This window comes from Eulemur rufifrons, chromosome 6 (genome assembly GCF_041146395.1).
Source record: "Eulemur rufifrons isolate Redbay chromosome 6, OSU_ERuf_1, whole genome shotgun sequence".
NCBI lineage: Eukaryota > Metazoa > Chordata > Mammalia > Primates > Lemuridae > Eulemur > Eulemur rufifrons.
In genome coordinates, this window is record NC_090988.1 from 94606844 (window position 1) to 94678932 (window position 72089).

General features: G+C 35.3%; 1 protein-coding gene across 1 annotated transcript; it reads left to right on the forward strand.

Moving 5' to 3' along the window:
- The first annotated feature begins 716 nt into the window (after positions 1 to 716).
- MS4A13 (membrane spanning 4-domains A13) lies at positions 717 to 16288 on the forward strand. The gene is made up of 5 exons (XM_069470650.1): positions 717 to 845; positions 4986 to 5042; positions 6041 to 6160; positions 11292 to 11387; positions 16229 to 16288. The coding sequence occupies exons 1-5, from the start codon at positions 717 to 719 to the stop codon at positions 16286 to 16288; spliced, it is 462 nt and encodes a 153-aa protein (XP_069326751.1).
- The last annotated feature ends 55801 nt before the right edge of the window (positions 16289 to 72089 follow it).

A 72089-nucleotide genomic window follows, 5' to 3' on the forward strand; every position in this document is an offset into this window, starting at 1 on the left:
TATAAATTCAGAAATAAATTTACTGGGGCATATTTACTGGGATTATCATTATCTTCTTACAAATTAAGGTTGAGCAATAATTCCCCCCATTCTAACTAATCCCTTATCCAGTGAGAAGACCTAGTGCAAACAAGTCTACCTTGGATATCTTTTGTTTTACTATGTTAGATTATACCTCACACCATATTACTTGTGAAAAAATCCATACCAGGTAGTCCTTGAAGGAAGAGATAAACCCATATAAGATTTAAAAAGGGATTCATCCTTAATAAATTACTAATGTACAAGAAAATGTTGGATATATGGTTTTCTGCATCCAAGTAGATTAGTAACTACATTTTTTTCTCTCAAGTACTCTCAGTATTCTCCTCTCATGCCATTACTTGATATATGGAGAAGACAGCCAGTGGTAGAATCAGACTGTGAACTAACTTTCTCTGCAATTCTTTGTGGGAGCATTGGCCAGAGCTACTATTACTGAAAAATCTGTTGCTCCAAGTATGAGTGGTTCCCATTTGGTAAACCTGTCTTTCCTGGTTTGAGCATTCTTTCTGGACTAACCAATTCAGGAAATACTTTATTAAATACATGCTATTTTTCTTTCATCTTTTGTAAAGGTTTTAAATGTTTCTTAAAGTTAACACTTACAGGAATTGTGTTTTAAATTACATGATTTCAGTACTAATAGCATTCTTTTCTCACAGACTATCCAGATTATGATTGGCATCTTTGAAATTTTCATGTGGTATCTCCTACTGGTTTTGTATATGGGACAAATTAAAGGAGTCTTTGGAACATACGAACCTATAACTTACAAAACAGGATGTACTTTATGGGGAATTTTTGTGAGTAAAATACATATTGATTAAATCATTTAATAAGTAATATTCATACCAATAGTGGAAGGTAGGGAACAGTTTATAAACAAGGTTTTCAGAAGAATTATGTAACTAAATCCTATGTTAGTAATTTATGCAAAGTCAAATTCTTTTTTCCAACAAATAAGTATTATATACCTTTAATTTACAAGTGCTATTCCAAGATGTAATGGATACAGGAATAAGTACACAATGACATCCATAGGGTAGATTGTCCCTAGGTATGTGAAAGACAAAGAATCTTAACTATAATATCCCTTAGCATGATTAACTTTCATATTTATAGTCTTCACTTTAGCCTCCTTGCACAATGAGTCAATCCTTATTTTCTAAATTTATCATTACCGGGACTCTTTTGTGGTTTCTAGACAGCCATTAGATAGGCAGAAAACCTGGGGAGTGTGGCACCCTAGAAGCCAAGTGAAGAAATTGTTTTAAAAAATGGGGAAAGTTCGATGGTATTAAGTTTGTTGTTTTGTCAAATAAGAGGAGGGCTAAGAATTGACCATTGGACTTATCAGTATCAAGGCCAATAGTAAACTTAATTATCTTCAGTGGAATGGTGAGGCAAAAGCCTGACTGGAGTTGGTTTAAGAAGTACTAGGAAGAGAGGAGTTAGAGACAGCAAATACAGACATCTCCTTTAAGCACTTTGCTATAATGTGGTACGGAGAAATGAGGTGATAGCCAGGGAAGTTTGGGACAGAAGAGGGTTGGTTTGTTTGTTTCTGTGAGTTAGAATGAATAGTATCATATCTTTGTTGAAAGGACTGAATCAGAAGAAAGAAAATTGATGATATGATATAAATGGGGGGAGGATATTGGAATCAAGTATTTGAGTAGGCAAGAAATGATAAATTTTAGTACACAAATAGCTAGGAAAATGGACAGGTCATCTCTGTCTGTGGTTCTCAACTAAAGATGATTTTGCCCCTCAAAGGACATTTCATAATGTCTGGAGATATTCTGGGATTTCACATCTGATTGTATGTGTCTAATGGGCAGAGGCTAAGGATGCTGCTAAATAGCCTAAAATGCACAGGATATTCCCTCACAAGAAAAGTTTATCCAGCCTGATTATAAATCGTGTTAAGGTAGGGTACCAGGAGAGAAATGCAGAGTAAGAGAGAGAAAAGGCAGGTTTTGTAATGATGGGAAATTGTGGAAATTTTGTTCCAATAGCTTCAAATATCTCAGTTAATTGGCCAGATCATAAGCTGAAAGTGAGGATGGGCAAGTAGATTGGTTGGTTGAGGAGAGTGGGGAGGATATGAAATAGTCATCTAAGAAAAGTGTGAAAGTGCATGGATTATGGAAAAGTAGTTTGATTTTTCATACAGCATTTAAAGACTCACTTGAGGTTTAGGAACGTGATTGTATTAATATAATGAAAGGGGCTGTGTTTCTTTCTCAGACCGTGTTCAGCTGCATGGGTGCAGGCATACAGTAGGAAGAAAATGACATCTAGTCAGGATTTTGGTTTAACCATGTAACTAATAAAATAAGAAAGGTGCAAAGGAGTTGAGAAGTGGATATAAGGGAGTATGTATAATGGTTAACCATGGAATTTAAGTTGATACCAGAGAGAAGAATTAACAGGGAGGTCAGGGTGTTAGATTATAGATCTAGGTTGGCTCAAAAGATTGTTAGAGTTTTAATACTCAAGGGCATGAGCTAGAAAGATAGCAGGTGATGGTCAGGGTGGGATACTTGAAATTGAAATTTAAAATGTATAACAAGGACAAGAGAATGAATATGGGAGTGAGTAACTAAGATAGGTCAAGCCCAGGGTATTAGAAGGATCACACATATATGTATATATTGAAATCACCAAGTATTAAGTGGTGTCGGAGAAGGAGTCAAAGAGATAAGAATTAAAATCATCTGGAAAGAATGACCAGGGGGTCAATAGATGACTTCATACATGAAGAATAGTGGGTGATCGAACCTGATGGCATTTGATCCAAAGCTAGAGGAGAAAGAATAGTTGGAAGTAGCAAGGAAACCATTTAACCCATGCTTAGAACAGATGGAATGAGGGCTGTAGGAGACAAGATGGCTGCTACTTGAGGGGGGCAAGTGATTAGACGAGGAAACAGTGATCTCTAGGCAATCAAATCCCCTGACTTTATACATACGCTGGCTCGTAAGTGTCAAAGGATTGCCTTGGGAAAAAATAGGGGAAAAAGAGCAAATTTTCATATAAAATCCAAATAAATGGTACATCGTTCATAAATGATGCATAGCTCATAAATGATGCACCAGCCAGCTCATAAGTGATAAATGATAAATGATGCACTGGCTCATAAATGTCAAAGCATTGCCTTGGAAAATTAGGGGAAAGACAGTGAATTTTCAGACAAAATCCAGATAAATGATGCATGTCTATTTTAGTGTTTAACAACTCATGTTATAAAAATAGCACATTTAACTCCTAGTATAAATTATCTAAAATTTCAGTTAAATGTAATCCAATGCAAAACTTCTCATTTAGGCATAAACCTTGAAAGCCATTTTATGAAGCACACGGTAATCTAGTTAGAAATAATCTAGTTGAAGAGTACTCTAGTTCAAAATTCACAAGATATTTTCACTTTATTTATATTCTGAAATAGTTGGGTTTTTTTAGAAACAGGGTCTTACTCTGTCACCCACGCTGGAGTGCAGTGGCCCAATCATAGTTCATTGCAACCTTGAACTCCTGGGCTCGGGCCATCCTCCTGCTTCAGCCTCCCAAGTAGCTGGGACTACAGGCCCACACCACCATACCTGGCAAATTTTTTTGTGTTTTGTAGAAATGGGGTCTCGCTATGTTACTCAGGCTCGTCTAGAACTCGTGACCTCAAGTGATCCACCTGCCTCGGCCTCCCAAAGTGCTGGGATTAGAGGCATGAGCCACTGCAACCTGGCCTATATTCTGAGATAGTTCTTACCTTCACTGCCCAACTCCTTAGAAATCTCAGTTTTTGTTATGGAATGAAGTGCTGAATGTGTAAATTTAAAATTATCCCTGAGGAGTTTGTAGCTTCAGGTTTGGCCTTCCTACATATGATATGTAGCATGAATGCTGTTTTTCTAAAAATTAGTATTTGACTTGGCTCTTTGCCAAAACCACTAAAACAGATAAAACAAGGAATATTTCAAGAGAATTGTGCAGCCCACCTTCAGATAATATGGGATAAAGCTTTATACTTCTTAGAAATAAAGTTCCTTGGCTGGGCACGGTGGCTCACGCCTGTAATCCTTGGCCTCTGGGAGGCCGAGGCGTGAGGATCGCTTGAGCTCAGGAGTTCGAGACCAGCCTGATCAAGAACAAGACCCCATCTCTACTAAAAATAGAAATAAATTATCTGGCCAACTAAAAATATATATAGAAAAAATTAGCTGGGCATGGTGGTGCATGCCTGTAGTCCCAGCTACTCGGGAGGCTGAAGCAGTAGGATCGCTTAAGCCCAGGAGTTTGAGGTTGCTATGAGCTAGGCTGACGCCACGGCACTCTAGCCCGGGCAGAGCAAGACTCTGTCTCAAAAAAAAAAAAAGAAAAGAAAGAAAATTCCTTGACATGAAATAATGGAACCTCTTTTTTAAAAAACAAAGGCAAAGGCATGAATAGCAACCATTACCTTAATAATGACTATAGTCTCAGCTAAGAGAATGTATATTTTGTATGATCACAATGTAGAATAGACTCGGGACCACATTTTCCAATCTGGATATGTACACAGTAATTATTATCAATAGCATCATTTCATTAGGAAGGATAGCATAAGAATTAATAATTGAATGAGTTATATGTGAGGTAGCTCACATACATATAAGCAAACTTGGTTTCTGGTTCAGGACCACTAAGGCTATCTTTGGCATATACCACAACCTGAATTCTGCCCACTATCCCCTATGTGTTTCTGTCACAGGCGACCTTAATGTTACCTTTCAATTGATTACTGCATAACAGAAGCTTGTCCTGACCACGTCTACTTATATTTTTTCCTTATATTTTGTTACTTTTAGTATTCTAAAAATAATTGACTTAGGATTGTTAAAAATACATTCTAAGTTGGCAAGCATTATCAATGAGTATTTATAAATATATGTTTTTATATCCAGCCTATCTTTTCAGGAGCCTTGACAGTAAGAGCAGCAAAGCATCCAACTCGATCCTTGGTAAGTTTAAATGTTTGGGGCATCTCTATAAAGCACTAGTCACAAAATTAAACATTAGGTTGTAATGAAAAGATAGTGATTATCTAAACAATGAAGGAAGCTACCTACCTGTAAAATACATGAAAGAATTAAGTGAAAATCTAAGAACACATAATTTGATGTAGAAAAATATGCTGTATTAGTTAAAATCATGTAAAGGTTTCCTAATTTAAATATAGTTTTTGTTTTGTTTGGTGTTCTACCTCTTAACATTGTATAACCTGTATGATTAGAAAAATTTTAATAGGACTTAATGCCTTTATATATAGACATTATATTGCTGTAAAACTTCATTCCCTGATCTATCCAGTTTGGGAACAGGATTGTACCTTTTAACAAAGTAGGGGATTTGTCCAGAATAAAGATACATCTATGGTATAGGTGGAAAGATATTGGGAATAAAAACCCTTTAGAATCTTAGAGCTAAAATATATTATAAATTAAATTGTCTGATCTCATAATTTTACACATAAAAAAACTTATGTCCAAAGATTCTGAGACATTTCCTTAGATAAAGAAAACCCAGAATTAAACTTTATAAACTCCTATTTGGTTATATTTCTACAAGCAGTCATTTTCCTTCTTCTTTCCTTTTTTGTTTCTTTTTATTCAAATCGTATCTTACAGGTTTTCTTATTTTTTTCCTTGCAGTGCAACACCTTTTGTTCAAATCATATCTTAGAGGTTTACTTACAGCTGACTCATAAAATTGTAAAATATAATATTTTTGAGCCCAAGTGGAAGATTGATGCTTATTGCTGATGATTTTAATGTTTCTTCCAGATTAACTGGGCTTCATGTAAACCAAAATAATATTTTACATTAATGACAAGCACACAAACACTTCTAAAGCTTAAGAAACTAAAGTTTTCACTATATGACTTTTTTCAGCAATACAAACTATTTAACCAAAGTGTTTGTTCTGAATATAATAAATTTACCCTATGTCTTCTTTTCAGATGATAAGTGCTTTGATCCTAAACATCTTCTGCATTATTATCACAATTATTTCAATAATTCTAACAATAATTGAGTTGTCTTCTTTTCCAACTGTATCATATAGAAATTATGGACAAGCGGTAAGTGGCCAATTCTATAGAAACATTTTAATTTCAAAATTATTCTTTTCAATGGTTTTGAAGCCTAAGGAGGTAAGATGAGGCTTTTATTGGTCCTTGCAAAATTCTTTTACTAATGAGCTCTGAGTGATTGAAAGTTTTAATTCAAAAATAATTCTAAGATGTGATTTTTTTAGTAAATATTAATAGAATGTTTGAATTCTTGACTTGCTAAATTAAAATAAAGCAAGTGAAAAACTTGAAGCCTTCAGTGGTAAGTGTCAATGCATTAGGCACAAGGTCACTAATGATTCTTTTAATGCAAGAAAAGTATAATCCTGGACCTTACAACCATTCTCAAAATCAACAAAAGAATTCTGCTATTGACACATCACACAGTTCAAATTCTAGACACCTAGTAATTTCTATTTTAACATAGAGCTTTTCATACACAGCCTATCTTTGCATCTTATGTGAATTTGGATTTAAATCTGCAAATGCTAAATATATATAAACCTGTCTTGCTTCCATTTAACTAAATATCCAATCACATTCTTAGTAACATAGAAATAATGATATTTCTTCCTAAGACAGTAACATTCTCCAGTAAATGTGAATATCTTTACTGATAACACAGTAGATTTATTTTAATTATGTTGGCTTTAAATGCAGAATCACAGAATATTAGTGCTGCAGAAGACTTTAGCAATGCTTGTAAAATCTCACATTTAAAATAAGAACAGATTGGAGCTCCTCCTTGTTTGACTAACAGAAAACAAATAATAATTACAATATTGAATGGAAGAGTAGTTGTAGGTGAGGTACAAAGTCCCTGCTCCTTCCCTGCTCACTTCCTCTCCATACATACATCAGTGGAAAGAATCCAAGCATGGAGAGCAAAAGCCTGGAGGACAGTGAGACAATGATAGAAAGTGCCATATGGCAGGTCTACCTGTTATCTGTTTAAGGTATCTCCATATTGCTTTCCACAGAGGTTGCACTAGTTTGCGGTCCCACCAACAGTGTATGAGTGTTCCTATCTCTCCGAATCCACGCCAACATTTATTGTTTAGGGACTTTTTGATAAAGGCCATTCTCACTGGAGATAAGTGATATCTCATTGTGGTTTTGATTTGCATTTCCCTGATGATTAGAGATGTTGAGCATTTTTTCATATGTTTGTTGGCCATTCTTCTGTCTTTTGAAAACTTTCTGTTCATGCCCTTTGCCCACTTCTTGATAGGGGTGTTTGATTTTTTCTTGCTGATTTTCCTGAGTTCTAAATAGATTCTAGTTACCAGCCCTTTATCAGATGTGTAGCATACGAAAATTTTTTCCCATTCTGTAGGTTGTCTGTTTGCTCTCATGACAGTTTCTTTGGCTATGCAGAAGCTTTTTAATTTGATCAGGTCCCATTTATTTATTTTTGTTGTTGCTGTGATTGCCATTGGGATCTATGGAGATACCTTAAACAGATACAAGTAGACCTGCCATTTGATCCAGCAATCCCATTATTGGGCATCTACCCAAAAGAACAAAAGACATTCTATAAAAAAGACATCTGGACTCGAAAGTTTGTAGCAGCACAATTCACAATTGCAAAGACGTGGAGACAAGCCAAGTTGCCATCAATACATGAGTGGATTAATAAAATGTGATATATGTATACCATGGAGTACTACTCAGTGTTAAGAAACAATGGTGATATAGCACTTCTTGTATTTTCCTGGATGGAGCTGGAGCCCATTCTACTAAGTGAAGTATCCCAAGAATGGAAAAACAAGCACCACATGTACTCACCATCAAATTGGTTTCACCGATCATCACCTAGGAGCTCATTTAGGAATGACATAAATTGGGTGTTGGGCAGATGTGGGGGGGAGGGGATGGGTGTATACATACATGATGAGTGCGGTGCGCACCATCTGGGGTATGGACATGCTGGAAGCTCTAACGGGGGGTGGGAGGGGGGCAAGGGCAATATACGTAATCTAAACTTTTGTACCCCCATAATATGCTGAAATAAAAAAAAAAAGAAAGTGCCATAATACCTCAAAATAGATTATGTGTAACGAATGATGATTTAAATAAACATGGACCAGTTTTTCCCTATAAATTTTAAGATAATTCTCCAGTTACCCTGGAGATTCAATCTAGAAATCTTCAATTATAATTGTAGGGGCAGAAAATAGGGATGGAGGACTTAAGTTATTAAGTACATAATTGTTTCAGGTTATTTGTCACCATTCTTATTCATGAGGTTTTAATCATCAGTTTTAGATAATATGATATAATTGCCTTTTTTTCAATCGATACTACAAACCACTTGGACTATATTTATCTCATCTGAACTTAGTATTAATGATCAGTTCTATAATCTCCCAAAATCACAAATTTCATCTTTATTTTCTGTAATTAGTTAAACAAAATGAACTTGTTTATTAGACCTACATCTCTAACCGACCATATTTTCCTAGTGGCATTAAAGAATTATATACCTACATTTACTAAGGCATCCAGCATTTTACAAGATTTTTATATGCCAACTTTTCTAATGTAAGCAAGGCACTTGGCTAAATCCACAAACTCATGAAGTTATCAGTGTTCCTCGGCTATCCCCAAAGTGCATGCGTCTGAAATATGCTCCTCATGTATCAAAATGATTAATAGTATAGACTCCAAAACCAGACTGTATTTATTTAAATACTATCCTCACTACTCACTAACTGTGTATAACTCCCTCTTCCTCAGTTTCCTTATGTGTAAAATGGAGAAAATGCTAATAATACATGCCTGTTATTATAGTTAACTGCTTTGTTCTCTCTTCCAAATTCCTGGCCTGTTGTTCTAATGGCTGGCTTGACTTTTCTTTTCTTTTCTTTTCTTTTTTTTTTTTTTTTTTATTGAGACAGAGTCTCACTCTGTTACCCGGGCTAGAGTGCCATGGCATCAGCCTAGCTCACAGCAACCTCAAACTCCTGGGCTCAAGCAATCCTTCTGCCTCAGCCTCCCGAGTAGCTGGGACTACAAGCATGCGCCACCATGCCCGGCTAATTTTTTCTATATATATTTTTAGCTGTCCAAATAATTACTTTCTATTTTTAGTAGAGACGGGGGTCTTGCTCTTGCTCTTGCTCAGGCTGGTCTTGAACTCCTGACCTTGGGCAATCCTCCCGCCTCAGCCTCCCAGAGTGCTAGGATTACAGGCGTGAGCCACCGCACCTGGCCTGGCTTGACTTTTCTACTTCGATATGCTTCTATCATTATCATCTCAAACTCAAGAGATATAGAATGGAAATTACCCCCTCGAACTATACTGCAAGACTCTCTTTTTTCAATTTTCTAGGCTCAAAACCTTTACATAATCCTTTACCGCACTCTCTCTAATTACAAAATATTGTTTATTCTTTATTTAAATTGTTACTAACTAGGGTTCTCTTGGTTTTAAGTTACAGGAAATATAACCCAAATTGACTTAAGCTGAGTCCAGAAGCATGCATTAAGTATCACGAATCCAGTCACTTTCTCTCTGTCTGTCTCTGTTGTTTTCCTGCTTGAACTTCTCTGGCAGACATTTTGCTGTTAACACTTTCAAGGGCAGAGTTTTAGAATAAGGCTAACTTGTATAAACTAAGGAAAGTGGGCAAAATTACTTTTTACATTCTTGCCAGCTAAGAGGTCACAATACTTTCTAGCTAAAATGTCATGATTACCTGTTTTTGCCAACAATATTAAATCAGAAATCTTTACCTTGGTATTTCAAACCCTCTATAGTCTTTTACTTATCGTCTTGTTTCTATAATACATAAAGTAGTAGTATAATTCAGTTTAAACTTGTTTTATCATTTTCTCAAAACATGTTATATTTTTTGCATTCCATTTTTTGCTCGTATTACAAAACTATAGGTTGTTGTGATATGTATTTTAGCTTTATTATTGGTTCTATTTTATGTCGCCATTTCTTAATTATTTCATCACACTTTTAATGTATGCTATTAAATTCTTTCTGGAACAAGATAGGTTACAAAGAAACAAGTAAATAAAAATTTAAAGTTGCCTAGAATGCTGCTTCCTACCTTCATTTTTCTCAGTCCTACCATTATGTCCAAGGTCCTACCTCTTTATGAAGCCTTCCCAGAGATTAGTGGCTTATAGTGAACCTCCTGTCCTCTATCATTATTGAGCAAGTTTTTATCCATTTTAACATATTTAAAGTTGTCATACATTACCTTATATTATTACATTTCTGTCTTCTCTACTTGATGATAAACCCTGAGAAACAGAGAAGTTTTTATGTGTCATTGCATTCCTATCATCTTATCTCTACCACCTAATAGCTTCTTGCATATAAGAGATATTAAATAAATGCAACAAGAAAGAAGGAGAAGGAGGAAGTGGAAGAGGAGGAGAATTAAGAGGAAGAGAAGAAATTGAAGGAGAAAGAATATGATGTCATTCTTTCTATTAATAGATCTAAATATCATTCTTGTTTTTCCACAACTAGCACATAACTCACATTTTCAGGATTAGCATCAATTCATTCACATAACTCACCAATCAGATATGTAGTTGAAAATATCTTTCCAATAGCAACGGAAGGGAATCTGCTTTATTTATCCCAGCAATCACAATCACCTTGTTTCAATGTGAAGCGTTCTTTTGACTGTTTTTGAATTTACTCATCATTTTATTACATCAATATCTATGTAAGATTTTTATCACCACATATATAAATTTAAGTAAGTTTATAATTAATAGTAGCTGTTTTAATAGAAGAAGATTGCCTGATAAATCTCTTGGTGGCTATCTTATCGTCAGAGACAGGAGAATTAAATCTTACTGACTAAAGAGTTTAGATAGTGAGCTGTGCCAAGGACCCTGCAGTGAGGACACTAATGGGAATAAAAAGTTTAAGAAGTGAGAAAAGAATGTTGAGTGATGAAGATCAAGGATGGACACCACACACAATGAATTGGGGGAATGAAAGCTGGGAAAAGTAAAGCAGAGGGCAAAGAAGTAGAAATGCCTCGGGAAATCAAATGATGAAAGAGATTCTTATTTTCCTTCTTTTTCTTGGCTGTCATACTAGGAGCTCCTTCTTTGCCTTACTAAAGATAATAATGGAAGATTTCTCCCTATTTTTTGGTTACAGAAACTTGGGAGGGAAGTTTCACGTATTTTACTGATCTTCTACCCCTTGGAATTTGCTATTGCACTTACATATTCGATATGCAGCTGTGTGAATTTGGTAAGTGGTTATCTACTCTCTGGCAAAACAAGAGATGTTGATTTCTAGTAAGCATACTCTATGAGGAGATGAAGTTCACTGATAAGATATGTTTAGAACTAATAAAAATGGAATATATGAGAATAATTCCATTAGTTTTTCTTACTTTTTTTCTTTAGTTTATAAATAGAAAACAAAAGTAACACATGAAACTGTAAATTAAAAGTAGAAAAATTATTATAGAGTAAAAAAGTGATTGCTCCTTTAATATAGTCCTCATCATACCCACACATCCTAATCTATATAAAAAAAGAGCAACACACACGTGGTTTTCTTTTTAACTAATTGTGTGATCATATTCACATTGCTTTGTCACGTACATTTTTTGCAACTATCATAAACATCTTTCCATTATAAAACATATCTAAATAATGCCTTTTAATAGCTTCATTGTTTTCTTAATATTTAACATTCTCTTATTACTGCATATTTAGCTTTTGTTTCCAGTTTTTTTCTAAATTATAAACATTGATGCAGTGAACATTCCAATACAAATATTTTTGCATGCAAGATAACTATTTCTGTAGGTGGTTGATTCCTGGAAGTGTAATTAAAGGGTCAAGTTTAATAACATCCCAAAATTCTGTAACAATTCACAATACAGCAAACGTTTATGAGAATGATTATTTTCCTACAAGCTATAAAAATTATATATCTAACATTCATTCTTTCTCAAATATTTATAGAGGGCCTACTATTTGCAAGGCATTGTAATAGGCAAAAAGGATGCAATGACTAACAAGACAATCTCCCTATCATCAGGGAGTTTGTATTCCAGTAGGGAGAAAGACAGTAAACAAATAAATATATAAAATAATGTCAAGAAGTTAAAAATGTTAGGAAGTAAAATAAAGCAGAATAAGAAGATAAGGCAAAGATTATTTTACAATGGATGGTCAAGGAAGACTACTCTGAGCAGCAACTAACTGAAATACAAAAGCAACTATGAGACTAAAGTAAGACTTCTAGAATGGCTGAATGAGGACATGGCAACTCTCTGTAAAAAGAAATTATAAAACGGACAAAATTGTTTTAACAATTCAGAAAGTTTACCAAAGCATACAACAAAGTGAGAATTGTTTATTTAAGAAAATCTGGATCTCAGTAAGAACAGTGGATATCTGTGGCATATTAACTTGGGGTTGCTCCCATTCCTACCACCCCCCAGGTTCCATTATGCATAAGTTTACTATAGTGGGTCAGATTGTGAGGACCAGCAGCCTTATTGCTCGAGAGGGCTAATTTTATTTGGAACAGAGCACAGTAAGTTCCATGACCAGGAGTATTATTAAAACAGTAGTGATCTAGGTGACAAACAAACAGATAAAGCCAATGTCACACCTAGCCTAACTAAGATCACAATACTTGTTGGGGCAAGAAATTGACCAGCAACCAACCAGAAACTCAACAGAGAGATTCAGATAGCAAGACAGCCACAGTGGGCCTTGATATATTCTACTTTACCCCTTTTGGTCTGGAGGAATATAAACACATGCAAAGCTACACACATGCTAAGGAGACTAGAGAAGGCCCTAGTGAGCTACTCACCCCCGGCTGTACAAGAGGCCTTGAAAAATTGAAGTAAAAGTTGGGGCAAACTTATAAATGGCCTAAACTTTCAATACATTGCTCAAGCTACACTGATTTATTGGGAAAGGGTAGAAACCATGTAGCTTAAACAAGAGATTTATTTTCTCACAATTCTGGAGGCTAGAAGTCCAAGATCAAGATGTCTAAAGGGTTAGTTTCTTCCGAGGCCTCTCTCCTTGGCTTTCAGATGACTGTCTTCTCTCTGTGTCTTCACAAGGTCTTTCTTCCTTTTGTGTCTATGTCCTAAGCTCTTATAAGGATACCAGTCATATTAGATTGGGGCCCATCCTAATGACCTCATTATAACTTCATTACCACTTTAAAAACCCTATCTTCAAATATAATCACATTCTGAGATACTAGGGATTAGGACTTTAACAAAGGAGTTTTGTGGGACATAGTTCAGATGATAAGGTGTTTAAGCACAACCTCTAACTAATCATTGGCTGACCACTTATGCTGACCCAGTGGAAAACCCTAGGAAATCAGTCTTAAAACTAAATGCAAGAATTTTAAAAATGAAAAAAATGAGTAGATGCATCAGAAACCACAAACTGCAAGGGAAACAGACTCCACATAACTAGTACAGGCAAGTCACTAAAAAGATCATAATAACCACCACTCCTGAGAGATGAGACGATCAGAATCTAAAGCTGCTACTGCATATCACCTAAAATGTTCAGAGTATTCAGCAACAAACATATCCAAAGAACAGAAAATAGTGACCCATACAATTGAAAAAGAGCACTCAATACATAGAGTATTTTCTGGGGAGGGAAGGACAAATGTTGGACTTAACAAAGAAAGACTTCAGAAAACTAAAGGAAATATGTTTGAAGAATAAAAGTATGACAATAATGACTTATCAAATAAGAATGTCAATAAAAGAGATGGAAATTATAAAAAACCAAATGGAAATTCTAGAGTTGAGAATTATAGTAACCGAGATGAAAAACTGACTAGAGGGGCTCAAGAGCAGATTTGAGCTAACAAAAGAAAAAAGATCAGCAAAGATGAAGACAACAAAAAAGGGATCATCTAGTGCAAAGAACAAGGGAAAAAAAAATAAAAATGAACAGAACCTCAAAAACCTTTGAGACCATCAGATGTTTAATGTGAATCCCATAACAATAAAAGGGACAGGATAATGGCCAAAACTTTTCTAATTTAATGGAAAATATTATTTAAAACGTCCAAGAAGCTCAATCTTCACATGGGTTAAACAGAAGAGACCCACTTCCAGGTGCCTCAGCATCAAACTGATAAAAAAGAAAAAAATCTCTAAAGCAGCAAGAAAAAAATCACTCTTCATGTACAAAGGAGCCAAAATAAGATCAACAGCTGGCTCTCATCCAAAACAATGGAGGCCAGAAGGTAATGGGAAAGCATATTAAAGTGCTGGGGAGAAAACAGTCCATCAGAAATTCTGTATCCTTTAAAAAACCATCCTTCAAAAATGAAGGTGAAATAACGACATACATAGGTGAGCAAAGACAGAAGATGTGTTGCTAGCAGAAATGCCTTAGAAGAAATGCAAAAGCAAGTTCTTTAGACTGAAAGGAAGTGATATCAGATGAAACTCAAATGCACATGAATAAACAGCACCATAAAAGTAATTATGTAGGTGATCATAAAAATCAGTATAAGTACATCTTTTGTATTTTCTTAAATGATTTAAAAGACAATTACATAAATTGCATTTGGCTCACCCAGGGTAATCTTAATTTAAGGTCATTTCATTATTAACATTAATTCCATCTGTCAAAACTACTCAACTCCACCTTTTAGCATGAAAACATCTATAGACAATACATAAACTAATGGATATGGCTGTGTTCTCATAAAACTTCATTTACAAAAACAGGCAATGAGCCAGATTTGGTTCATGTGTCATAGTTTACTAACCTCTGCTCTATAGGTAAATATTTTCTCCTAAATTTTAAAGAAAATTACAAAAACAATAATTGTAACACCATATCATTATATAAGGTATATAGATGTATATGTCATAATAATATACAAAGTAATAGGAAGAGAATAGAGCTATATGGGAATAATGTTGCTGTATTTTCTTGGAATTAAATTAGTACTTATCTGAAGTGGATTGTGATAACTTAAGATGCATTTTTCATGACTAAGAAAACTCAAAAAATGATAGCTAAAAAATCAACAATGGAATTAAAGTAACATACGTACAGTATATTTTTAAAAAGCAGATAAAGAAAGAACACAAAACATAAGACATAGAAAACACATAAAATGTCAGACATAAATTCATCAATTTCCATATAATAACATTAAAATAAAACTACAATGAGATATTTTTAAATGCATATTAGAATGACTAAATTTCAAAATATTGACAATTCCAAGTGATAGTAAAGACTGTGAATAATAAAATCTCTCCTGGTTGCAATATAAATTACTGTAACTTTAAAACCTTTGGGCATTATCTACTAAATATTAAGATGTACATACCCTATGATCAGTAATTTAAGTCCCTGGTATAAACTCAACATAAATGTTTGCACATATATACCATAATAAGCTTCCAAAAAATACATATAGCAGTATTATTCATAAGAGCTCCAAAGTGTAAACAACACTGATGAGTGAGTAGTAAATAATTTGAGGTATATCACTCTTAATAAAATTCTACATAGCAATTAAAATTAACTATACCTAGCCTTAATAAGATAGATGAACCTTACACATATTATGTAGACTATAAAAAGGCAGACTCAAAAGAATGCATACTTTTTTATACCATTCATAGGAAGTTGGAAATCAGGCAAAACTAAAGCTAAATTATAGTGTTTAGGGATGTAAGCTTAGTTGATAAAACTAGAAAGAAAAGATAGGATTGATTACCTAAAAGTGAAAATGACAGTTGCCTTGGAGGGAAGGAACAGCTAATAGTTGGGAAATGTCGTAAGAGGGTAGGGTGACTCTTGGGATGCTGGCATTTTTTTTGTTTTCAAGAAGACCTTAAATATTTGTACTACAAAAGTATGGAAGTATACCAAAAATTACAAGTGATCCAGTAGGAATTAAGAAAGTAGATTGAAGAGGGAATGGGAGAGAAATAGGGCAAATGGCACTTTAAGATTTTACTCTATAAACATCAGTATTGCTTATATTTTAAAAGAATTATCCATTACTTGTATAATTTTAAGAAACAAATGATTTGTAAGAGGTTAATTTTTTTCCAGGGTCAAGGACGTGAAGAATCTAGTACAACTGTTGCTGATGAAGCTATGTCCAATTCTTAAAACCTTAGAAATGTGAGAATTTTGCTGGTGCTGTTGCCTAATGTGGGGCCTAATAATATCTCTGTATAACAAAGTTGCTCCAAAGCCCACAAAATAAAATACAAAACAAGTTGGATTTTTCTCCTCAGTATTCAAGAAATTTCTCTGCACACATTTTTCTAGGCTCCAAGGTGAAAGCTTTTTGTTATTTAAATATAAGATTATTACAAGGAAAAATCTGTTATCTAGGTACTCTGAATGACTGCCCGTAACAGAGCTTTTTAATGAGACCATAAAAAAGATTCATCATTATTGCTAGAGTGCAGGCTATTAAGACTTGGAGTGTGATGTTGTGTAATTACCAGGATAACTTTAAATAATTTATGTCCCTACAAGTAAAAAGCATAGTTCCCAGTCTGACTTCTTCTATGTGAACCAGCTTCTACCTCAACAAAGTATGAATCAAAAGACCTCCAATTCATATTCTCTTTGTTGTTGTTCTTTGACTTCTCCTCTTCCTTTTCTGTGCTGAACATCTCTGCTATCTTTCTTCCCCCTATTTCCCCTTGCTTTTTTCTTCTTATCATTGTTCAGATCATCTATTCAATTGCTTTTCAAAACAAACAGACTTCCTTTCCACAATAAGGCAAATTTCCAGGGTATCTGATCTGAATTCAGTTCACCCTCTCTTCTAATAATATGGAACATTACTTCAGAAATCCTTGCTAAGCAATATTAATCATGCCAGTAAGTACATGTAGCTCTCTCTTAAATGTACTGTTGTTTTTGTTTGTTTTATGCCTTGTTTCTTAAGATGTTTCATGAATTGTTATAAAATACTATAAGGTTTCTTGATTCTGAGAATGTCAGTGTAAGTTCATTTCTTTCAGAGTGTCTACTCGTATGCCAATGCATACATTAAACTCTGGAGAATCAAAGATTAATAAGGCACCTGATGACAAAGAGGTTCTATTTCATGGGAAGAAACAAACAAGTAACAAATCAAAACTGTGCAATACGTGAATTAGCATAAGTATGAAAAAACAGAACAAAGGAAATAATGATCCTTCCAATGTGAAATAAGAGGGAATAAAGCTTTATGAAAGACTTCTGAGTAGGCGATTAGTAGTTTACCAAGCAGAAAGGTGGGAGGACATTTTAAATAGAAGAATTAGCTCATCAAAAATAAGGGAAATATCATAGATAAAATAAATTATACATCATTAAAACATAATGACAATGAGGAGGAGGTCAAGAGTGAAAGTTGGAGAGGTGGGAAGAGGCCAGATGATAAAGAAAGTCAAATCATCAAAGCCTCTAGTGACTAAAGTATTTTTTTTTTATTTCAGCATATTATGGGAGTACATAATCATCAGGGAAATGCAAATCAAAACCACAATGAGATATCAGTTATCTCCAGTGAGAATGGCTTTTATCAAAAAGTCCCAAAACAATAAATGTTGGTGTGGATGCGGAGAGATAGGAACACTCATACACTGCTGGTGGGACTGCAAACTAGAGCAACCTCTGTGGATAGCAATATGGAGATACCTTAAACAGATACAAGTAGACCTACCATTTGATCCAGCAATCCCATTATTGGGCATCTACCCAAAAGAACAAAAGACATTCTATAAAAATGACATCTGGACTCGAATGTTTATAGCAGCACAATTCACAATTGCAAAGATGTGGAAACAACCCAAGTGCCCATCAATCCATGAGTGACTAAAGTATTGAACTACGTCTTGTAGACAGTGGGGAGCCAATGAAGAGTTTTTAAATAGGGAAATAATAGGCTTGAATTTACATTTCAAAAAAAAGTATGAAATATGAGAATGCAACTGGAGTGTGGGAGAGAGTAATCACTATTGCAATGATTCAGAAAAGCAAAAAAAAAGAGAGGGTAAGTTAGCTTTGTTGGATGATTAAACATGAGGTGTGAAGGAGTCTAAAATAACCCACCAGTTTCTGGATTAGGTAACACCTGCATTGATATAAAACATAGAAGACATAGTCCTTATATTCCAGGACTTTGCAGATGTCTACTTCCGTTTCTGGCCACTCCTCACCTCCTGTGCTGAATTGTATTCATTTCCCTGATCTCCTAACATTAACATTTATCATCTTCCCTCGTCTCACCCTTCCCACAAGGTAAGCTCCAGAGCGGGAAGGCATATTTATGTGTTTTCTTCACTGCTTTGTCTCCAATACATGGAACAATACCTGACACATATTGATGCTTAACAGGTATTTGTTGAATGAATTATACAATATGTGAAATACTTGATACATAAAGCCCCAATAAATGTTAATTCCATTCCCTATCATAACCATGCCTTTAGTCAGCCTTCAAAGCAAATCATTTTTACCCTTAAGTTATGACTTGGTATGAGCTGAGGAAGTTTGAATAGATGACCTTTAATTCATTCATTCATTCATTCATTTCTACTATGTGTCGGCAACAGCACCCTTATCCTGAGTGTTCGGTGATTAAAAAAAAAAAAAGTTCTACATGGTACCTGGCATCATGGAGATGGCCTTCAAATTAGGATTCTAATACATCAGTGATGGAGACCTGATTATAATAATGTAATAGATTTTAAATTTGTATAACCTGATTTCAGTATTCAGAATAAGTTAGTGTGAACCTGGGAGGTACACAGAACACATATTAATTGTGCAGAAAAACAATCTAAGGAACAGAAAAGATCAGTATTTTGCCCAAGCACACAATTATCTAATAAAAGAGAGAGTTAAGGACCAGAGCCCAGGTTTAATGACCAATACTCTTCCCTCTAGATCTTGTGGGGATTAAAGGTAAAAAGACTTTTGCTGGTACTAACCTAGTAGAAAAGTGGAGAAGAGGGCATTTGCTTGATGGAGAAGTCTCTGAACAGGCAGCCAGGGAACCGGCCTGCTGTAGGAGTCGGGCGGCCCAGGTCCGCGAATAGCGTATGATGATAACGCGGTCAGGAAAGGGTTCATCGGTGCCAGCTCCCTCCCCAACACCTCATTCCTTACCCTACTCCTGGGAACCAGCAGAGTTGCGAGGTGTCCGCGCGGGTTTCCTCGCGCAGCACTCTTGACCATAACCGCAGCGTTGGAACGACGAGAGGTAATAAAGGGCACGACTGAGAGAAGCGTCGCCCACCCCGACCCGGCAGGTGTTGCCTCCGGGACTCCCGAAGCTGGAAGGTCCCGGTCTAAGAATGCCACCTGCAGGATCATGCCCCTCTAGCCCTGTGATCAAGTCAGTGTAGAGATCCATTGGTCCGGTGTGGACCACACTGAGGGCAGACTTTGCCAACACGGTCCTCTTATTTGGGTTTCAGTTTTGTACCAGTTTCTCTTGTTTGCTCTCCAGTACGGTTCTTTTGCTGCTGAGGAAAGAGTCTTTGATAGAGTAAATATGGACAAGGTCACATAAGGTAAGATTTGAACTTACATCTGGCAAGATTTGACTCTTTCCACTATACCCTCTTCGATTTCGAGCATCCATGGACCATCTTTCAAGGGCAATTTAAACCTTAATAGTTCATGGTTTATATAAACTGGAGAAAAAATTATAAATGAAAAATTTGAAGACAGGATCTTAGGCTTCAGATGTGGTTACAGAAAAGAGGTTAAAGAGACAGGAAAGAACCATCAGGCATTGGAGAGAGGGGAGAATAGATTGTCAAAGCTATGTGAGAAAAGTTAGAAGATAAAGCAACTAGAAAATAAAAACCTTTTGGTTGCAAGAAACAAAAACTCTCTTAGGAGTTTTAGCAAAATTAAGATATATGTATTGTACAAACAAGCATATTTACATAATGTCAGCCACATTTCCTAAAGAAATTGGAAGTAGAAAATGGAAAGCCATCAGAAACTTGGGGAGTCCTGCTTCTCCTCCATCTCTGTATTCTGCTGGGTGTCCTCTCTATTCTTCTCATTCTCAAAACTTACTTTCTCTACCACTCTGTCCATTAGGGTAGATACTGCTCCTAAGTCTTTACATCTTCTCATCAAGAGACCAGCCCAAACCATCTGGGAAAGAGGATATCATGATCCCAGCTTGAGTTAGATGTTCACCTTTGACCAAATCAGGTAGGATCAAGGAATAATTATCATGGATATTAAATATGGCAGCTAGGGAGAACTGATATGAGTTGTACAGAATAACAGAATAATAAAACTTATACACAACTTTAACAATAGCTATCTGTTAGTTGTAATTTTCTTATCTATTGAATACCCTTCCTTTATTTTTATGGGTCCCTAACTTATGAAGCTTATATTTCCAAAGTATAATATATAGCACTTTATTTTCCCACCTCCCCTGCAGCCGGTGTAGGCATGTGACATAGGTTCTTCCAATCAGAGGCCCCTGAAACAGACCAGACTTTAGTTTGAAAGGAAACACCAAGGAGGAAGAGAATAAACCATGGCAACCAAAATTCTAATTTTTTCTGACCCTGTGAATATGGGGATCTGGGTAATTTCTAGACAGATTGGTGTGATTGGGGCAGCCACCATACACTATTTACTAGTCTAATTTAAGGTTGGTAAATAAAACTGAGAAGTAGCTAATGGATTTTGTCAAGACAGTTATATTAGTGGTTGATACAAAAACATCCCTCAGGGGACTATAAAGTAGTGAAAAATGAGCAGCTGTAAGATTATATTTCCCTCTCAAGTTTAAGCATCTTAACCAAAAAAATAATTAATATTAATTTGTCCCCATATTTTCCTACAGAAAATAAAGCACATTTACATTCTCATTTCTCTATTGTGAAAAATGCCACAAAGTCGACGGTGGATAAGAAAGGAAATAAGAATCATGGGGGTAAGAATTAAATGCTACTTTAGTGAATAAATGACTATAGTGTTGCAATTTCTAAATATAAAAGGGAAAAGATTATAACTATATGCTATTATGAACACCCCAAATGGAGAAGAGTTAATAAAAGTATCCTGAAATGTTGCTGTAGGATCTGCATTTTCCACATGCAGACTGAACACATAAACTGTTTATCAGATTAAAGTTAAAGAAAGCAGAAATTATGAATCTATCAACTACTTTTAAATGACCCAACAACATCACAACCTACTCATACTTTCAGCAAATACAGCCAGGGTCTGGAAATGGGTAAAAATCTCTTTTGGGTATGTATAAATCATTTCAATCTAAGCTATAACATGATTCTAAATGAGGTCAGATTGTAGAAACTACATTTAGAAGAAGCTGCACACTATAGAGCTTTGTGAACAGTGATCATAATAGCACTATGATTTCAACAACACCCCAGAGACATGCCACTGTTTCCCCAGTCAACCCTATCAAATATAGCAGGTATCCACCCATATTGCTGGATTATTTTACATCCACCCATATTATTGGATGATGGAGTCAGATTAGGAGTGAAATAAGCAGGATTACAGCTTGGTTCAGGAAAAAATTCCCAACATCCCAAGTCTATTATTTCCTCCACTTATTTAAAATCTACCTGATCCCCTGCCAGAATTATACTAAGAGCCTTACATAAAACAAGGAATGAACTCATATTTCTTCTCCTCATTCCCAGTGTTCTGATGTTAAAGATGTGGATTCCTAACCCTCTTATCCACTTACTTGGTCTTGGTATTGGAAAGGAATAGTTGAAGTATGTCTGAGAATAAATAGGTCTATTGGCCACATTACTGTCCTTCTAATGGGATGTACCATTATTCAGGAAGACACAGAGTTCTGCTTTTATTTCATCCAATAAAATATTCCAACTTCCAGTTCTATGCAAGATGGAGTAGATACACTTCTCTCTATTCCTATCACAAACTATAGCTAAAACTTGAGACAAATGTAAGACGACTCTGAAAAATACAGATAAAGAGGAGGAAGAGCTAGGGACCTTGGACCACAAGGAATGATATGGCTGCGGGTTTCCTGGGTTTTCTTTTTATTTCATATATCTCAAACTGGGGGTTCAAGAATCCTGCAACCCCCAAACACTAATAATTTTAAAGAAAAAAAAGTCCCAAGAAAAGCTTATTTTCTTCAGTTATACATCCAGGAACAAGGTAGAAAACTTTTAGACAGTAACTGCTCTACTCTAGCTAAACACAGTAGGAAAAACTATGGCCCTACCCCTACCTTTCTCAGCAAAGTTTATGCAGGAACCTAGACTTTCACCATCACTTGGCCGTAACAAAATACCTCTCCCCTTCCTCAGGGTGGTATCAGAGATGGCTGAGTGGAAAGGTGAGATTTGCATCACCTCTTAACAGGAATGAGCTCCCTATCGCAGACCCCAGTATCAGAAGAGGTCAAATAGGGAAGCAGTAATGCACTGACTGCAATCACCAGCCATGGTAGTGTCAGCAGAGGCCTAGCGGGGAGCTTGAACTTCTATCCCTACCCACCAGTACTAACGTGCTCCTTCGCTGCCAGGTATCAACTGAGGCTAAGTGGGAAATCTAGTCTTCCACTCCCACCTAGGAGTAATAAGATTGTGCCCCCATGCTCTTGCCAGCACAGTATCAGAGAAGATCTTATAAAACATAAGACTTAAGTAACATTTTTAATTGTGGTAAAATACACAGGACATAAAAATTTATAACCAAAACCATTTTAAGCATACAGTTTAGTAGCATTAAGTACATCCATGTGGTTGCGCTACCATCACTATCATCTTTCCACAGAACTCTTTTCATCTTGCAAAACCAACATCCTGTACCTATTACACAATAACTCCCCATACTCCCTTCCCCACAGCCCCTATCAACCATCATTCTATTTTCTGTCTCTACAAATTTGACTACTCTAAATACCTCAAATAAGTGAAATCATGAAACACTTGTCCTTTTGTGACTATCTTATATCAAGAAAACCTAAACACTCCACCCAACGGCTCTTAGATCTGATAAATAAATTCAATAAAATTGCAGGATATAAAATCAACAAAAATCCTTAGTTTTTTTATACACCAATAATAAACTACCCAAGAAATAAATCAAGGCTATAATACCATTAACAATAGCTTTAAAAATATATAAATTACCTAGGAATGAATTTAACAAAGGAAGTTAAAGATTCCTACAAAAAAAAAAAACCTACAAAACAATAATGAAAGATATTGAAGGACAAAAACAAATGGAAAGGCATCCCATGCCCATGGATTAGAAGAATTAATATTCTTAAAATAACTCTACTGCCCAGAGCAATCTACAGTTCAATACAATCCCTATCAAAATACCAATGTCATTTTTTCACAAAAAAAAAAAAAAAAAATCCTAAAATTTGTATGGAACAAAAAATAGCCTGAACAGCCAAAGCAATCCTCAGAAACAAACATCAAAGCTGGAGGTATCACACTATCTGACTTCAAATTATACCACAAGGCTATAGTAACCAAGACAGCATGGTATTGGTATAAAAACAGACACATAGAACAACGGAACAGAATACAGAACTCAGAAATAAATCCACAGATTTACAGCCAACTGATTTTTGACAAGGGTACCATGAAGATATATTGGGGAAAGGACACCCTCTTCAAAATATGGTGCCGGGAAAATTCGATACCCATATGCAGAAGAATGAAACTGGATTCTCATCTCCCACCATTTACAAAAATCAATTCATGATGGATTAAAGACTCAAATATAAGACCCCAAGCTATGAAACTATTAGAAGAAAACATAAAGAAAACAGTTCAGGATATTGGACTAGACAAAGAATTATGGCTAGGACCACAAAAGGATAGGCAACAAAAGCAAAAATAGACAATGGATAGGATTACATCAAACTAAAAAGCTTCTACACAGCAAAGGAAACAATCAACTGAGCGAAGAGACAATCTCTTGAATGGGAGAAAATACTTACAAACTATTTATCTGACATGGGCCTAATATCCAGAATATATAGTGAATTCAAACAATTCAACACTATGAAAAGAAATAATCCCATTTAAGAGTGGACAAAGGACATGAATACACATTTCTCCAAAGAAGACATGCAAATGGCCAACAGGTATATGAAAAAATGCTTCAACATCACTAATATCAGGGAAATACAAGTAAAACCACAAATAAATATCTTCTTACCCCAGTTAGAATGGCTATCACTTAAAAAAAAAAAAAAAAAAAAAGATGTTGAAGATGTGGAGAAAAGGGAACTCTTATACACTCTTGTTATGAATATAAATTAGGCAGCTACTATGGAAAACAATATGGAGATTAGTCCAAAAAACTAAAAATAGAACTATCGTATGATCCAGCAATCCCACTACTGCATATTTATCTAAGGAAAAGTAAATCAGTATATCAAAGAGATACCTGCAGCTGGGCACGGTGGCTCACGCCTGTAATCCCAGCACTCTGGGAGGCCAAGGCAGGTGAATCGCTCACACTCAGGAGTTCGAGACCAGCCTGAGCAAGAGCAAGACCCCCGTCTCTACTAAAAATAGAAATAAATTATCTGGCCAACTAAAAATATATATAGAAAAAATTAGCCGGGCATGGTGGCACATGCCTGTAATCCCAGCTACTCGGGAGGCTGAGGCAGTAGGATCACTGAAGCCCAGGAATTTGAGGTTGCTGTGAGCTAGACTGATGCCACGGCACTCACTCTAGCCTGGGCAACAAAGCGAGACTCTATCTCAAAAAAAAAAAAAAAAGAGATACCTGCAACCTCAATGTTTATTGCAGCCCTATTCACAATAGCTAAGGTAAAAAATCAAATTAAGTGTCCGCTAACAGATGAACAAATAAAGAAAAGAAAATGTGGTATTTGGTATATATACACGATAGAATATTATTTGGCCATAAAAAAGACTGAAATCATGTTGTTTTCAGCAATATCAATGGAACTGGAGATCATTATGTTAAATGAAATAAGCCATACACAGAAAGACAAAAATCAAATGTTTTCATATGTATATTGGAGCTAAAAAAATTGATCTCATGGAGATAAAGAATAGAATGATACCTAGCAGAGGCTGGGAGGAGTGTGTGTGTGTGTGTGTGTGTGTGCACGCGCGCACATGTAGGGAATGAAGAAAGGTTGGTTAATGGATACACACATACAGTTAGATAGAAGGAATAAGTTATAATTTTCAGTAACACAGTAGGTTGACTATAGTTATCAACAGTGTATTATGTATTTCAAAATAGCCTAAAGAGAAGACCTGAAATGTTTCCAACACATGAAAATAAATACTCAATATGATGGATACCTTAAATACTCTGACTTAATTACACATTCTATGCATGTAAGAAAATATGCATGATCCCATAAGTATGTATAATATTATGTACCAATAGAAAAACTGAAATTTTTTAAATTTAAAAAATTTTTAAAAATAAAGTTGATAACTGAACAAAAATCAATAAGAATATATAAGAATTCAACAACACCACCAACCAAGGAGATCTAATTAATATTTATAGAATACCCTACAACATCAGAATACACATTGTTTTCAAGCGCCCATGGAATATGAACCAAAAAGACCATATCCTGGGCCATTAAACAAACCTCAAAACATTTAAAAGAATTCAAATCATAAAGAATGTGTTATCTGACAAAAACGGAATCAAATCGGAAACCAATAAGAGAAAGATAACAAAAACAAAGACCTAAAGACTTGAAACTAACACACTTCTAAATAATTTATGGTTCAAATAGGAAGTTTCAATTGAAATTTTTTAATTCAATTGAACGATAATGAAAATACATTTTATCAAAATTTATTGCCCCAATGATAGTTTCCTTGGCTGTGCAGAAGCTTTTTAATTTGATCTGGTCCCATTTATTTATTTTTGTAGCTGCTGTGATTGCTTTTGGGGTTTTCTTCATAAATTCTTTGCCTAAGCTGCTGTCTATAAGAGTTTTCCCAACATGTTCTAGAATTCTTATGGTTTCATGTCTTAGGTTTAGTTGATTTTTGTGAGAGATAAGAGGTGCAGACCCTGTTTCAGTCTTCTACATGTGGCTATACAGTTTTCCTAGCACCATTTATTGAATAGGGATTCTTTTCCCCAATGTATATTTTTATCTGCTTTGTCAAAGAGCATATGACAATATGAAGATGGTTTCATATCTGAGTTCTCAGTTCTGTTCCATTGGTCTATGTAGACAGCCTACAGAATGAGAGAAAATATTTCATGCTACACATCTGATAAAGGACTGATAACTAGAATCTATATAGAACTCAGGAAAATCAACAAGAAAACATCAAACAACCCCATTAAGAAGTTGGCAAAGGATGTGAACAGAAACTTTTCAAAAGAAGACAGACTAATGGCCAAAAAACATATAAAAAATTGTTCAACCTCTCTAATCATCAGGAAAATGCAAATCAAAACCACAATGAGCTATCACTTAATTCCAGTGAGAATGGCTTTTATCAAAAAGTGGCAAAACTACAAATGTTGGCCTGGATGCAGAGAGACAGGAATATTCATACACTGCTGATGGAACTACAAATTAGTACAACCTCTATGGAAAGTAATATGGAGATACCTCAAAGAACTAAAAGTAGAACTACCATTTGCTCCAGCAATCTCACTAGTGGGTATTTACCCAAAGGAAAAAAAGACATTCTGTAATAAAGACATCTCCACTCAAATGTTTATAGCAACACAATTCACAATTGCAAAGATGTGGAAACAACCCAAGTGCCCATCAATTCATGAGTGGATTAATAAAATGTGGTATATGTATACCATGGAGTACCACTCAGCCATAAAAAACAACGGTGAATTAATATCTCTTGTATTATCCTGGATGGAGCTAGAGCCCATTCTTTGAAGTGAAGTATCACAAAAATGGAAAAACAAGCACCACATGTACTCACCATCAAATTGGTATTAATTGATCAACACTTAGGTATACACATGGAAGTAACATTCATCAGGTGTCGGGCACGTGGGAGGGGGGTGGAGGTGATAGGTAAATTCACACCTAATGGTTGCGGAGCGCACTGTCTAGGGGATGTACACGCTTGTAGCTCTGACTTGGGCGGTGCAAAGGCAATATATGTAACGAAAGTGTTTGTACCCCTATAATGTTCTGAAATTTAAAAATAAATTTAAAAAAAGACAAAAAAATTTATTGCCTTAAATGCTTACATTAGAAAACAAGAAAACTGTCAAATAGATATTCTAAACTCTTGCCTAAAGACACTAGAAAAAGAAAAACAAAGTAAAGCCAAAGCAAACAGGAGAAAATAATAAAGATAAAAGCAGAAATCAATGAAACTGAAAATAGAAAAGTAGAGAAAATCACTAAAAGAAATAGTTAATCCTTTTGAAAGATCATTAAAATCAATAAACCTCTAGCAAGACTGACCAAAAAAAAGAGAGATAAAAGACATAAATTATCAATACCAAGAATGAAATAAAGGATATCACTATGGATACTGCAGATCTCAAAAGAATAATAAGAGACAACCATCAAAAACTCTACACACATGAATTTCCCCAAAAAAGCACATACTGCCACAACTTACTCAATATGAAATAGACGATTTGAATAGCCCTATAAGTATTGGAGAAATTGAATTTGTAATTTTAAAACTCCTGAGAAGGAAATCTCCAGGCCTGAATGATTTCACTGACGAATTCTACCAGATGTTTTCAGAATATTTAACACTAGTTATTCTCAATATTTTTCAAAAAACAGAAGAGGAGGAACATTTCCCAACTCATTCGAAGAGGCTAATATTATTCTGATACCAAAACCAAATAAAGACAATATAAAAGAAGAAAACTACAGATCAATATCCTTCAGAATATAGACACAAAAATCATTTACAAAATATGAACATATGAAAACCAAAATTTAAAATGCAATACTATTTACAATCACTTGAAAAAATAACTACATAGCTATAAATCTAATAAACCATGTATAGGAATTGTATTTTGCAAACTACCAAATACTAATGAAAAAATTCAAAGTAGTTTACATAGGTGAAAAGACATGTAGATTGGAAAGTTCAACATAGTAACGGTGTTAATTTTCCCCAAATTGCCATATAGGTTTAGCACAATTCCTATCAAAATCCCAGCGGTAATTTTTTATAGATTTAGATGAGATTATCTGAAATGTATATGGAAAGGTAAAGAAACTAAAATAGCTAAAAGTTTTTGAAAAAGAATAAAGCGGGAGGAATCATATTACCTGATTTTAAGATATTATATAGTTACAGTAATCAGGAGTGTGTGGTACTAGCAATAGATGCATAGATAAGTGGAACAGAACATACAATCCAAAAATAAACTGACAAGTACAGTCAACTGATTTTTATAAAAGTAATTCAATGGAGGAAGTAGAGTCTTCTCAGCCATGCATATTGGATGGCCATTGGCAGATAAATAAATAAAACTTCAAACTAAAGTCTACCACCTTATACAATTTTTTTTTTTTTTTTTTTGAGACAGAGTCTCACTTTGTTGCCCAGGCTAGAGTGAGTGCCGTGGCGTCAGCCTAGCTCACACAACCTCAAACTCCTGGGCTCAAGCGATCCTCCTGCCTCAGCCTCCCGAGTAGCTGGGACTACAGGCATGCGCCACTATGCCCGGCTAATTTTTCTATATATATATTTTTAGTTGTCCATATAATTTCTTTCTATTTTTTTTTAGTAGAGACGGGGTCTCGTTCTTGCTCAGGCTGGTCTCGAACTCCTGACCTTGAGCGATCCACCCGCCTCGGCCTCCCAGAGTGCTAGGATTACAGGCATAAGCCACCGCGCCCGGCCCCTTATACAATTATTAACTCAAAGTGGATTATAGATTTAAATGTAAAATGTAAAACTATAACACTTTTAGAAGAAAAAGAAAGGAAGAAAGAAAGAGAAAGAAGGAAGGAAGAGAAAGAAAGAAACAAAGAAAGAGGAAGAGAGAAAAGAGAAAGAGAGAAAGAAAGAAGAAAGAGAGAGAGAAAGTATTTGATATCTAAGACACAATGCATAGCTGTTAGACATGACACCAAAAGCATGATCCATCCATAGGAAAAAAATCAATAAATTGATTGGACTTCTAAAAATTAAAATACTTTTGTTCTGTGTAAGACCCTGTTAGGAAGATGAAATGACAAGCTACAGACTGGGAGGAAATACTTGGAAACCACATATCTGACAAAGGATTTATATCTAGAATATATTATTTTAAATTCTCAAAACTCAACAGTATAAAAAACCACAAATGATCTAATTTTAAAACCATCAAAGACATGGAGGGACATTTCACTGAAGAAGAATACAGATGGCAAATAAGCATGTAGAAAGATATTCAACATCATTAGCCATCAGAGAAATGCAAACTAAGACCACAATGAGATATCATTACACACCATTTAAAACAACTAAAATAAGAAATTGTAATAATGCCAAATGCTGGAGACAATGTAGTGAAATTGGATCTCTCCTACATTGCTAGTTAGAATATAAAATGGTACAGCCACTTTGGAAAATAGTTTGACAGTTTCTTTAAATACTAAACATACACTTACCATTAAACTCATTAAGAGCACTCCAGGGCATTTTTCCTAGAGAACTGAAAACTGATGTCTACAAAACTTATACATGACTATTCATAGCATGTTTATTTGTAATAACCCCCAAACTTGAAGAAACTATCAAAATGCTCCTCAATAGTTGAATAGTTAAACAAAGTGTAGTCATTTACACCATGGAATACTACTCAGAAATAAAAAGGAATGAACTATATTAATACATGCAACAACTTTAAGAGTACTTATGCTGAACAAAGAAAGGCAATCTCAAATGGTACATACTGAATTATTCTATTCATATAACACTCTCAAAATGAATAAAAGTGTAGATATGGAAACAAATTAGTGACTACCAGAAGTTAAGGATGTTGATAGGGAGGGGAGAGTGACTATAAAGATATAGCATGAGGGCTATCTTTGTGGTGATGGAATAATTCTGTATCTTGATTATTGTGGTAGTTATGCAAATATAAACATGATAAAATGGCATCGAACTATACACATATATTATATCCAAGTCAATTTCCTCATTCTGTTATTGTACTATGGTAAGATGTAACCATTGGTAAAATCTGGATTCAAGGTTCAAGAACCCCTCTGTACTATTTTTGAAAATTCCTGTGAATCTATAATTATTTAAAACTAAGAAGTTTTTTAAAAATCCTGCATCTTTCACTAAACTCAGACTTCGGAAAAAGCCACTGTGTTCCAAGCCAAGCAAGGAGATGAAACTGCCTAATATGGCAGTAGTGGGAAAAGTCCTATCCACCCCAAGTTCTCCTTGCTTCCTCCCTCTGCCACGGCCTGTTATAAGTACCACTAAATGCATAGATTTGTGTTGCCTAGAAGTCAGAGTAATCTCTAAGTGAGAGGAGTACTTCCACCAACTAGCCACTTCTTGGCATTCCCCATAATCACATACCAGAACAGAAGCCCATCACAAACTTCAAGTCAAAGTTGTCCTGTGTGTTAAGATCTATGAGAAAAAGGATCTCAGAGTCCCCAGGCATTGTAGAAATATTATTGTAGTAAGATAAGAGATGCTAGGCTCTGAACTCCAATACAGGTCCCTCAATTTTTCAGACTTAACCCATGTGTGTGGGGTGAGGGAGGGAGGAGCCAGGAGACTGCCTAATTCAGCTGTGGCAGAAAGAGGCACACCTGAGAAGCATCTATCTGACAGCCAACTGAAAGGCCCCGCAGTGATATATTAGAGGGCTGTACATAGCAACTTAGAATTGTCCTCCTATGGTCCAGAAACTATCATAGCTAGCCTATGACTTCAGTGGGCAGAAATTATCTGATACCCTCACACCACGTAATGGCCCCTTGGAAGAGTTACAGAAAACCAAGGATCCCAAAGGTTCACTATCTTTCTTTTACTTTTATTTATAAAGGGCCCACGACTTGGATACAAATCACAGTTACAGATAGCACAGAGGTGGGCAGAACAAAAGAAATCAAAGTCCAAATGCTAGGTTGGGTAGGATAAGATAAAGGTAGGTAAGGTCAGAAATACCAAGTCTAGTTGCCTATAGAACATAAGAGCTATATATGCAGGATATGATTGTTGACCTAGGTCAAGAATTTTTGACCATACAGGTCAAGGTTTGTTGACCACACAAGTACTAATGAGTCTTGAGGGAGATCAATTCTTTCAGGGCTCCAGGGCTCATGCTGAATGACCTCAGATAAACAGGTTCCTAGTATAACTTTATGGGATATATGCATACTCATTATAGCTGCAAATGGCTCTAAAATAATAACAAATTCTCCTCATCTGATTTAAATGTTGAGAAACCTGAAATTCTGTTAGGTCATCGCCTTCCTCTTCCACCTTGCCTTTGTCTTGATATGTATCCCTTTCAAAGAGTGGTAAAACAGTAAGTAATTAATGATGATGTTCTTTTCTCGTAGGCCATACAAATAATGACTGGCCTGATAATTCACAGCCTGGGAGTTTTGTGGTCATATTTGCTTCTCACCCAATTGATAGCACTTCACAAAGAATATCTTCCTCTTGTAGCAATGACAGGATACTCATTTTGGTCATCCTGGTCTGTAAGTAAATAATCTAATCCCTGATTGTTATTCATTAATGTATTCATTACATTTAATGACTGTTTCTGAGCCAAGCAGTGTGCTAGAGTTAGAACACTAAAAATTCACAATCCCTATTCTCAAGGAACTCAATTCTTTTATCTAGTTGAAAAAGAATATATCAATATAAAAGAATCCTTAGATTCTTATCAGTAATGTTCTTTCATCATAAGAGTCTATTTTGTATCATGGCCACTTTTTACACCTACTTAAATATAGGGAACAATGGTAAGATGCACAAAGGGCATTTTGGGGAAACATAAAATTATTGGTGACTATTTAACTACCCATATGGCATTTATTTTGCCAGTGGGCAAGTAAAAATGGGAGAACATAATTGCTGAGGAAATATTAGGATATAGACAATGGTATGCAGGGGAAAAATGAAATGTTTGTGTTCTATTGATCCAAGAAGAATTTGATAGAATGGAACAGAGATTTCTAAAGTAAATTTTGTTTGTGTCTAGTAGTATGGCAAGTGATGTGCCATTGTCCTTAAAGGAGGACATCCTAAAAGAAGATGGTGGGTGGTAAGCCATTGTTCCTGACAAAATCCTGAGTGAAACTCATTATAATATCACATTTGAAATTTGGTCACTCAAACAATATTTATTGAGTATTCACTGTTTTATGCGCCTAAGACACAGCAACAGCAAAAAAGCAAAGATATTGGTCTATATGGAACTTTCATTCTAGTAGGGGGAGTATGTTAAAGATGATAAGAGTAAAAGGGTGGAGAAGATACAGCCTTCTGATTTCAAGATTGTTCTTTCTTAACCACCAAAGGAGACAAGAAAAGCCTCATCTTTCTCTGCTGCGCCCCTTTTAATAAAAGGATTTGTTCTGTAAAATTTGGATTTGGTCAAAAGGCCTCACTTAAGGACCTAGAAGGCCACAGGGTCCCTGCCCCAACCGGGTGAAGGGATATGAGTTATCATTTAAAATTAGATAGTCAACTTAGAACTCATTGAAAAAAAAAATGACTCTATTACTAATCTATTGTTATATAACAAACCACCACAAAACCCAGTGACATACAACTACAAGCGTTTATTTCTTACTCATGCAAAGTTGGCAGAGATTCAGCTGATTGAGGCTGGAACTAGGCAGACTTGGCTTCAAGCTACAGGACAGGTCCAGATCTGTTCCACGTCTATCTTATCCTCCTTAGACTAGTGGTTACTGGAGGCATATACTTCTCACAATGAAAGGTAGGGACACAAGAGGACAAACCTAATCACACAAAGACATTTCAAGTCTTGGCTTGGGCCATGTCTGCTAAAATCTCAGCCAAAACAAATAAAATGGTCAAGTTCCAAGTTAAGGAGCAGGGAAGCATAATCCAACTGCCATGAGACCATGGCAAGAGTATGAAAAGGTATTATTATTGCCTGAAAGTAAAGAGTTGTGACCAACCGTTCCAACTACCACAGTGACATGTGAGCAAAGACTGAAAAAGTTATGGTTTTGTCCACACGGATATGGGAGGAGTGAACATTCCAGGACAGGAAATACCCAGAACAAAGTCTTCAATGTCTGGTGTGCCTGGAGTGTTCTAGAAAAGTGTGGCCAGTATTTCTGGAGCAGAGTAGTAGTAGAAAAGAGGTCAGAAAAATAATGGGGAGCTTATTAGCTTATTATAATATAGGGCTATATAAGCCATTGTAAGGATTTTGGCTTTTACTATAAGTGAAATTGGAGTTATTATTCTGTTTCATGAACAGTGTTAGTTAAACAGTCTGGCTTAAATTTTAAGAGGATCACTTTGGCTGCTGAGTTGAAAAGAGAATGAAGGGGGTAAAGGAGTCCGTTTAGAAAGCTACTGCAGAAATCCAGTTGAGACTCAAACAAGGTTTGGTAAGAAGTGAAGTGAAGGTTGTTGAAATTAATGATTTTTTTATCTTGCACATTATTATTTTTTCTTTTTTAATTTCAGCATATTATGGGGTAAAAATGTTAAGGTCACATATATTGCCTTTGCCCTGCCCGAGTGAGTCAGAGCTTCAAGCATGTCCATCTCCCAGACGGTGTGCACTGTACCCATGAATATATCCATCCCCTCTTCCCTCCTCCCACTTGCCTGACACCTGATGAATGTTACTACTATATGTGCACCTAGGTGTCGATCAATTAATATCAACTTGATGCTGAGTACATGTGGTGCTTGTTTTACCATTCTTGTGAAACTTCACCTAGTAGAATGGGTTCCAGCTCTATCCAGGATAATACAAGAGGTGCAAGATCAGCATTGTTTTTTGTGGCTGAGTACTATTCCATGGTATACATAGACCACATTTTATTAATCCACTCATATATTGATGAGCACTTAGGTTGTTTCCACATCTTTGCAATTGTGAATTGTGCTATTACAAATATTCCAGTGTGGATGTCTTTTTTTAGAATGTCTTTTTATTCCCTTGAATAGATGCCCAGTAAGGGGATTGCTGGATCAAGTGGTAGCTCTGCTTTTAGTTCTTTGAGGTATCTCCATATTACTTTCCATAGAGGTTGTACTAATTTGTAGTCCCACCAGCAGAGTATGAGTGTTCCTATCTCTTCACATCCCTGCCAACATTTGTTGTTTGGGACTTTTTGATAAAAGCCATTCTCACTGCAGTTAAGTGATATCTCATTGTGGTTTTGATTTGCATTTCTTTGATGATTGGAGATGTTGAGCATTTTTTCATAATTTGTTGGCCATTACTCTGTCTCCTTTTGAAAAGTTTCTGTTCCTGTCCTTTGCCCACTTTTTAATGGGGTTGTTTGATTTTTCTTGCTTATTTTCCTGAGTTCTATGTAGATTCTACTTATCAGCCCTTTATTGGATGTATAGAATGCAAATATTTTCTCCTATTCTGTAGGTTGTCTGTTTTTTCTTGTGATAATTTCCTTGGCTGTGCAGAGGCTTTTTAATTTGAGCAGGTCCCATTTATTTATTTTTCTTGTTGCTGCGATTGCCTTTGGGGTCTTCTTCATAAATTCTTTCCCTAGGCTGATGTCTGTAAGATTTTTTCCAACATTTTCTTCTAAAATTCTTATAGTTTCATGCCTTAAGTCTGTTATCCAATGTGAGTTGATTTTTTTATTTCAGCATATTATGAGGGTACAAAAGTTTAGGTTACATATATTGCTCTTGCCCCTCCCACCCCGAATCAGAGCTTCAAGTGTGTCCATACCCTAGGTTTAAGTCTGTTATCCACTGTGATTTGATTTTTGTGAGAGGTGTAAGGTGCAGGTCTTGTTTCAGTCTTCTATATGTGACTATTCAGTTTTCCCAGCACCATTTATTGAATAAGAATTCTTTTCCCCAGTGTATGTTTTTGTCTGCTTTGTCAAAGATTAGATGGCTATGCGAGGATGGTTTTATATCTGGGTTCTCAGTTATGTTCCAGTGGTCTATGTCTCTGTTCTTGTGACAGTACCATACTGCTTTAGTTACTATAGCCTTGTAGTATAGCTTGAAGTCTGGTAAATTGATGCCTCATAATTTGTTCTTTTTGCTTAAGATTACTTTTGTTATATGGGATCTTCTCTGGTTCCATACGAAGCATATATTCTCTTTGGGTCTGGTGTGTGAAAGAAGTTAAAGACAATTCCCATGACTTGACATCTACTGATTCAGGGAAGATCATGGATAGAATTGGTTTTCTGAGGAAGATGATGTATTTGTTTTGAACATGTTGAGTTTGAGATATTTATTTAATATTCAACTGGAAATATCAAGTAGCCTATTGGATATAGAATCTAGAGTTCAGAAGAGAGAGTTAGGCTCAAGATAGATTTGGTAGTCTTTGGCAAGAAGATATTTGAAAGCCATGAGACTAGATGAGATCACCAAGGAAGTGAGTGAAAATAGAGAAGAAGAGACAACTAAGAACTAGAGCTGCACTGTCCAGTACATCAGTCACTAGTCATGTGTAGCTATTGAGCCTGCAAAATGCAGCTAAACCACACTGAGAAGTGCTATCAATGTAAAATACACAAGATTCTAAAGAATTAGTATAAATAAAAAGAATGTAAAATATATGATTAATAATTGTGTATTGTTCCTGTGTTGAAATGATGTTTTGAATATATTGAGGTTATATAAAATATATTATTAAAATCAATTTCATATATTTCTTTTTAGTTTTCTTAGTGTGGTGCTAAAAAACCTAAAATTACATATGTTGCTTGCATTGTATTTCTATTGGACAGCTCTAGACAAGATTCCAACTGAGGGCAGTGCTATGATTAGACTGTTTTTAATATAATCACTCCATGAGTAATAAAAGATTAGATTTAAGAATACTAGGGAAGTTAGAGAAGGTTACCACAGTGGTTCAGATAAGAAAAATGAGAGCCTTAATTCAATTTAAAGGTGCCAAGCATATGAGTTCTTAGTCTGTTTTGTGTTGCTCTAACTGAATACCAGAGACTGAGTAATTTATAAAGAAAAAAATTATTTCTCATAGTTCTAGGGGCTGGGAAGTCCAATGTCAAGGTGCTAGCATCTTGTGAGGGCCTTTGTGCTGCATCATCCCATGGCAGAAGTTGGAAGGGCAAACAAGAGTGAGAAACAAGAGAGAGCTGAACTTGCTTTTATGACAACCTACTCTGGTGATAATGAATCCACTCCCATGACAACAACGTTAATCCACTCATGAGGGCAAAGCCCTCATAGACTAATCACCCCTTAATGGCACGATGTGCTAATACCATCACGATGGCAATTACATTTTTGCATGAATTTTTGAGGAGACATTCAAACCACAGCAGGTTCGAAGGATTTTTCTGAAATTACTAGATAACTAAATAATTGAACAGATGAATCAATTGTATTAATATATCAAAAAATCTGATTAAAAACAAGGCTGGCATTGTAAAAATTGTCACATATATTTATATTTATAATATGAAAGTATTAGTTGAAATTATTCAGGGATTTTTTGTTTGTTTAACTGAAACAATTTTTCTCAAACTGCTGTTTCCTCTATTTAATATATATTTTGATTTAATTCAAGAATTATTTATTTACCATTTAATTTGTGTGTCGCATTTTACTAGATATAAGAATTAGAATAAAAATAAATAAGTTATTTACTCCCAACAAATTTATACTTCAGACTGAGAAACATTCTTTTTTTCCTTTTCTTTAAAAAAGTTTTCCAAGTCTATTAAATGCCAGTTACATTGTGGGGGAGAAAGGGACTTTTGAAGGAAATCCTGGTTCAAGTAATAACAACATTATTCATAATCAAAAATGTTTTGATTGTTGTGAGGATTTCTCATCCTTTCAAAATGCCTTCTCAATTTTCAAAATATTTTTCAGAGATCTTATTAGAAATGTTAGTTCTGGATCTTACATGATGTTGCCAGTGTTTTCCATGAACTTATTTTCAACATGGACAGGAAGATCTTATAATCACTAATATTTGCATGAGGTCATTAATACATTGGATCAGAAGGTTTTTTCTATGTATTTTATTTATTAATTTTTCATTAACAAATAAAAATAATGTATATATTTATGATGCACAACATGATATTTTGATACACGTACACATTGTGGAATGTCTAAATCAAGATATTTAACATAGGCACATAAGCATTATTTCATATACTTATCATTTCTTTGTAGTGAGAACACTTAAAATCTACTCTCTTAACAATTTATAAGTATACAATATTTTGTTATTAACTGTAGTCACCATCATGTACAATAAATCTCTTAAAATTACTTATTCCTTCTGTTTAACTGGAATTTTATGTCCTTTGACCAGCATCTCCCTAATCTCCCCACCCTCAAGCCTCTGGTTACCACATTTTACTCCTTGTTTCTGTGAGTTCTAGTTTTTTTAATTACACATAAAAATGAGATCATGTAGAATATACCTGGCTTATTTCACTTAACATAGTGTCTTCCATGTTCCTCCATGTTGTTGCAAATAATACGATTTTCTTCTCTTTTAAGGCTGAATAGTGTGTATATATACCACTTTTCTTTATCCATTCATCCTTCAATAGACATTTAGGTTGATTCCATATTTTGGCTGCTGTGAATAATACTACAATGAACATGGAAGTGCACATATCTCTTCAACATACTGATTTTGCTTCATTTGGATATGTACCCAGTAATGAGATTGCTGGATCATATGGTAGTTCTATTTTTAATTTGTGGAGGAACCTCCATGCTATATTCCATAATGGTTATACTCATCCATGTTGATTTTACCTCAGGTAGAGAACTATATCCTAAAGGAAAGCTTAAATTGGTGAAAGATAATCCTGGTTGGCCTCTAGTTTAATTTTTTAATTAATAATATATTTTATTGGTACATAACAATCTATAAGTGACATTTTATGTGCAAAAATGTGTAATGATCAAGTCAGAGTATATGACATATCCATAACTTTGAGTTTTAATATTTTCTATCTTTTAGGAACAATTCAAGTCTTCTACCTACTTTAAAACATACAATACATTGTTGTTAATTATAATCACTCTACTGTCACAAAAAAGAACTTATATCTTTTATCTAACTGTATGTTTGTATCCATTAACCAACCTCTCTTCATTCTCCCTTCCACCCACACACCTTTCTCAGCCCCTAGTATTTATTATTTTATTTTCTACCTTTATTAGGTCAACATTAGCTCCCACATCTGAATGAGAACATGCAATATTTGTCTTTCTGTGTCTGGCTTATTTCACTTAATATAATGACCTCCAATTCTATCTATGTTGCTGGAAATGACAGGATTTTATTCTTTCTTATGGCAGAATAGTATTCCACTGTGTATAAATATCACATTTTTATCCATTCGTCCATAGCTGGACACTTAGGATGATTCCATATCTTTGCTACTGTGAATAGTGCTGCAATAAACATGGCAGTGCAGGTATCTCTTTAATACTTTTTGTTTTCCTTTGGATAAATACCCACTAATGGGATTGTTAGATCATATGGTAGTTCTATTTTTAGTTTTTTGAGTAATCCCCATACTGTTTTCATAGTAGCTGCACTAATTTACATTCCCACCAACAGTGTATAAGAGTTTTCTCCATCCACATCGTCACCAACCTCTGTTATTCTTTTGCTTTTTACTAATACCATTATAACTGGGGTAAGATGATATCTCACTGTGGTTTTAATTTCCATGTTACTGATGATTAGTGATGTTGAGTATTTTTTCATTTATCTGTTGGCCATTTGTATGGCTTCTTTGGAGAAATGTGTATTCATGTCCTTTGTGCACTTTTTAATGGGCTTACTTGGTTTTTTTAGTGTTGAGTACCTTGTAGATTCTGGATTTTAGTCCCTTATCAGATGAATAGTTTGTAAATATTTTCTCCCATTCAACAGACTGTCTCTTCACCCTATTGATTATTTCTTTTGCTGTGCAGAAGCTTTTCAGTTTAATATAATCCCATTTGTCTATTTCTTATTTGTCTGTTGTTTTTGTTGCCTGTGCTTTTGAAGTCTTGGATGTAAATTCTTTACCTAGACCAATGTCCTGGAGTGTTTTCTCTATGTTATCTGCTAAGAGTTTTACAGTTTTGGGTCTTATGTTTGAGACTTTATTCCATCTTGAGTTGATTTTTATATATGGTGAGGGATGAGAGTCCAATTTCATTCTTCTGCATATGGATATCCAATTTCCCCAGCATCATATATTGAAGAGGGTGTTCCTTCCCCAGTGTGTCTTCTTGGAGTCTTTGTCAAGAATCAGTTGGCTGTAAATATATAGATTTATTTCTTAGTTCTGTATTCTGTTCCATTGGTCTATGTGTCTGTTTTTATATCAATACCATGCTGTCTTGGTTACTATAGCCTTGTGGTATAATTTGAAGTCAGATAGTGTGATGTACAAATTTTAGGATTATTTTAATTTTTCTGTGAAAAATGACATTGATATTTTGATAGGGATCTCACTGAATCTATAGAATGCTCTGGGCAGTATAGTAATTTTAAGAATATTAATTCTTTCAATCTATGAGCATGGGATATCTTTCCACTTCTTTGTGTCTTCAATTTCTTTCATTACTGTTTCATAGTGTTTTTTTTATATAACTCTCTCACCTCCTTGGTCAAATTTATAAATGGAATTGCCTTTTTATTTTATTTTCTGCTATCTCATTGTTGGTATATAGAAATGGCAGATTTTTGTATCTTGATTTTTTTTATCCTGTAACTTTACTAAGTTAATCAGATCTAAAAGTTTTTTTGTAGAGTCTTTAGGTTTTCTAGATATAAGATCATACCATCTGCAAAGGGACAATTTGACTTCCTCCTTTTCCATTTGGATGCCTTTTATTTCTTTCTCTTGACTGATTGCTCTGGCTAGGACTTCCAGGACTACCTTGAACAGGAGTGGTGGAAGGGGTATCTGTCTTGTTCTAGTTCTCAGAGAAAAAGCTTTCAGCTTTCCCACATTTAGTATGATGTTTGCTGTGAGTTTGTCATATATGACTTTTATTATGTTGAGATATGTTTCTGCTATGCCTAGTTTTTGAGAGTTCTTATCATGAAGTATTGTTGTATTTTATCAAATGCTTTTACTGAGCATTGAGATGATCATGAGTTTTCTATTTCATTCTATTGAGGTGATATATGGTGTTTATTGATTTGCATATGTTGAACCATCCTTGTATCACTAGGATAAATCCCACTTGAACAGGGTGTATTGTCTTTTTGATGTGCTATTGGATTCTGTTTGCTAGTATTTCATTAAAGATTTTTGCATCTGTGTTCATCAGGGATATTGGCCTGTAGTTTTCTTTTATCTTTTATCTTTTTCTTTTCTTTTCTTTTCTTTTTCATATTTTTTTTTGTTGTTGTTGTTGTTTCCTCTTCCAGTTTTGATATCAGGGTAATGCTGGCCTCATAGAATGAGTGAATGAGTTATGGAGAATTCCTTCTTTAATTTTTTGGAATAGTTTGAGGAGAATTGATATTAGTTTTCTCTAAAGATTTGGTAGAATTCAGCAGTAAAGACATCTAGTCCTGTGTTTTTCTTTGTTAGGTGACTTTTTATTACTAACTCAATCTCATTTCTTGTTATTTGTCTTTTCAAGTTTTCTATTTTTTTCCTGATTCAACTTGATAAGTTGTATGTGTCCTATATAACTGAAAAACTTAAAGGAATTTATCTATTTCCTACAGGTTTTCCAGTTTGTTATTGTATAGTTGTTCATAGTAGTGTCTGATGATCTTTTGTATTTCTGTGGTATCAGTTGTAATGTCTCCTTTTTTTCTGACTTTATTTGAGTCTTCTCTCCTTTTTTTTTTTTTTTTTTTTCTTGGTTAGTCTAGCAAGAAGCTTATTGATTTTTGTTTAACTATAAAAAACCAACTTTTCATTTCATTGATCCTTAGTATTTTATTTTCATCTCTATTTTGTTTAATTCTACTCTAATCTTCATTAGTTCTTTCCTTCCACTAATTTTGGGTTTGTTTTTTCTTGCTTTTCTAGTTCCTTGAGGTGCATCAGTAGATTGTTCATTTGAAATCTTTGTACTTTTTGATATAGGTATTTATTGCTATAAATTTCCTACTTAGCACTGCTTTTTTGACAATTGTTATTTAGTTTTTATTTCATAATCATAAACTTAACTCTGCAATACAGCTAGACGTGAATGGGAATAAGGAAAATACGGAACCCAAAGAGCTGCAGCGAGAGCACTAAGATTTTGGGATATTGCGAGTAAATGGGGTAGAGGGATACTCTCCTGAGCTACAGAAGGAATGGTCTGGTGGTTAAGATAAAACATTTAAGTCAGATTTATTAGAGTTGTCCACAGTCAGCAATGGTGATCTTCTTGCTGGTCTTGCCATTCCTGTACCCAAAGCACTCCATGGCTTCCACAACCTTCATGTCCTCTTTCACCTTGCCAAAGACCAAATGCTTGCCATCCAACCACTCAGTCTTGGCAGTGCAGATGAAAAACTGGGAACCGTTTGTTAGCACTGCTTTTGATGTATCCCATGGGTTTTTGTATGTTGTGTTTCCATTTTGATTTGTTTCAAGACTTTTTAAGTTTTCTCCTTAATTTCTTCCTTGACCCAATGGTCATTCAGGAACATGTTTAATTTCCATGTATTTGTACAATTTCCAAAGTTCCTATTATTATTGGTTTCTAGTCTTATTCCATTGTGATCTGAGAAGATGCTTGATATGATTTTGATTTTTTTTAATTTGTTGAGACTTTTTTTGTGTCCTAATATATGGTCTATTCTGATGAATATTCCATGTGCTATTGAGAAGAATGTGTATTCTCTAGTTGTTGAATAACATCTTCTGTAAATGTTGGTTAGGTCTGTTTGGTCTAGAATGTGTTTTAAATCCAATGTTTCTGTTTTGATTTTCTGTCTGGATGATATACCCATTGCTGAAAGTGGGGTGTTAATGTCCCCAACTATTATTTTATTGGAGTCTATCTCTCCCTTTGGAACTATAATATTTGCTTTACATATCTGAGTGCTCCAGTATTGGATGCATATATATTTATAATTATTATATCCTCTTGCTTAATTGATCACTCTATCATTAAATAATGCCCTTCTTTATTTTTTGTTACTGTTGTGATTTAAATTCTTTTTTTTATCTCATATAAGTATAGCTACTCCTGCTCGCTTTTGGTTTCCATTTGCACAGAATATCTTTCTTCATATCTTTACTTTCAGTTTATATGTATCTCTACAAGTGAGATGAGTTTCCTGTAGGCAGCATATTGTTAGGTCATTTTTTTTTTTTTTTTTAATCCATTCAGCTGGTCTAAATGTTTTGAGTTGAAACTTTATTTACATTCAAGGTTAATGTTGATATGTAAGGGCTTATTCCTGTCATTTTTTAAATTAATTTCTGGGAGTTTTACATATCCTTTTTTCCTTTCTTTTCTCTTATTGTTTACCATTTGGATTTGGTGGTTTTCTGTAATGGTATCATTTGAATTTTTTCCTCTTCCTTGTTTATATGTTTGCTCTACCAGTGGGTTTTATATTTTCATGTGTATTCATGATGATAGATATTGTTATTTCACTTCCAGGTTTAGAGCTCCCTTAAGTATCTCTTGTAGGATTGGTCTAGTAATGATGAATTCATTCCCTTAGGTTTTTATTGCCTGGGAAAGTCTTCATTTCTCCTTCATTTATGAAGGATAATGTTGCTGAATACGGTAGCTTTGGTTGGCAATTTTTTCTTTTACTACTTTGACTGTATTATCCCATTCTCTCCTAGCCTGTAAGGTTTCTGCTGAGAAATCTGCTGTTAGTCTAATGGGGGTTCCCTCATAGGTGACTAGATGCTGTTCTATTGCTGTTCTTAGAATTCTTTCTTTGTCTTTGACTATATGTGCCATAGAAAAACCTTTTGAATTCTGAACTTCCTGAATCTTGATGTCTAAATCTCTTGCAAGGTTTAGGAAGTTTCATCTATTATTTCATTAGCTTTTGTAGCCCTTTAGTTTCCTTTTTGCCTTCTGAGACTTCAAAAATTCAAATATTTGATCACTTTATGGTGTCTCATATATCATGTAGGCTTTGCTCATTCTTTTTTATTCTTTTCTCTTTATCTTTGTCTGACTATGTTATTTTAAAAGACCTGTCTTCAAGTTCTAAGATTCTTTCTTCTGCTTGATGTAGTCTATTGTTGAAGCTTTGGGATGTATTTTGTATTTTATTCAGTGAATTCTTCAGTTCTAGAATTTCTGTTTAATTCTTTTTTATGATATCTATCTTTTTGGTGAATTTCTCATGCATATCCTGAATTGGTTTTCTGATTTCTTTAATATTGTTTTTCTGTATTACCTTGTATCTCACTGAACTTCATCAATATCAATATTTTGACCTCTTTTTCTGAAATTTTATAAACATTTTTATTGGAATCTGTTGCTAGACAGTTATTGTGATCATTTGAAGGTGTCATATTTTCTTGCCTTTTCATGTTTCTGGTGGCCTTACATTGATATCTGTGCCTCTGGTGTAAAAATCACTCCTTCAAATTTTTGGATTGACTTTCATAGAGAATGACTTTTCCTGAAGATGTGTCTATGGTGATGATTGGCAAGTGTACTTTCACTTTCATTCTGAGCCTCAGATGGAAGTGGTAGAAACAAGTTGAACACAAATAATTCAGCACATTGCCTTATATGTAACTATTACAACACTCTCACAACACCACAATGAGGTAGAATATCAATCCCAATTTTACCAATGAAAAAGTAAAACTAAATGATAGATTAAGTAATTTTTCCTGAGCCACAGAGAAAGCGAAGTGCAGATGACTCAAACTCAAATCCTTCTGACCCCAAAGTACTATTTAATATCAACATGTTAGTGTCTCCATTTTTCTGGGGAAAGAACATTCCTCTCCCCTACTACTAATTGAATAGTTCATTTTTTTTAATATTGTGGGAAATTTTTATGCATCCATAAAAGTTGCACCAATGAGAAAATAAATTTCTGATACACTGTAACCACCATCTTTCTAACAAGTGTTAGAATATGATAGAAAGTCTCAGAACAAGCTACCCATGGAAGACATTATGTGATTCTTATATTTAAATACATAAACTGAAGCTTGAGTGTTTTCTGAAGATACTTTCTATTAATAAAATATTTTAATATTATATTTAAAGTATTTGTATATGAACTCACCAAGATATAATAATATCTAGTAGTAAATTCATTAATTGGATACATTTTCTTGTAATTCACCTTATGGGCTTAATAAATTATGATTGACAAAAACTAAGTAAAATTTGATACTCCTTTTCCTGTAAAGTTACTTCAGGGAGCCCTTAATTTCTACTTCCAGTACATGTTTTACATTAGTGGCCAGAGATTTCATGGCTTTAGCCCATCTCTGCAATAGAAAAACCTTAAATATTTCCTGAATGATTTTCTCAATGGTCCCACTAAAGAACTAAGATGATATTATTCATGTTACAGCATTCCAGAATTCTCTTACTTTTTAAGTTTCTATATAAATGTAATGACTGGGTATTAATAAATGTGATCTTTGTTTCCAGTTTACATTCTCAGGAATCTTTGCAACAGTGGTAGAGAAGAGCTCTTCAATCTCCTTGGTAAGTCAGAATACTTGTAGCAACTCTAAAGAGTTTTATTTGCCAAAAGAGTGAAAGTCAGTGAGGAAGCAGCCTTGTCTGTGATTCACTAGAGACCTATCCATAATTTTTGGAGGATTTTTAAAATATAAGAGATGTAAGTCTCTATTGCATTTTCATCCAAAAAAGCATACACTCCAGTTTCCAAAATTTTTGTTATATTTCATTTGTTATAAAAATAATTCAGGACAGTGAAGTTAACCAAGAAGTTAAATTTTTATATGATAATCCATGTAATGCAAATTAAAATGTCAATTATGGTATGTAAATGCAGACATCTTGAAATGACACAGTGTCTGTTATTACCTTCTTTTTCATTGCTTCTTCACATCTAGGAACATTTTTTTGTTTGTTTTTTTGGAACATTTTAATTGTATGGTGGACATCATGTGTGAGGTGTTGTAAAAGAGTCTGGATTATGTTGATTTCCTTTAGACAATGTTGAGTTTTGTAGTGACAGTTAGTAAAATGTAAGAATAAGAAATTAGAATAATTATGTATGTTAATGATAGGAGATTGACTTTTGGAATGGCAGAGTAAACAACTTCATGAACTCATTCTTCAAAAAAAAAAAAAAAAAACAAGGAAAACACTGGCAAAACAACTAAAATTAATGATTCAGAACACTGAGAATTAATCAAAGCTACGGCAAAAACCGAAAATTGTCTATCCAAGAGATACAACTAAACCTTAGAAAGGCAGAGAGATCTATAATATTTTAACTTGAGGCTATTTCCATCTCCTCTCCTTTCTTAGTTCATTGGCAAGGTATCCATGAAAAGCCAACAGTATTGCAGCCAACTGATAAGACTGACATCATTTGATGTTCTATTAAAAGCACTATCTCCTGAGCATAGTCAATATTTTGTCTGAACTGGCTGAAAAAAACTCTATTCCCAGGATGTTGTGGCTATTTGGACACAGATCTCAGCTCAGTAAAAACAAAGCCCTATGGTGATCTAGCACTTCTTATATTTTCCTGGATAGAGTTGAGCCCATCCTCCAAAGTGAGGTATCACGAGAATGGAAGAATAGGCTCCACATGTACTCGCCATCAAATTGGCACTAACTGATCAACACTAAGGGGCTCACATGGTAGTAATGTTCATTGGGTATGGGTCAGGTTGGGGGGTGGGGGTAGGTAAACTCGCAACTAATGGATGTGGTGTGCACCATATGGGGGAAGGGCACGTCTCTAGCCCTGGCTTGGGCGAGGCAAAGTCATTACTGTAACCAAAATGTTTGTACCCCCATAATATCCTGAAATAAAAAAATATTTTTTTAAATGCTGGTTTAAATGCAAATGACTAGGATTTGAAAATGTTGCTTATAAGTCACTTATTTTAGTACAAACTTGAGTTTTTGTTTTTCCAACTGATTTTTAAAATTCAAATAGAATATATATTCTCAATAAAATTCTTAGAGCAAAAAAAAATCTAGAAAAGAAAAATAAAATTTAATACAAATCAAAGAGAAAGAAAGAGAAGAGATGTCAATAAAATAGAAATTAAACTAACAATAAAGAAAATTAACAAAACTAAAAATTAGTTTTTGAAAAAATTAATAAAATTGATAAACCCCTAGTATGACTGATCAAGAAAGCAAAAAAAGAAAGCACAAATTACCTATAATGGAAATGAAAGAAGAAATATCACTATAGATACTAGAGAAAGAAAAAGGATAATAAGAAAATATTATGTGATATATTTATTTTAAATTATACATCATAATTAAGTAGAATTTGTCTCAGGAAGGCATGCTTTGTTTAACATTCAAAATTCAATGTAATTCAACATATTAGGATAATTTAAGAGATGAATAAAAAGCATTTACAATCATTTTTTAAAAACCCTCTCACCTAATGAATAATATTAATAGAAGGAAACTTCCTCGACATGATAAATGGCACATACATAAAACCTATAGCTAATATCATACTTAATGGTATATGACTGAATGCTTTCTCCCTAAAATCAGAAACAATGCAAAATGTACCATCTTACCAAATCTATTTATATTGCACAGGAGTTCTTATCCAGTTACATAAATCAAGAAAAAGATATAAAATGCATAAAGATTAAAAGAAGTAATGCTCTGTTCATAGACATCCTAAACAAAACATCTTAAGACATCCTAAGTAGTCCACAAAAATATCTAGAACTGATAAGAGAATTTACCAATGTTGCAGAATATAAGTTCACCTTTTTAAAAAAATCACTTGTATTTCTATGTATTGGAAATAAAATCTTTGAAAACACCAATTACAATAGCACACAAAAATAAAATATTTAGGGAATACTTACCCTATGTGTTACAGAAATTACAAAACATTGCAGAGAGAGGTTGAAAAATATCTAAATAAATAGCGAGATATGTTCATGGATGGAAAGATATAAAAATTTTAAGATGTCAGTTTTCCCCAAATCATTTATAGACTCAACACAGTTACAATCAAAATCCTGAAAGGTTTCTTTGTATGTATTGATAAATTGATTTCAAACTCTATATGTAAATAGCCAAAAAGAAAAAAGTATAAGACTAACATGACCTGATTTCAAGACTTAATCATATAACTAATCAAGACAATAAAAAGAAAAATAGGCAAATGGGATTGCATCAAGCTACAAAGCTTCTCCACAGCAAAAGAAACAATCAACAAAGTGAAGAGACAACCTACAGAATGGGAGAATATATGTGCACACCATACATCTGATAAGGGATTAATATCCAAAATATGTAAGGAACTCAGCAGCAATAAAACAAATAATCCGATTTAAAAATGGGCAAAGGACCTGAATAATTTCTCAAAAGAAGACAGACAAATGGCCAACAGGCTTATGAAAACCTGTTCAACATCACTAAGCATCAGGGAAATGCAAATGAAAACCACAATAAAATATCACCTCACCTGTTAGAATGGCTACTATCAAAAATACAAGCAATAACAATTATCAGTGAAGATACAGAGAAAAGGGAACCCTTGTACACTGTTTGTGGGAATGTAAATTAGTGCAAGCATTATGGAAAACAGTATGGGGGGGCAGTGAATGCTTATAATTTTATGTTGTCTTGGCATCCTTTTTTAATGCAGGTTTAGCTTTCTTGTGCCAGAGGCAGGGCTCAGACAAGCTCGACACAGTTTCCAGTTCTACATCACATTCAAATGGCTCCAGCCAACGGCCACAGATAAGAACGTAGAGACATCTCTCCTGCCTAGCAGACTGGGTGCACAGCTTTCCCACTGCTTTCTTTAAATGGACCATTCAAGCATTTTCCTGGGAATTTAAAGTGACCTACACCCTATTCCCCAAAATATACCACTAGTTGCTGTTCTTTCTTCTCTCTCCCTTCATGCACTCCCTGACTCTATGTATTGGCTCCAAGTGTGCAGTGTATCCCCCACTGTCTGTAAGTTCTAAAAACTCTTAAATTGTTACATTGTGGTTGTATCATTGAAGCCTGCCTCCAGTCAGATCCCTGAAGGCAAGGCCACCCTGAAGGGACCCATGCAGGTGAATCCCCTTTTGTCCTGGGCCTCTGGTGGCTGCTGCAGACGATAGCTACCAGCCAAGTTGATAGGGAAATACTCAAAGAGTTTCATTTAGACCAAGAAGTTTCCTCAAAAAATTAAAAATAGAGCTACCAGGTAGTCCAGCAATTCCTCTTCATAGTATATATCCAAATGAAATGAAATCAGTGTTTAGAAGAGATCTCTACACTTCCATATTCATTGCAGCATCATTCACAATAGCCAAGACGTGAAATCAACCTAAGTATCCATCAATGAATGAATGGATTTAAAAAAATGTGGTATATATACACAAGTGTTCCATTCAGCCTTAAGGAAGGAAATCTTGTCATTTTCAACAATATAGATGAAACTGGAGAACATTATGTTAAGCGAAATAAGCCAGGCACAGAAAGACAGATATTGTATGATCTCATTTATATGTGGAATCTAAAAAAGGCAAACTCTGGCCGGGCGCGGTGGCTCACGCCTGTAATCCTAGCACTCTGGGAGGCCGAGGTGGGCGGATCGTTTGAGCTCAGGAGTTCGAGACCAGCCTGAGCAACAGCGAGACCCCATCTCTACTAAAAATAGAAAGAAATTATATGGACAGCTAAAAATATATATAGAAAAAATTAGCCGGGCATGGTGGCACATGCCTGTAATCCCAGCTACTCGGGAGGCTGAGACAGGAGGATCCCTTGAGCTCAGGAGTTTGAGGTTGCTGTGAGCTAGGCTGACGCCACGGCACTCACTCTAGCCTGGGCAACAAAGTGAGACTCTGTCTCAAAAAAAAAAAAAAAATTATAAAAAAAATTATAAAAAAGGCAAACTCACAGAGGCAGAGAATAGAATAATTGTTACCCCAGGCGTGTGGCAGAGGGATTCTAGGAAGATATTGATCACAGGGTGCAAAATTTCAGCTAGACAGAATGATAAATTCAGGAACTATTGACAACATGGTGACCATAGTTAATAATGAGATATTATATTATGCATAAGAAAATTGCTAAGAAAACAGATATTAAGTGTTCTCATAACAAAAAAATGATAAGTATGTGAGATAATGGATATGTTAATTAGCTTTGTTTAGCCTTTACACAATGTATACACATATCAAAACATCATGGTGTACACCATAAAAATGTACAATTTTTGTCAGTTAAACAAGAAGATAACATTGATGTGTGTGTATAGATAGATATACACACTATATATATATATTTCTATATATAATATTCCTATACATAGATATAGAAATAATCCTAGTCCTGCCATATATATTTGGTCAATTGATTTTTGACAAAGGCACCAATATGATCTGATGAGGAATGGCACTGGTACAACTGAATATACATATGGAAAAAGATGACCTTTGACTTCTACCTCATACCATACATAAAAATGAACTTTAAATGAATCATAAATCTAAACATTAAAACTAAAATTATAAAATTTCTAGAAGCAGCAATAGGAAAAATTCTCTTTGACCTTGGATTAGGAAAAGACTTCTTAGAAACGAACTACCTAAAAAGCAGAAATCATGAAAGTAAAAATTAATAAATTAGACATCAAAATTAGAACTTTCTGCTATTAAACATATAAAAAATGCTCAGCATCTCTAATCATTAGAGAAATGCAAATCAAAACCACAATGAAATATCACCTAACCCAAGTGAGATTGGCCTCTATCAAAAAATCCCAAAACAACAAATGCTGGCAAGGATGTGGAGAGACAGGAACACTCTTACACTGCTGGTGGGACTGCAAATTGGTGCAACCTATGTGGGAAAGAATATGGAGATACCTCAAAGAGCTAAAAATAGAAATACCGTTCGATCCAGCAATAGCACTATTAGGCATCTACCCAAAAGAGCAAAAGACATTCTATAATAAAGACATCTGCACCCGAATGTTTATGGCAGCACAATTCACTATTGCAAGGATGTGGAAACAACTCAAGCGCCCATCAATTCATGAGTGGATTATTAAAATTTGGTATATGTATACAATGGAATATTACTTAATTATAAGAAACGACAGTGATCTAGCATGCTTATACTTTCCTGAATTGAGCTTGAGCCCATTATCCACAGTAAGGTATCACAAGATCGGAGGAATAGCCTCCACATGTACTTGCCATCAAATTGGCACTAACTGATCAACACTATGGTGTTCACACAGTAGTAATATTCTCCAGGAATTAGGGGTTTGGGGAAGGGGAACTCACAACTAATGGACATGGACATGGTGAGCATTGTAGTGGGGAAGGGCACGCCTCTAAACCTCGCCTGGGTGAGGCAAAGACATAAAATGTACCCAGAAGATATATGCACTTCAATATTTATTGCGGCATTATTCAGAATGGCTAAAATGTGGAATCAGCTTAAGTGTTTATCAAGGGACAAATGGATAAAGAAGATGTGGTATATGTACACAATGGAATATTATTTAGCCATGAAAAGAAGGAAATTTTGTCATTTGCAGAAACACGGATGGAACTGGAGGACATTATTTTAAGTGAAATAAACCAGACACAGAAAGACAAATATTGCATTTTCACACTCATATATGGGACCTAAAAAAAATTGATCTCATGGAGGTAGTGAATAGAATGGTGGCTACTAGAGGTTGGTAAGCATGATGGGAAGGGGTAATGAAGAGGTGTTGGTTAATGGGTAATACTGTTAAATAAAAGGAAAAAGTTCTAGTGTTCAATAGTGCAATAGGGTAACTATAGTTAGCAATAATCTATTAAATTTCAGAATAGCTAGCAGTTTTCAAATGTTCCCAACATAAAGCAATGATAAATGTTTCAGGTGAATCATGTCCCAATTACCCTGATTTGATCATTATATGTTATATGCTTGTATCAAAATAAAACATGTACACCATGTATATGTACAATTATTATGTATCCATAAAAAATTTTTTAAAAAAACTTTCTTCTATTTAAAAGATGCTGTCAAGAAAATTAAAAAGCAAGGCCACAGTAGGGGAAAATATATAAAACTTATGTACCCAATAGACATATCCAGAATATATAAAAGGAATCCTTACAACTCAGTAATAAGACAGCCAATAACTGTGCAAATAATGAGTGCAATGTGTACCATCTGGGGGATGGACACGCTTGAAGCTCTGACTTGGGCGGGGGGGGGGGTAGGGGGGAGGGCAATATACATAACCTAAACTTTTGTACCCCCACAATATGCTGAAATAAAAAAAAATGTGCAAAGATTTGAATAGAGTCTTCACAAAGAAAATATATGAATGACCAATAAACAAAAGTTGCTCAACATCATTAGTCATTTAAAAAATGCAAAGTAAAACTATAGGAAATATCACTTTACCCTGACTGGAGTGATAAAAATTAAAAAGCCTGTCCACACCAAATGTTGAGATGTGGAGCAGGTAGGCCCTTCATGTTGATGTTGGAAGAGTAAAATGACACCATGACCTTGTAAAAATATGTGGTAGTTGCTTAGAAATTAAAATATATGCCTGCCACATAACCCAACAATCCATTCCTAGGTGATTATCTCAGAGAAATGAAAACATATGTCAAAAACAAAAACTTGCACACAATGTTTACAGCAATTTTATTCATAATAGCCAAAGCCTGAAATTAGACTAGATGTTAGGAAAAGTTTATCTGAAATGTTTGAGTTATTTTAGAAATAAAGCCTGGAATTTTAAAAATAAAGATTAATAATTTTCTGTGGATGTAATAAAAGTATGAAAGTGTTTCTTAAAATATTCTTTATATGGTCTCTATTTTCAAAAATTACTACAAACAAAAAAAAAACTACAGTAGACGGCAGGGTCACAGAGAGTAGCAGATCTCATGCCTCACACTTTTTTACCACCATATCTGGCTGTCACACAGTGCCCCTTCATGCTCTTCTTTTTTTATTTCTTTAATAGTTTTGTTGAGGTGTAATTGATACATAATAAACAATAAACTGTACACGTTTAAAGTACACAATTTGATAAATCATCACTATGATAGTGAATATAAACATTGCCCCCCAAAATTTCCTTGTGCCCATTTGTAATCCCTCCTGCTGATCCTGCCCCAAAACACCCCCTCCCACAGGCATCCATTAATCTGCTTTTTGTCATTATAGATTAGTTTGCATTTTCTAGAGTTTTATACAAATGGAATCATACAATATATACACCTTCTTGTCTGACTTCTTTCACTCAGCATAATTATTTTTATATTCATCCATGTATATAAATAGTTAATCCCTTTTTTATTTCTGAGTCATGTTCCATCGTATGGATATATTAATACCACAATTTGTTTATCCATTCACCTGTTGATGGAATTTGCATTGTTGCCAGTTTTGAGCTCTTACAAATAAAGCTACTATGAACATTCACATACGAGTCTTCCTACAGACATATGCCTTCAATTTTCTTGGGTAAAATACCTGAACCATATGCTGTATTCATGTTTAACTTTTTAAGAAACTGTAAAACTATTTTCCAATGTGGTTGTAGCATATTACACCGCCACACACAGGCTGAGTGTTCTAGTTTCTCCACACCTTCACTCCCTTCTTACAGTATACTCCTGATACTACCTCAACCAAAACAAGTAACTCTGCTTGTTTTATTTAGATAAGCTTTTGCCAGCAAAACTTCATACTCTAGAGAAGAAAACCTGCTACAAGCAGCCTTATCAATGCATTTTCTCAACAAGGTAGCCCTTTCTCTAAAAAAAAAAAAAAAAAAAAAAAATATAGTCCGGGCGCGGTGGCTCACGCCTGTAATCCTAGCACTCTGGGAGGCCGAGGCGGGTGGATCGCTCAAGGTCAGGAGTTCGAGACCAGCCTGAGCAAGAGCGAGACCTCGTCTCTACTAAAAATAGAAGGAAATTATCTGGCCAACTAAAATATATATAGAAAAAAATTAGCCGGGCATGGTGGCGCATGCCTGTAGTCCCAGCTACTCGGGAGGCTGAGGCAGTAGGATCGCTTAAGCCCAGGAGTTTGAGGTTGCTGTGAGCTAGGCTGATGCCACGGCACTCACTCTAGCCCGGGCAACAGAGCGAGACTCTGTCTCAAAAAAAAAAAAAATATATATATATATATATATATATTATTTTGGCATAACCATTTGTATAATTGAAAAGTCATCAAATACTTCATTTTAAAGCTAGGATTACATTGATATACTATAATTTACTAAATAATAACGTTGGATGTTTAGTTTATAAAATGAGTTAATGAAGAATCTATTTTAATTTAGTTGCCTTTCTTTAAAGATTTGTTCCAAAAGAATAAATTAATTGAAATCACTGCACAACTTAAAATAGCAATTTAGATAAACACATGCTTTATCCAGTGAAATAGGTTTCCAGAATTACGTAGTTTAAGTTTTCATACTTTTTTCTAGTTCATATTAGATAGAAAGAAATTTATTAGTTCAAATGTAGACAAGGAAATAAATATAAGAAAGGGATCTTCTTAGTAGTATCATATGACTTATCACCTCTCTGACCTCAAATATAGACAAAATGCAATTATGCAGCAACATTACACGTATGCATCGTCTACAGTACATAGGCTGGCGTGAATGTGGCCTGAAAACGGAGTAGGTACGTTCTGAGAAACCTATTCATAGTTCTCCACCATTTTCAAGATAAAATCCTGTCTAGCTGGATGGCACCTGTCTTTCCAAGAAAATTTCCTACAACTCATTTTCTTGCACTCCAAAATGAACCATAGAAAACTCCTGAAATGTTAGCTCTCTGGTAATATGAAATTGTTTGATAGTATAGATTTGCCTGTGTTAACAATTTTTTTACATTCTATTCACATTTAACATGCACTTGTTTGTCTTCCTCAACAGTGTGAAAATTCCTTGAGTGTAGAGACCATTTCTTTTCTGCCTTTTATCTACTAACACAGAGCACAGATTGCAGCATACAGAATAGGCATTCAATAAAATTTCATGTCAAGGAAAAAATAAACACATACATGCTATATCAGAAGTTTTATTACCTTCAAAATTTTTCAGTCCTATTGGGATCCTGAAAACCTGCAGTTCTGACGGTCTTTTTAATGATCTTACTATTCTAAAATGATCAGAATTTATATGAATCTTCTACTTTAACATTTTTGCCAGTCATACATATGAATAACTTCTAATGACAAAATGATTCTTTTTATCTATTTCAGATGTCCTATACTATATATTCAAACATCTCAAGTGCCTGTATTGCATTGACTGGTCTTGTTTTACTATCATTTGAGTTTGCAATATTTAGTTTAAATACAAAGGCTATTATTTGGCCACATGTAAGTACCAGTTTTATGTAAGAATTTCATCACAATTTTGGAATTATGTATTAAATTGTTTGGTAACTGATCAGAGTATTTAGTATCAGGCATGTCATGGAGATGACCCTCATCATCAGTTTACTTTTGGTATATCAAACTACATGTTATATTCCTAAACCTAGGACCACCGAAAACCTCAAGCAACAAAGTGGAAGGTATTTTAAATACTAATAGATGTATTTTGAGTGATTAAGCATTACATTGGATATTTTTATGATGGGCAATTCAATTCTCTCCAGGTACCTATATCTCTGAGGCCAGTTCTCCCAGGCCTTAAAAGATCAAGTTTGTTATAGCAAGGCTTGATCTTCAAAGAAGGAAGTGGCGTCCTTATGTACTTCTTATACCCAGGGATTTGTGTTCAAATATCAGGGCTGTAATCTATACATGTATGTAATTTAAAATGCATATGACTCAGTTCTATGTGAATATGACTATGTGGACATTTTTACACTACCTGCTTTGAGTCTGTCCATCTGTCAGCAGGTCTGTATGAGCTGAAGTGTGTCCATGTTTGTATTTCAGTATCTGTGTATGTCTGCATTTCTATGCATGTGGGACTCTGGACATATGTGCACTTATCTATATAAGTTTGTTGGTGTGGAGAAAAGGGGCTAGGAGGAAAAGATTGAAGTTAGTGTTAAGTTGTGTAGGAAGTGAAGCCATAGGTGCTAAAGTCTTCTCCAAGATTCCTATCCCCTTCCTATCTGCTGTACCCCATCTGCCGGGGCTTGACAGAGGGCCTTTAACCGAGACCTAGAAACCAACTTTTTTGAATTGAGCCCCTTGGATGTTGCCTATTTTTAAGTTCCTAGCCTAACTAAGTAAGCTCTCCCTATTTCAACATCCAAAACTCTTGGTTAATTAGCTAGCTCCAATGCATATACTTGTTTATATTATGGTGGATCTTTCTTATTTCAATGTAGCTTTGAAAGTGATTTTACAGTGAGTATGACTGCAAACTTCCTCAAGTAACGATTTATGTGTCTGATGCAATAAAGAAAAAACCTTAGAAATGTTAAGCTACTTTCTCAGGGTCACAGGGCTAGTCACTTGCAGAGCATTTATTCTAATCAAGAAGAGGCTAAATTCTAAGTTATTTCACCATACAAAACTGAGTCTTTACAAAAATCAATTCAGTGGCATATCAAGGGACCACTGCTATAGGGAATCCTAGTATTTTATGATGCATAATCTGATGGATACCTTAAAATGATATTTTAAACAAATATAAACATCAAGATATTGCTCAAAATTATATTTGTATAACAAGAATGACTCATTTTATTGAACTGAACTATAATTATGGTCCTAACTATTTCATTTTTCCAATTCATCCCTTGAACAACCAATGCTAATATTAGTAGGAAATCTAGGATGTTTCTTTTGAAGCCTCTTCTCCATTGATCCTGTCAAGCATTCAAACACACTGGGAGCCAAAAATTCAATATTGACTCCAAACCCTTAGTTGATAGAATCCTGGAACATCTCAGCAGTCCATGAGAATGCCCATAATTACCACTGTGGTGGTTCAGTTACTATTAAATGGTGTCTTCATTGAACACCGATCTGAATAGCCCATGGTAGCCTTGTCACAAAAGTGCTTTGGGTGCTGAAGAGGCTTGGGCTTCCAATATTACTGATTCTGTATTATTATTCCTAGCCCAAGGATATGGGTCTATTGGACTTTATAGTCAGAGGCACAATCCCAGGAGGAAACAGCCTACACTCAGGACACTTAAACCCTCGTGTTAAGCCTAGGTTACAAATTCAAACCTTCTCTTCTTTCACTATAAGTTTGTCTTTAAGGTCCCTTCCTAACAATAAGGCAGATTTTATAAATCTCTCCATTAATAAGTTCTATAATGGTGAACCTCAAGAATGTCTCAATTCCATCCTCTCCAGAAGTATCTTGGCCTCAGTAAAAATTTGCTGATCTTATTCACAACAACAGACAGGAAAATATAATGATTCTCATTATTTATTTGGCAAAAATACATCAGTTTATCATCATCCTCAATAATTAGTAGTTATTATAATTATGATCAAAAATATATTAAAAATTTTGTTGTTGGCCGGGCGCGGTGGCTCACGCCTGTAATCCTAGCACTCTGGGAGGCCGAGGTGGGCGGATCGTTTGAGCTCAGGAGTTCGAGACCAGCCTGAGCAAGAGCGAGACCCCATCTCTACTAAAAATAGAAAAAGAAATTATATGGACAGCTAAAAATATATATAGAAAAAAATTAGCCAGGCATGGTGGCGCATGCCTGTAGTCCCAGCTACTCGGGAGGCTGAGACAGGAGGATTGCTTGAGCTCAGGAGTTTGAGGTTGCTGTGAGCTAGGCTGATGCCACAGCACTCACTCTAGCCTGGGCAACAAAGTGAGACTCTGTCTCAAAAAAAAAAAATAATAATAATAATAATTTTGTTGTTGAGGGTGATAGACATAATGGGTAGTTTTCTGTTTTTCTTCTTCTTGCAATTTTATGACACATTTATTATTTTAAAAGAATTAACATATAAATATCTATAAAGAATGTACGTTTTCTTTTTGAATACAGAGGGCTGGTAAACTCCTTTCACAATACTTGACCATATTCACCATCTTGGAGTTGTCTATAGCAGTTACAGTGACCCACTGGGTAAAGAAAGCAAAACGTGCAGCACAATGAAGATGCAGTGAGTATCCCATTTCTCCCTTGGTGAATCAGAAGACACTGGCTTCTGTTTGAAGAACTAAGGTTTTGATAAGAAGTGTAAGTAATGTCATCTCTAAGCTGTGAGATCAGTGAGATCGCAAGAATAACTCAGAAGGAGCAGAAGCAGTCCAAAGTTAACATGAAGGAGACAGTGGTTTGTCCATATGTTCTAGACTGGATATGCAGGGAGGTTTAGGAAACTTCAGTTTCCTCTCCATTTTACCACTTCTAGTCTCATGAATTTGACCCTTTGAACTGGCTTCGTACCTATGCCATAATCTCTTAGGCTGCTATTCTGTCCCTTGACTTTTCCAACTGCTCTCTGTAGTTTCTCTATGGGAAACACCCTATATACCTATAGCTTGGTTAATCACCTATAAATTTACAACAATCCTAATGCTGAATCTCTACTCTAGACCTTTCTACTGAGCTGTGGGCTCCAACTGCTTTCTAGAGATTTTGACCCAAGTAATTCCAAAGCACTCCAAATAAAATATATTTAAAACTGAACTAATCATCTCACTCACAAGGTCATTTCTTTATCTCTTTTTCATTTAAGAGCACCACCATCCACTTAACTGCCCTGACCAAGGAGCTGAGAGACAGAGCCAAACTGAAACAATCTGACAATCCTTTTTATATGATCCCTCAAGTATACTCTATTCTGTCCTCCTTTTCTTCATCTCTCATAATGAAAGTTTAGACAGGGGAACACTTAACACACGAGGGCCTGATATTCTAGCACAATATTTATTTCTGTGATAATTTAGCCCCAATCTACTTTCTTAATTCCATTTCCCACCACTCGCCCCCACAAACTCTGTATTCCAGCCTCATCAATTTATTTTCCATTTCACAAGTATGCCCTGTTTAGTTTACCATCTTAATCTGTAGATAGACTTGCTTAATCTTTATTTGGAATTAACCTGATAAAATTAATTAGGAAGGGAGAAGAAATTATCAAACAATTTTTTCCTTGAGTTTCCCACTATCTCTTGACACTCAGAGGCTGCATCTTCATTTGTATGGCAAAAGTCATTTCCTTTTAAAAACATGTGTTAGATGTTATTCCAGAGGAATTAGGGTATTAAAAATACCCTGATATCTGGATCACTGATAAATTTTCAATAAAATTTCTTTAAGTAGTAAAATGAGGAGCTGAAGTTCTATCTAAAGGCATTAAAACTCATAATCTAGAAAAAAGCGTAGTTCTAGTTAAAACCAAAGTAAATAAAAACACACACCAAACACACATACACATATACACACACACACACACATACACACACAGAGGTCTCATTCTTAATTCTCCTCTGAATGAAGTGAAAAGAGAAAGAGCATGGATTAAGCATATAAGAACACATAGGTTTCTACTCAGACTAGACCAAATTTAAACTGATAGATATTCAATGCTATACTTAATAGTAATCTACACAAATCAAATTTGAGTAGAAAACTATATGTCTTTATGATCAATCCTTGCCTTGGAGACTATCTCTTTATTTAGCATTGTCTTTAGTTACAACCTAAAGAAACAAAAAAGAAGGAAGGAAGGAGAGAAGGGAGGGAGAAAGTGAAGAAAGGGGAAAAAAATTGAAAGCATCAAAAGCACATGGTTTGATTTTAAAATCTCAATGATGAGAATATTCGTATTAGAATTCTTTCAAAAATGCTGCCCCAAATCCCACAGTTCTTTATTTTAGAGTGTATTATTGATCAATGTACTAACTTATCTCAGGTTCATGGCAGAAGGGGATCCTTTTCCTGCATATTAAGGAACCATCATGACCTCAGTCGAGGAGGAAAGTTTAGTGGTGAATGAAGAACTTCATTTTGTTCAAGAGGCTTCTTGGAAAATGTAATTTAATTACATCCATCTCAGTACTTTTCTTCTCCTATCCCATTAATAAAAATTAAAATTGGTGAGTATAGTTATTCTCTTGTGTGGAGAGCTGAGCATAAATTTATCTCAGGTTGAATATGGTCAGCCTGAGTTAAGGGATTCTCCCATACAATAGAAATTCTACGAAAGGGCACATGTTTCTAGAGTAGAATCCAGATCTAAAATGGATAGAGTGATGTAATAAATGTTGACTCAAGGAAATCATTTCATTGTGAAAAGTAAAATTAGCATAAATTATAAACAGTCCCATTGCCTGTGAAGGCCTCTTGGCAGATTAGCTCTAAACACTATTTCTAATTCTGTGTTTCTCACTGGATAGTTAAAATAGGCCTAGCTTACCTATAGCAAAAAAGGTATATTACAATTCGCTGTATCTTTATGTTATTGAGACTACATGAGTGAATGTGTACTACATTTTAGCTTTTCTAGAAAGTCCAGCTCCAAAAATGTTACATCTTTTTGCCTACAATTTTACTCCATGGTTTATCACACTCTGAATTTTATAAACATTTTATTTAGGTAAATTATATTGTTAGAAATGTTTTGTTGTCTGCAAAGATACTTTTCTTATGTTTTTAAATTTTCTTTAATCTCCATACCCCACTCCCACTTCCTTCCCTCCATGAGCAGCTGCTCCATTGTGTAAAACATAAATATTTTATTTGTAAGTGTCCCCAGAAACTGTATGGCATTCTATCGTAGGCAGGTATTTGTTGTAATCTATGAAGATCATACACACACATACTTTTTTCCTCTTAGCAGTATGTTGTTAAGATCCATCCATGTTGCTGTCAGTACATCTCTATCAGTACATCTAGCAGTTGATTTTAAATGCTGCCTAATAGTCTGTGGCATGTATCCAACATATTTATACATTCACTCTCCCAGGAATGAACATCTAGGTTGCCTCATCTTGCATCCTTGAATAATTTCTTTGGGATACGGGATTCAGCAGTGGAATATCTGTCCTATGTGTGTATATGCCATTTGTTTAGGAAGTGCAAGAATTTTCACCATTTAGAACAGTCTTCTGTTGCAGGTGCTTTACGTTGTGCACTTTTTCCTCAATCTAGACTGTATACTTCCAATCTCTTAGGGATTCACAGATTCCAGTCCATCAACATGTTGCTTCTTATTTTCCAATATGGCAAGGGATTTTTTGACCATTTCTTGGAATTGGAGTTCATATAAGGAATAAGTAGTATCTGTTCATTCCACTTTTGTACACTAGAAGCCACAACTGTGAGAGGGACTTTAGTACATTATGGATTGAGAAGAAATATAGAACAGGAAGTAAGATTTGAATATATTGGGAAGAAAGAAATAATCAGTGGAATAAGGTTGAGGTTAATAGCACAGAAACAGATATACATTTTAGAACAGAGGAAGGATGCCTAATTCTTAACAAGTAATAAAATAGTGAATAATTAGTTTTTGTGTAAACACATATATTGGGGAGGGATAGGGAAGAACATGAGGGCCTTTGTTTTTCCTTTGAAAAATGTGGTAAAGCAATATGTTAAAAGTGAGGGGTGGTAATTAATAAAATACCTGCTTGGATTAAGAGTTGCCAGGAATCAAAGACAGCAATGACAAAATTATAATCAAGGAATTAATTAGAGGCACAGATGACACTGGGATTTTGGACAACATATTTGCTGTGGTGCCTGTCCACGTGACCGTGAGGTTTTCCTATAATATTTCACACAGAGAAGGTGGAATCACAAGGTAGAAAACTTGCATTTGTGGGTTTTAATAAGAAGATAATGAGTTAGATCCGTGGGATACAAGCTGAATGAGGAAGGGTATGGTGCCAGAACTTGAAAGTAATGTACAGATTAGGCCACCAAAAATTTGAAACAGAACTACTAACATGCAAAGTACCTTTGTGGGATCTGAAAAAAAAAAAGCATTTCTTCCAAGGGGACAGATAGCTCCATGGCAACCCATCTGGGAAAATGAATTAGAAGGAGGATCCCCCTCTGGATAGTACATACAATCAGAAATTGAGACCCCTTACTCCTGGCTGATCAACACAGCACCAGAAGAGTATGCTTTGCAGGTGGAGACCAGGTGGGATCCAGCCCAATCCTTGTCCCCAGGGACATGCACCCGTCCTTGCACAAGATCTCAGCTTCAGAGCCTGATCTAGTTTAACACAAAGAATAGCTCTAGTTAGGGAGTGATATGATATAGGGAGCTAGAGGAGGATGGTTGGTTTTGATCATGGAACAGTATAATAGAATTAAAATATGAGAGAGAATCAGCTACAAGTGATCAGAAACTATCAGGTAGCTCTTTCATTCATTCATTCATACATTTACCAAAAACCATTCATTGGCAACCTACTATGCACCAAGCATAGTTCTTGCTTCTGAGAACACACACAAGCAAAAAGGACAAGACCCTGCCCTCATGGAGTTTATATTGTTCTAGGGAAAGGAAGTCAGTTGCACTATATTGGTCAACAAAGCAAAAATATAAAAACATAAAAGGCTAACTCTTCCCCCAAAACACAAAAAAAAAAAAAAAGAAAAAGAAAGAATCATTGGTCACCTTTGGAGGGTGCTCATTATTCAAAAATTTCATAAGTAAAGAAATAAAATCAAGCATGTATCCTGCTTCTTTTTTATGACAGTTTCATTGAGATATAATTAACATACAAAATTCACCTATTTAAAGTATATAGCTCAGTGATTTTCAGTATACTCACAGAGTTGTGCAAACATCACAACCTAATTTTGGATACAAACCTATTAGCAGTCATTCTTACTCCCCACTTACTCACGCCAGCACTAATGAACCACTAGTGTACTGTCTTTATGGATTTACCTCTTAGAGCTATTTCATACGAATGTCTTTTGGGACTGGCTTCTTCCTGTAGTGTAATGCTTTCCAGGCCTGTCCATGTTGTAGCATAAACTAGAGCTTTGTTCTGTTTCATTGTCAATTGATATTACGCTATAAGGATATACCAAATATTGTTTATTCATTCATTAGTTGATAGGCATTTGAGTTGTTTCCATTTGGGAGCAATTATGAATAATGCTGCTATAAACATTTTCATACAAGTTTTTGTGTGGATTTATTTTTTCAGTTTTCTTGGATATACACTTAGGAGTGAAATTGCTGAGTTATATGGGAATTCTACGTTTAATGTTTTAATGAACTACCTGTTTTCCAAAGTAGCTGCACAATTTTACATTTCCACAAGCAATGTTTATGAGTTCCAATTTTTCAGCATCCTCACCAACACTTGTTTTGTCTGTCTTTTTAATTATAGTCACCCTAGTGGGTATGAAGTGGTATCTCAATGTGGTTTGGATTTGCATTTACCTAATAACTACTGAGGTTGAGCGTTTTTTCATGTGCTTATTGGTCATTTGTATATATTCTTCAGAGAAGTATCTATTCAAATCCTTTGCCAATTTTTAGAATTAGATTAGATGATTTTATTATTATTCAGTTATAAGAGTTCTTTACATATAGAACACTAGTCCTTTATTAGATATATGATTTTCAAATATTTTCTTCCATTGTTTAGCTTGTCGCTTAACTTTCTTGAAAGTATCTTTTAATACACAAAAGTTTTTAATTTTGATGAAGTCAAATTTATCTATTTATTTTCTTTTGTCACTTGTATATTTGGTATCATATCTAAGAAACTATTGCCTAATTCAAGGTCATGAAAATTTACACCTATGTCTTAAGTGTTTTATAGTTTTAGCTCATCCATTTAGGTCTCTGATTTTTTTAAATTTTTTATTTTTAATTAGTATGGGTATATAGTAGTTATATATCTTTACAGAGTACATGTGATGTTTTGATACAGGATACAATGTGAATTAATCAAATCAGAGTTAATGGTGTGTCCATCACCTCAGGTGTTTATTAATAACATTTTTTTGTGTTAGGAACATTCCAATTCCACTCTTAGTTATTTTAAAATATACCCCAACTTATTGTTGATTATAGTCACTTTGTTGTACTATCAAACAGTGTTCATTCTATCTAACTGACTATATTTTTGCACCGATTAACCATCCCCATTTTGTCTGCACCCCCGTCCCCATTACCCCTCCCAAGCTCTGGTAACCATTCTGCTCTCTGTCTCCATGAGATCAATTGTTTTTAATATTGAGCTCCCACATATGTGTGAGAACATGTGAGATTTGCCCTTCTGTGTCTGTATTATTTCACTTAACATAATGTTCTACACTTCCATCCACGTTGTTTCAAATGGCAGGATCTTATTCTTTTTGTGGCTATATAATATTCCATTGCATATATGTACCACAATTTCTTTATCCATTCATCCATCAGTGGATACTTAGGTTGATTCCCTATCTTGGCTATTGTGAATAGCATTGCAATAAACACAGGAGGGCAGGTATCTTTTTGATATATTGAATTCTCATCCTTTGGATATATACCTAGCAGTGGGATTGCTGGGTCATATGGTAATTCTATTTTCAGTTTTTTTGAGGAAACTCCATGCTGTTTTCCATAGTGGTTGCACTAATTTACATTCCCAAAAACAGTGTACAGGGTTCCCCTTTCTCCATAGCCTCACCAGCATTCATTATTGCCTGTCTTTTTGATAAAAGCCATTTTAACTAGGGTGAGATGATATCTCATTGTAGTTTGGATTTGCATTTCTCTGATGACTAATAACACTGAGAATTTTTTTCATATATTTGTTGGCCATTTGTATGTCTTCTGTTCAGAAATGTCTGTTTAGATTCATTGCCCATTTTTAATGGGATTATTTGATTTTTGCCTATCGAGTTATTGGAACTCCTTATATATTCTATTTATTAATCCTTTGTCAAATGGGTACTTTGCAAATATTTTCTCCCATTCTGTGGTTTGTCTCTTCACTTTGTTGATTGTTTCCTTTGCTGTGCAGAAGCTTTTTGGCTTGATGTGATCCTATTTGTCCAATTTTGCTTTGGTTGCCTGTGCTTTGGGGATATTACTCAAGAAGTCCTTGCCTGGGCTAATGTCCTAAAGTGTTTCCCCAATGTTTCCTGTTAGTAGTTTCATAGTTTCAGGCCTTAGATTTAAGTCTTTAATCCATTTTTATTTGATTTTTGTATATAGTGAGAGATAAGGGTCTAGTTTCATTCTTCTGCATGTGGATATCCAGTTTTTCCAGCACTATTTATTGTAAAGACTGTCCTTTCCCCACTGTGTGTTCTTGGCACCTTTTTCGAAGATACATTCACTATAGATGTGTGGATTTATTTCTAGGTTCTCTATTCTGTTCCACTGGGGTGTGTGTGTATGTGTTTTTATGCCATTACCATGCCTTTGGGTTACTACGCTCTGTACTACCATTTGAGGTCAGATAATGTGATTCCTCCAGTTTTGTTTTTTGTTTGTTTGTTTGTTTGTTTGTATTTTGATTAGGATGGCTTTGGCTATTCTGGGTCTTTTATGGTTCCATATAAATTTTAGGATTATTTTTTATATTTCTGTGATAATATTGGTATTTTGATGGGAATTGCATTGAATTTGTAGATTGCTTTGGCTAGTATGGACACTTTAACAATATTGATTCTTCCAATCCATGAGCATGGAATATCTTTCCATTTTTTTGTGTCCTCTTCAACTTCTTTCATCATTGTTTTACAGTTTTAATTACAGAGATCTTTCACTTCTTTGGTTAAGTTTATTCCTACATATTTTATTTTATTTATAGCTATTGTAAATGGTATTTATTTTCTTGGTTTCTTTTTAAGATTGTTTATTGTTGGCATACAGTAATGCTATTGATTTTTATATGTTGATTTCATATCCTGCAACTTGACTGACCTTGTTTATTAGTACTAAAAGTTTTTGGGTGGAATCTTTAGGTTTCTCTAGGTATAAGATCATATCATCTGCAAACAAGAATAATTTGACTTCTTCCTTTCCACTGTGGATACCCTTTATTTATTTCCCTTGTCTGATTGCTCTAGCTAGAATTTCCAGTACTATGTTGAATAATATGGTGAAAGTGGGCATCCTTGTCTTGTTCCAGATCTTAGAGGAAAGGCTTTCAGTTTTTCCCCATATGATACTAGCTGTCAGTCTTTTATTGTGTTGAGATAAGTTCTTTCTATACCCGGTTTTTTGAGAGTTTTTATCATAAAGAGATGTTGAATTTTATCAGATGCTTTTTCAGCATCAGTTGAAATGATCATATGGTTTTTGTCTTTTGTTCCATTGATATGATGTATCACACTGATTTGCATATGTTGAACAACTCTTGTATCCCTGGGATGAATCCCACTTACTCATGATGAATAATCTTTTTAATGTGTTGTTGAATTCACTTTGCTAGTATTTTGTTGAGAATTTTTGCATCTATGTTCATCAGAGATATTGACCTATAGTTATCTTTTTATGTTGTGTCTTTGTCTGGTTGTGGTATTAGGCTGATACAGACCTCGTAGAATGACTTTGGGAGTATCCCTTCCTCCTCAATTTTTTGAAATAGCTTAAGTAGGATTTGGTGTTAGTTTTTCTTTGAATGATTGGTGGAATTCAGCAATGAAGCCATCAGGTCCTGAGCTCTCTTTGATGGGAGACTTTTCTTTTACTGCTTCTATCTCATTACTTACTGGTTTATTCAGGTTTTGGACTTCTTCCTGGTTAAATCTTGGTAGGTTGTATGTGCCTAGGAAATTTATTTCTTCTAGGTTTTACAATTTACTGGCATATAGTTGCTCATAGTAGTCTAATGATCCCTTAAATTTCTGTAGTATCAATTGCAATGTCTCCTTTTTCATCTGTGATTTTATTTATTTCTTTCGTCTCTCTTTTTTAGTAGTCTGGCTAAAGGTGTGTCAATTTTGTTTATGATTTTAAAAAGCACCCGAATGTTTATAGCAGCACAATTCACAATTGCAAAGATGTGGAAACAACCCAAATGCCCATCAATTCATGAATGGATTAGTAAAATGTGGTATATGTATACCATGGAGTATTACTCAGCTATAAGAAATAACCGTGATATGGCATCTCTTTGGTTCTCCTGGAGAGAGTTGGAACCTATTCTATTAAGTGAAGTATCCTAAGAATGGAAAAATAAGCACCACATGTACTCACCAGCAAACTGGTTTCCCTGATCATCACCTAAGTGCACATTTGGGAATAACACCAATGGGGTCCGACAGAGGTGGGGGCTGGGGGGAGGGGATGGGTGTATACCTACTTGATGAGTGTGATGTGCACTGTCTGGGGAATGGACACACTTGAAGTTAGGACTGGGGGGGATGGGGTGGGGGAGGGGATGGGTGTATACCTACGTGATGAGTGCGATGTGCACTGTCTGGGGAGTGGACACGCTTGAAGCTCAGACTCAGGGGGATGGGGGGGCATGGGCAATATATATATAACCTGAACTTTTGTACCCCCATAATAAGCTGAAATAAAATAAATAAATAAATAAAATAAGAAGCCAGTTTTTGTTTTGTTGATCTTTTTATTTTTTTGGTTTTAATTTCATTTATTTCTGCTCTGAATTTTATTATTTATTTCTGCTCTTCTACTAATTTTGGGTTTGGTTTGCTCTCATTTTTCTAGTTTTTTTAGATGTATCACTAGGTTGTTTATTTGAAGCTTTTCTACTTTTTGATCTAGGCTCTTATTGCCATAAACTTTCCTCTTATTGCTGCTTTTGCTATATCCCATAGGTTTTGATAGGTTGTGTTTTCATTTTCATTTGTTTCAAGAAATTTTTAATTTTCCTCCTTAATCTCTTCATTGACCCACTGGTCATTCAGGAGCATATTGTTTAATTTCCATGTGTTTATATATTTTTCAATTTTCCTCTTGTTCTTAATTTCTAGTTTTATTCCATTGTAGTCAGGGAAAATACTTGATATGATTTCAATTTTTTCAAATTTTTTGAGACTTCCATGTGGTCTACCCTTGAGAATGATCTATGAGCTGCGGAGAACATGAATTCTGCAGCCGTTGGATGAAATGCTCTGTAAAAATCTATTTACAGGTCCATTTGCTCTATAGTGCAATTTAAGTACAATGCTTCACTGTTGATTTTCTATCTGGATGAGTTCTAAACCTGTTTTGCCCCCTCTGGTGGATGCTGGGCTGCTTGCTTTCATAGTTACCATCATTCTGAGGCTGTTGGTTTCAAAGGCTACCAGGAAGGTGAGAGAGGGGGATGGGAATAGGGGAAGTCAAAACACCACAAAGCTCACTGTTGTTACCAAAAGTCAGTCATTTTTCCTGAACAAACACTCCTTTCTTTAAAAAACACTCTTCAGATTGTTGCAAGCCTTTGGTTAATTTCCAGAATCCTGAAAAGTTGATTTTGACAATGTTTTCCAATGTTCTCATTGCCTTTGTGGAGAAGCATGTTCTCAGAAGTCCTTATTTTATGCCATTCTGGATGTGCTTCCCCTTTGCCTTCCTTATACAAACTATTTTCGTAGTAAGTATAATTCCTCAAAGGAAGTTTTTTCTTTTCAAAAGAATAACAGACAATGAATTAAGAAGCAATGATTGAATTAAGAAAACTGCCACTGTGCAATTCTTAATGGTATGGGTCTAGGTGAAGATCACCAATGAGTTCTAAAATTCCTTAGGAGAAAATGTGTAATGAATGGACCAGAACAAAACTTTAATTCAATGAACAACTTTAATATCTCTAAAACAGGCACAACCCATCATCAAGTGCATCCCAATGGGATGCAAAAGGAAGTAGACAGCTCCAACCATGAAGCATTTTGCCAGAAAATACGAACCTACATCTACTCGAGCCTCTGTATGTATATGACCATCAGTTTACAAGAAATATGGGGGCTAGAGAGACAATTTAAATGACACATACAGAAGCAACTAGATAAATTCAGAGTGTAGAATTTAAGGGACAAGTGACCTAGTTTTTCCAGTAAAATATAGCATTTTTAAAAGTAAGGAAACTATTAATAGGCTAATAAGAGATATAGCAACCAAAGGCAGTAAGTGGACCTTGTGTGAATTGTAATTCAAACAAACCAACTACAAAAAGATATTTTGAGACAATCAGGAAACTTGAGTATGGATTAGGTATTAGATGAGATTAAGAAACTATTATTAATTTTATTAGGTATAATAATGGTACTGCTTTAAAAACAAAAACAAAATCTCTTCTCTTACCTGTTAGGACACATACTAAAATATTTGAAGGTGATTATATGCTGCCTGGTTCAAATAAAAATAAATAGATGACAAGGAGATGGATAGTTGATGAAACTAGGTTGCAAAGTATGATTGTTGAGGCTGGATGATGGCTACCTAAGATTCATTATATTATTTTCTGCATGTTAGAAAATATTATATTATTTTCCATGATAAAAAGCTAAACAAAAAAATCTTCCTTTAACTCTCATCTCATCTTATCTGTTCTCATTTAAATTCCCATCCACCCTATCTCCCTTCTATACTTTGTTTTTCTCCTTAGCTCTTGTTACTCTTAACATACTATAAATTCTCCTTATGGATCTTGTTTATTATTGATTTCTTGCTTCTTAATATAAGGCCCCAAAAGAGCAGGGTCTTTCATGTTTTCTTCACTGCTATATCCCCAGCATCGAGAACAAGGTTTGGCACATACTGGCACTCAATGAAAATTTACTGAATTAATTAACTGGCAAAACACCAAACATAAAGAAGGTCAGCAGACATTATTCCCATCTCATAATTAGCCATCTGATGCAAACACTTTTATAATTTAGACCAGACCTCGCAATCATTCGTTTCTACCATGCGTTGGGCACAGTTAAACGCTGAGTATAAAAAGTAAACTGTCAGATTCCGCATGAGGGACGTATATTCCTGATTGTAGCAGGGGAATATGTTTGTAAAACCGTATTGATTTCAAAGTTCTGTAGCCTGAGCATGTATAGCACCTGAACGGGTATTTTCTGCACTCTGCAAAAGAATAAACCGAGGCCCAAAGAAGTGACGTGTAGTGCTCTACCCACCACATCTTGTAGAAGATTCTTGGCGGCGGGAGCTTCTGTTAACGATACTTCCTCCAAGGGGGATGTCTCTGTAGTTAGCAACCCAGATGCCACGAGAGCAGTCCGCACGGGTAGAATCAAACACATCCTCCTCCTCCTGAGTGTGCCCAGGTCCAAGGACAGAGTGTGATGCTGACACAGCCAGGAAAGGGCGACATCTTTTTCAGCCCACTACCCCACCTTCTTCTGCGCGGAACCGCCGGAATTTCACCACGCCTCAGGCGCCCACGCGGGTCTCCTTACACAGCCGTGCTCTTGGCCACCAGCGGGCGTTGGGACCCCGCGAGGGAGGGCAGGATGAGGGGAATGAGCGAGGGAGCAGCGCCCACCCCCGGGCTGGGGGGCCCAAACTGAGGGCGCTGCCTGCGTGATCACGCCCGCCTGGCCCTGTGCTCGGGGCATGACGTGATTGTAGACAGCCTTGGCCGGGTTACCGCTAGGACTCAGACCGGGTTCAACTGAGGTCAAAGATTGCCAGGCCCTGGCACCCTGGGGCTCCCTCATCCTGGGTTCTCCCATAGCTAGGAATGTTTTACTAGTAACAACAGTTGAGCTGAGACGACCCATGCTCGTCTTACGCATTTCGAGAGGATTCAGACGTCTAGGTGGCTTACCCGGCATCGCATCGCGGGGGAGAATTTTCCATCATTTTAAGTAAGTAAACAGGGCGGGGGAGTTGGCCTTGTGAGTTGCAACACTATCACAAATCGAGGACTGCAGTTCTCAGCATCCGCCCAACCTGAGTTCCTGTTTCAAACCAGTATTTGTTTTCTCTTTTCATCCTGATGTTTCAGATCATTATGGATATCCTCTTGAGCCTGAGTGTCTGCTGTTTTGTAAGATGGCTGTTTATCACCTTGAGATGTTTCTCCAGGGTCCCTAAAGTGAATTTTGTGCATTGATATAACCTAGATTTTAAGTCATTCCATTCTAGACTTATCATCCAAATTTTATGAAAAGTTACCTGGAGTTTCAGCTTGCTCTTTAGGATAGTAGTAATACTATTACAATTATGATTACAAGTATTGCACAGGTCCCATCTACCAGACACTTTTCTAATTTCCTTCCCTACTGATACTAATTTCATGAATGTCATGAGCCCATATACTAAGACCTAAAATACCACGAAATGAAAACCAGTTCAGTTATGTTTGCAGACTGCAGGAACACTTAGAAACTTTGTTGTACTTATATATTTATTGGACAATCATTGAGCTCCAAAAATGTGCCATACACAGGGCTTACAGTGTACAGTTACAAAGATGAGTATGACACCACATACAAAAAAAAGATGACCTATTGGTGAGACTGAAACTGATGAGAAATGGCTGGAGTGTGGTTTAAGAGATTAGGCTAGAAAAGAAACCAAATGGCACATCTTGAGAGACTATTTTATGTTTGCACACTCTTCTTGTTACTGAGCAAAAGGGGCTTGTTGTCTGCTGTGTATAGAAGTTAATATAATATCTTTAAAAACACAAATATTAAATACCAAACCTGGCTGAAATCAGTTGGAACCAATATGGCCAACTGGCATATGCGCAAAACAAGCTTGCTGACGTTGTAGCCCAAATTTCCACCACATGTTTCATACTACCTCCCCCCAGAATTGCACAGGTGACCTATGAGGAGGCACAAAGAGATAAATGCATGTGCTGCAGGACTTTCCAGACCTCCTCTTTCCTTCCACCAATCACCTAGTAATCCCAGAATCCATCCCCTAAATTTTTCTAATAAAAATATTGCCTTTAAGCCAGCATAAGGAGACAGATTTGAGCTGGACTCCTGTCTTCTTGTTAGTTTACTCACAATAAAATCTTTTCTTTTCTCAAAAACCCAGTGCCTCAGTATTGGCTTCTGTGTGCATGAGGCAGTGAGCCCCTTTTGCTCGGTAACATTCTGAAGACAGTGGGGGGGGGGGCCTCTTAATGGATATGATGAGATTTGAAGGTTGCTGTGATTGAGATGGGAATAGACTCAGTCAAGGCAAGGAGAATAATGATGAAATATCAGAGGAAAGAAGACCAAATAAGAGGTCTTCATAATAACCCAAGCAAAAAATCAGTCCCAGGTGAACTCAGCCACTAATGTTTGTCTCCCTGTTCTACCTCTGCACCCACCCCTCAACATAGTAATAGATTTGGCTTTTTGTTTTTCTGTTTTAATTGGTTGATTTATTGGGTTGGGTTGGGTTGACTTTGAGGGAAGAAGGGTGAAGGCAAGGAAGTTGGAGGGGAAAGTGAGCATATCCAAGTTTAATAACACTTCAGTTGGGTTTCTGGGCATTATTTTAATTCCATTGAGGAATAGCAGTTTAAATCAGGAATGGGACAAAAGCCAAGTCCAGAAGATGGTGAGCTAAGAGGAGGTTAGAGGATAGCTGCAGTGAGGTGAGCATGTGAGAAATAAGACTCATTTCTGAGATATAAGACTTATGTCAGTGAGACTAATCCAAGAAGACGTGGTTAGAAGTAACCTCAGTGAAAATGGCAGAGCAGGGAACACCAATCAATGAATGCACTGGCAAAGCTGTCAGAATCAACTTTCCCACAACTCTGAAAACTAACCAAAACTTGCAGCTACCAGTAAATGCTTAATCAAGGAAACACAGATGAGTCTTGGTAAGAGAATTTTAAT

What these genes read in the sequence shown, in the direction of transcription:
- MS4A13 (XM_069470650.1), top strand. Translation starts at nt 717, where the DNA reads ATGATTGGCATCTTTGAAATTTTCATGTGGTATCTCCTACTGGTTTTG. An exon ending in GTACTTTATGGGGAATTTTT is followed by an intron (nt 846 to 4,985) that starts GTGAGTAAAATA and finishes TTTTATATCCAG; the next exon opens with CCTATCTTTTCAGGAGCCTT. An exon ending in ATAGAAATTATGGACAAGCG is followed by an intron (nt 6,161 to 11,291) that starts GTAAGTGGCCAA and finishes TTTTGGTTACAG; the next exon opens with AAACTTGGGAGGGAAGTTTC.